Genomic DNA, 51,523 nt, shown 5'->3' with positions numbered 1-51,523 from the left:
TGGTTAGCGCGGCCAGCCCTTTGCGGTGGCTCATACGCACAATCAGACTCGGCTATGCGATTCAGTTTGTAAAACGGCCACCCAAGTTCACGGGTGTGTATTCACCAGGGTCAGCCCCCTGTCCGCCCCGGTCTTGCGAGAGGAGATTTGCTTTCCTCCTGGCGAAGGATGCAATCGAGCCAGTCCCTCCAGCCGAGATGGAGAGCAGGTTTTACAGCCCGCACTTCATCGTGCCCAAAAATAGCGGTGGGTCACGACCAATCCTAGATCTGCGCGTTTTAAACCGCTGTCTGCACAAGCTACCGTTCAGAATGCTCACGCAGAAGCGCATCCTCTGGTGCATTCGTCCTCTAGATTGGTTTGCAGCAATAGACCTGAAGGACGCGTATTTCCATGTTTCCATTCTTACTTGCCACCATCAGTTTCTGCCGTTTGTGTTTGAAGGTCGAGCTTGGCAATACAAAGCCCTCCCCTTTGGGCTCTCTCTGTCTCCGCGGGTCCTCACCAAGCTCGCGGAGGGTGCCTTAGTGCTCCTTCGGCTCGCGCGCATCCCCATACTTAATTATCTCGACAACTGGTTGACTTTAGCCCACTCTCGGAGCAATTGATTATGCAGAGACAAGGTGACCTGGCACCTCCACCTGTTGGGGTTTCAGGTCAACTGAGAAAAGAGCAAACTCGCCCCTGTGCAGAGGATCTCTTTTCTCGGGCTGGAACTGGACTCGGTCACCATGGTAGCGTGGCTCTCCGTCTGAGAGAGCTCGACAGCAAAATAGTGGTCCCACTGAAATTATTTCAGAGGCTCCTGGGGCATATGGCATCCGCAGCTGCTTCACGCCGCTCGGATTACTCCATATGAGACCACTCCAGCACTGGCTTACGATCGAGTCCCCAGACGCGCATGGCACGCACGCGCACACTGAGTCTCTGCTACTGCGCTGTCGCCGCGCCCTCAGCCGTTGGAACGACCCCTCGTTCCTACAGGCCGGAGTGCCTCTAGGACAGGCGTCCAGTCATGTTGTTGTTTTAACAGATGCTTCCAGCACAGGCTGGGGGGCTGTGCGTTGCAGGCATGCAGCTGCAGGCTTATGGAATGTAACCCAGATGCATTGGCATATCGCCTGGAACTGGTTGCAGTGTTCCTCGCTCTCCACCGTTTTTTTCCGGTGCTGGAGCAGCAACACGTGCTGGTCAGGACGGACAGCACGGCGGCGGTGGCGTATATTAACCGCATGGGGGGTATTCGCTCTTGCCGCATGTCTCAGCTCGCCCGCCGTCTGCTCCTCTGGAGTCATCCGCGGCTGAAATCGCTGCGTGCCATTTACATTTCAGGCAAGCTCAACCGTGCAGCCGACATGCTCTCACGGCAGCAGTAAGACCTGGAGAATGGAAACTCCACCCGAGTCTGTTCAGCTGATATGGGCGCGATTCGGGGAAGCACAGATTGGTCTGTTTGCTTCCCCCGAGATCGCTTATTGCCAGTTGTTCTTTTCCCTGACCGAGGGCTCTCTCGGCACAGATGCACTGGCCCACAGCTGGCCTCGGGGCATGCGCAAATATGCGTTTCCCCCAGTGAGCCTTCTCGCGCAGGTACTGTGCAAGGTCAGAGAGGACAAGAAAAACAGGTTGCTGGTGGCGCTCCTCTGGCCCAACCAGACCTGGATGTCAGAGCTCTCCCTCTTCGCGATGGCCCTCCTTAGATGTGAGGAAGACTTAGGTAACCTACTGATTGCGGTGGTTAATACCGTCACTTGGGCTAGAGCCCCCTCTTTGACCGCGCCTATGCCCTGAGGTGGAGTCTATTCACTGAATGGTGCTTCTCTCACAGAGAAGACCCCTGAAATTTGCCAGATCAGCGTTGTGCTTTCTTTACTCCAAGAGAAGCTGGAGAGCAGTCGGTCGCCCTCCACACTCAAGGTTACGTGGCTGTCATCTCTGCTCTCATGACGCGGTGGCTGGCAGCACCGTGGGAAGGCATAACCTCATCATCCGGTTCCTCAGAGGCGCTAGGCGAATTAATCCACCCTGCCCCCCTCTCATGCCCTCTCAGGATCTTGCCCTCGTTCTCACGAGCCTGCCTCAGATCCCTTCGATCCTCGACTCAGTATCTTTAAGATTTCTGTCCCTGAAGACAGCTCTGCTGGTCGCGTTGATATCGATTAGAAGGTTGGGGACCTGGAGGCATTTTTCGGTTAGTGACTCGTGCCTGTAATTTGGGCTGGCTTACTCTCACGTTCCTGAGACCCCGCCCAGGATATGTGCCCAAGGAGGAGGCAGACCCAGCCCCTTCTTACTTTTTCCAGTTCGCGCTTTGCATATTTATCTGGACCGCACTCAAAGCTTAGATCATCTTAGCAGCTCTTCGTCTGCGCGGTCGGTGGCAGGGAAGTGCCGTATCGAAACAGAGGTTGGCCCACTAAATAGTAGATGCCATCTCTCTCGCCTACAAGAGCCATGGCGAGCTGTGTCCCCCGAGAGAGCACTCTACTCGGAACATCGCATCCTCTTGGGCGCGTGCACGCGGCGCCTCTCTAACAGACATCTGTAGAGCTGCGGGCTGGGCGACACCTAATACATTTGCAATCTGCGAGTGGAGCCGGTTTCCTTAAGGGTATTAGGTAACCCTTGGTGATTGAGGAAACAACTCGGTTAAGGTGTTGAAACACGCTTGCTGCGCCTTTCTCCCCAACACGGAGATACGTGCGCTTTTTCATCTGTCAGTAAAGTTCCCCGTTAGGTGAGCCCTGCTCAGCGGAGGAGTCACACGCTGGCCCATTACATTTTAGGTCTGCCCGCCGGTCAGCCCGCGTTTTGGGTATAGGTGCCCGCTATGAGTGATCCCCCCACTAAGCGATCCCATATGCTTTTTCAGCCACGGTGCAGTCCCCCCTCACGGGCAGACCCGTGTCTTCCCTCTCTGCTAACCATCTTATTATATGCGTACTCCCCCTTCTCATGGCTAGTCCATATATTTTGCCATCATATCTCCCCATTGGGTAGCAGGTGGCCTCCGCAGCGTCTTCCCTATTGGGACTGCGCACTTTCCCAATGTACTGTCGTATTTTCCTAGAATTATCTAGACGCTTGCGACTCCCAAAAAATATATCTAAATCCGTAAAACTTCCTTGAAGTGGGATAAGTAAGGGCCAGGGATTACGTTGGAAGACCGCGCCTCTCTTTGATGCAGGAGCGCTCACGCTATGACTGGCTATCCTCTCATCGGAGGCAAAGGTAAGGTGCAGTCATTATAGCGTTTTCCAGACATTTCCCCATTCGTGGATTAAAATCCACTGATTGCATTGAAGTTCCCCACCCGAAGGGGAACGCTCTGGTTACTAAAGTAACCCTCGTTCCCCGAGAAGAGGAACGGAAATTTTATATAGCATCGCCATAATGACTGTTACTTAGCTGTAAGTGTCAGTCTCTTCAGCTTAAAAGGATAGCGTGTCCTTGCTTTCCCTGTGCTTATATGCGGAGCTAATTGGCAATAAGCTCCAGGTGCGCAAGCTTACACTGCCAACTCATTTGGCATTTCATTGGCCCGTTATATACTCTTTCAGACGATTGGCTTTCTGAAACGAAATCCCCATTCGTGGATTAAAATCCACTGATAGCATTTCCGTTCCCCTCCTCAGGGAACGAGGGTAACTTTAGTAACCAGAGCGTTCTTTATGCACTATGATCGCTTAACTCTGTGTGGATGGCTTTCCCGCTGTTACCAGTTTGCCCAGTTATTCGCCATGTACAAAGGCGGACTTGAGATGCAGAGAGGAGTTGACGTTGATGAACGCTTCCAGAAAGCAGGTAAAAAAAAACAAAAGGCAAAATTATTAAACAAGTAAATAACAGGGAGAGAACATGGTAAGATCAGAAAACGTGTTAAAAATCATGTGGCCTTCTTTGGATTGCTTTTGAAAACAGTCAGTTAGCCATTGTTTTTATAGATTCAAAAGAGCCAGTGACCATTGTCTTACATTTCATGAATCACAAAGGACATGTTTTTTTTTAATTGTATTTATTGGCTTACTGAATAAAAAGTCAACTCTTATATGCTGTATAGGTCTTATATACTGCAAGGCTGAGAAAAAAAAAATAGAAAAAATATCCCTTTAAAAAAAAATGAAACATGCAGAGATGACTTGTGCACATTAAACAGACAGAATGAATTACCATTTCATTTTAAAAAGTGTATGCTTATACTGTAGTTATCTTCCTTGTTGCAAATGGGCCCAAGTCTACATGTGGCCTCCTAGGGAGTTTACTGAGGCTCCCTAGTGGGCCTCAACCACCTGAATAAGAACTACTTGCATAGATCTTTAAAGACAAGCTGGAAAAGTTTAAGATGTTTGCTATGGCATGGGAAATGAGAAGCTGTCAGATTCAAAAAGGGAAAAAAAGACATACAGTAAAACTCTGAGCCTTTATATCAGGAAAGTTTATAACTGTACCTGTGTGGGCAATGTGAGTCTGTCTAAACTAATTTATTGTTCCCCTGGTTTTATCTCTATCATTTAATTTCTGTTCACTCCTATAGGCATCTATAAAAGTGCCAAACTATAGTCTTAATTAATGTGAAAGTTAATTATTGCAAAGTTGTTTTTTGTCATTGATCTGTCCTCTGTTACAATAATGATTACTAACAGCACTCAAAGACTTGAGGATTGAGCATCTTTTTATCACAAAATATTCTGTGTGCGTAAAACAGAGGATGTTCCATATGACGGCGCTCAAATGAATCGCCTCATCTTGTTTAGAAACTAATTTATGAATGCTAAGAATATCATATTTGGCAGTTAATCCAAATAAGAGCTTAATTAAATATGTCAAACTGGCTTGTCCCGAAAGCACCTCTGGGAAATGTTTTAATTAAAGGACGCTTTTTTACCCTTATTTGTGTCCAATTACACAATGTTTCGTTTGAATTGCTAAACCATGCGCTGGGATAAATCAATTTTTCTCAGCAGTCATCACAAAAACAATTAAAACGCTGCACCAGATGATGAAACTTTGATTCAGGGCATTCATTTGGAGTATTACAGCTATTATATCCACTAATGCCAGACATTATAACACCGTTCACAATAAGTAACAGTACAACAGTCTTTCATTTAGCTCTTTCTCTAATAGCTAGTCCCACGAGGGGGAAAGAGGACGGCAATGTTCTTTCTGAGTTAAAGGCCACCACAGTGTAATACAGTTTTAAATCACACCCTCACAGGTGAAATTACGTAACTATATTGAATCTTATTGTTGCAGGCCTCTCTCGGTCCTCTTTCCGCTCGTTCGTCTCTCTCTCTCATCTCTTGACAACAGCGACACATCAACCACGCACTTGGATTTTGTTTGTTCCACCAAATGCTTTAAACAGGCAGCTTTATTCTGCTGCTTTTGGAAAATTATTTCACACAATGTGCTAATGAACGTGTGGGATATAGGTGCTTATTGAAAAGGTGCTTAATCCTTTCATCAAAGTCCATTATCCCCATTATGACACATTCCCATTTATTCAGTAAGAAAACAAAAATGTGAAAACCTCTTTTTGTGAAGACTAACAATATCCATGCCAGCCCTTTGTGGCGTTTTCATTTTACAAACTGTCATCCGAGTTAATTATACAAAAACACAAAGCTTCATATGAATTATGCTATTGAACCGCTGAAAGGAGTATTAGCGCTAGCCTATTAGCTTATGTTGAAGATGGGAAGACTCAAGAAGCTTTTGTGTCCAACTTTCAACCTCCACCCACTGATTTCCACATTTACACTCTCCCACTTCCTGTTATGAAGCCAGAAGTGTACTGTACTGTACGCAAGAACACAGGAGTGATTGCTTGGCAAACTTGGCTTGTTGTACAGAGTTAATGTGCAGTTTTGTGTTACACTGACAAGTGCAAACTTCCTTACCTTTGTTACAGGATATTTTAGCTGTGTATGTTATGTTATTGATATCCCTGCTGAAAATCCAGCTTAAACCAGCCTAGGCTGGTTGGCTGGTTTTAGCTGGTCGACCAGGCTGGTTTAAGAGGGGTTTTGGCCATTTCCAGGCTGGTTTCCAGCCTGGTCTTAGCTGGTCAGGCTGGAAAATGACCAGCTAAATCCAGTTTGACCAGCCTGGTTTAAGCTGGACATAGCTGGTTTTGGCTGGGCTCCCAGCCTGGCTAGGCTGGTCAAGCTGGTTTTAGCTGGTCATCTCCCACCCTGACTGATTTTCTGTATGTACAACCCTAAATCAGAAAAAGTTGTGACAGTATGGGAAATGCAAATAGAGAAAGGTGATTTAAAAATTTACTTGTGTTTTATTTCTTTACAGACAATATATACAGTACATTATTTGTGTTTCTCACGATTGAGTGTATAGGGTTTTTGTGGTCACATTTTGTGCTTCAGAATGCACCACATATTCTTTATTGGAGACATGTCGGGACTGCAGACAGGCCACTTGGCATCCATTTCTCCCAAAAATACATGAAATACTGATTCATCTGATCAATTTGATCAGCTTAATTTTGGCAGTTTTCACTGGCATTTGTGGATGTAACTGTATATTGTGGTACTTGACAGAGGTTTGCCAAAGTAGTCCTAAGCCCATTTGGAGATATCGCTTCTAGATGAATGACGATTTTTGATGCAGTGCCGCCTGAGGGATCGAAGGTTATGGGCTTCAGCTATGGCTTGCATATTCGTTCTACATGCACTGAAATCCCTCCAGATTCCTTGAATCTTCCAATTATGTTATGCTCTGTTGAAGGTGAAATATCCAAACATCTTTTTTTCTTTCTTTTCGGAGCATTTTCTTTAAACATTTCAATAATTTTCGTTCGTATTTGTTGGCAAACTGACAATCCTCTGCTCATCTTTGCTCCTAAAGGACTAGACTTTTCTTGGATGCTGCTTTTGTACAAAATCATAATTATTATCACCTGTTGACATCACCCATTTCAAATCACATAACTATTTAACCAATTCACCTGATTACTAGCCCTAAATTGTCCCAAAGTTTGTTGGAATGTGTTGCAGGTCTGAATGACTTATAGGATGTATATTTACAAATGAAAATGTCTTTGACAAGACAAAACATGAAACATGTTGTGTTCATATTGTCTACAATGAATACAAGTATAAGTAAATTTGGAAATCACTACTTTCTTTATGTTTTACATACTGTACAAAGATTTTCTGATTTGGGTTTATATATATATATATATATATATATATATATATATATATATATATATATATATATATATATATATATATATATATATGTGTGTGTGTGTGTGTGTGTGTCATGCAGACACCAAAGCACATGTCATGGGGCCTGTACCATGAAGACAAATTAGCTTGCTAGCCAGTTAAGTTTAGTCTGAATCAATTCTGGGTTTTAGGTACCATGAAAGTAGCTCAGCTTTAATCTCCTTTGTTGCTATGTTATCTTATCCTCCAATATAGCTGCAATTTAAAGCTTAATTTTATTCAGTTTATATTTCAGCTATATAAACTTCACATCTTCATATACGGCAACACAATGGCTCAGTGGTTAGCACTGTTGCCTCACAGCAACAAGGTCTCTGGTTTAAGCTCTGACTGGGTCAGTTGGCATTACTGTGTGAAGTTTTTATGTTCTCCCTGTGTGCTCTCCTACGTAGGTTTCCTCCAGTTGCTCAGGTTTCCTCCGGGTGCTCCGGTTTCCTCCGGGTGCTCCGGTTTCCACCACAGACTAATGACCTGCATGTCTAGGTGAATTAAATAGACAAAATTGGCTGTAATGTATGAGTGTGAATGATTCTGTATGAATGTTTCCCAGTACTGGGTTGCAGCTGGAAGGGCATCCGCTGTGATAAGTTATATGCAGGGTAAACATATGCTGGATAAGTTGGTGGTTCATTATGCTGTGGTGACCCCTGATGAATAAAGGGACTAAACTGATGTAAAATTAAATCTTCAATTACCCTAAATGAGCAAGCTGTTTTCGTTAAGCTCTCCTCTTTCATGAACAGCCCTTTTCATCTTACTGTTTAAATGTTTTTACATTCTTCTAATTTTAAAACCCATTATATTTACCTGTGAATTCAATTGCACTTACCCTCTTTCAAGATGTCAATCACAATATCTTTGTTTCAAGGCACATGATTGGCTCACTGATTGTCCCCCTTCATCGCACATCATAATCAAAACAAGAGTTGACAGAGAAAGTTGATAATCAACATCATGGTACCAAAAAAGCCTGTTTACCCACCAAGCAAAGTTACGTCCAAAAGACGTCTTTTCTACGTCTCTGTCAGACGTTGAAATTACGTCCTCTGAAGAGCCACAATGAAAGTTTTTATGACGTCTTTTATTGACGTCTTTTCAACGTCTTTTTTCGACGTCTTTTCGGCGTCTTTTTGACGTCCTTTTACAGTATTTTTGACGTCTTTTTTGTCTATTTACTTTTATTTATTTGTATTATGTATGTTTGTGATTCTTTTAAATGACAAACACCCATAGGACAAATAAACAGACAGTGCACATTAAATTGAAACATATTTATTTAACGAACAACAGTCCAATTCACAATAAGACCAGAAACATGCATTAAATGGACAGTTCAGCCAAAAATGAATATTTAATAAACACTCAAAACAAATAGAAATATATATATATATATATATATATATATATATATATATATATATATATATATATATATATATATTAGATTTTTTTTTTCCTCAACAAAATGTATTCTGCGCTAGACCTTGTGCTATACGTCCAAAATAGGTCAGATTTGAACGTTAAATTCTCGTCCAAAAGTGGTCATAGTCCGACGTCAATATGTCAACCAGATTTGCACGTCGAACTGACGTGCAGATATGGTCACGGACGGACCGACGCAAAATATACGTGATCTGCAAGTCCGCACAACGTCTAGTGTTTGGTGGGTACACAGGTTTGGTTTTGTCAGCTCAAAACAAATCCTGTAATCCTGAGTATGTTTAGCCACTATTATAGTTGTAATACTCTTTGTAGAAAAAAAAAAACTCTTAGTTTTATTTTAAACCACACTGAACTGAGCAAAACTGAACTGAACTGAAACACTAAAACTACCCTGATCTAGTTACTATGACCATTTAAGTGAAGCTGCTTTGACACAATCTACATTGTAAAAGCGCTATACAAATAAAGCTGAATTGAATTGAATAATTTTCTATTTAGTTTGCATATATGTGGATTAGTGATGGCTGCTTTTGAATTTCTATTCTCTGCTTTGTCAGAGATTGCCACAGTGGAATAAACCTCCACTGGTAATTGTTTTACACAGCAAATGACCTTCCTGCCACAACTCAGCATTGACAGTACAACCCTGAATGCTGGGAAACACACAGTATGGCCTATTTACAGTAGTTTATTAAATTCCGCTATACATTGGGCTGTGGGGGAAACCAGAGCTGTCAGAGGAAACCCATGGGAACACGGGGAAAACGTGAAATCTCCACACAGAAAGGCTTCCTGGTTCATCTGAGACTCGAATAAGTAACCTTCTAACTGCGAGGCAACCATACAAGCTACTTAGCCACCTTGCCGCTACATACAAAATCTTACAAATCTATTGTTTCGAATCAGTGGTTCACAATTATAATAAATCACAAACCTAATTCCAGCTATTCTCCACTGAACCCTTGTCTACCTGTTTTTCTTGGATTATTTTTTTTTTTATCTTTTACATAATGAATGTCATTCTCTTGCACAAAGCATCCCTCCTGATTCTCTGCTTTAAGAATTAGTGCATATTTCATTTTATTCTCACACATTTCACAATGCAACAATGTGTGAAACTGAGATTGTGGAACTAAAGCGCCTGCTGCAGAGTAAAAAAAAAAACAACATAATCTACCTGAGGGCTGTTGACAGATATGCGTGTTACAGGTCCTTTTTCAGGTTAAATATCTAGTGTGTTAATAGGGCTTTGTGTTCAAAAATAGAGATAAGGTTGAGAGCAAGCGACACTGATAAAGGATAATAGTCACGATGGAGGAGCATGATTTACTCTCATAACAGAAAACACTTTCATCCACTCAAGTTTGTTTGTCCTACTTCCACATTCACAAGTTAGCAGAGGAGCAGCTGACTACTGTTTTAGCACTGTTACATGGGGAGATGATGATATCTTTCACTTCATTGAACACAACAGCCGCCCTGTCATCTTTTTCCTGTAGCGTCTCACCAGAGCACCTAAAAGAACAAGAAACAATTAAACAAATGGTCCAGAAGACTTCTGCATTCTCCCCTGCTTGAATATGATATATCATGAATGTGAATATAGTATCTGATTAAAGTACCTTATTTATAGTATAGTTGGCCAATAGTTGATTCAAGCTGGTTTAAGTACATAAACACTTTGATGTGTACAATCACAATGGTTTGATCAGTCTAGGCTGGTCAATGGAGTGTTTGATCACACCTGTGTGATAAGGTAGTTTTTTGCATCTAGTATGGCACTTGTCATATATCATTTATAAGTGTTTCAAACAAATAATGTATATTATTACTATTATTGCGAGGTAGATTCTGTTTTTTACTCTGCAGCAGGTGCTTTAGTTTTACAATCACAGTTTCACACATTGTTCCATTGTGAAATGTGTGAGAATGTAATGAAATATGCATTAATACTTAGAGCAGAGAATCAGGAGGCATGTTTTGTGAAAGAGAATGACAAGAGCCGCCCTGTCATCTTTTTCCTGTAGCGTCTCACCAGAGCACCTAAAAGAACAAGAAACAATTAAACAAATGGCTCAGAAGACTTCTGCATTCTCCAACTTATCCAGCACATGTTTTACACCACGGATGTCCTTCCAGCTGCAACCCATCTCTGGGAAATGTCATATATCATTACTTAGTGTTTTCAAATAAATAAAGTATATTTGAGCTTCCAGACAATTGAATAACCCTGTACTCGCAAAAGATACTGAAAAGATTTACAGACTGAAAAAACAAATGCTGATATTTATGGACACATTAATAATTATTTTAAAAACATACACACTGTTTAGGTTACTACATTTACTCTATTATTTGTCTTAATATACAGCCACTTATTTTAAGTGAAGTTTATTTTTAAACTAATTTCAAGAGGATCACATGCTTATGATTGCTAGTGGCTGGATCCACATTGTCCAATTCTCAATGCACCAATCAGACAACTCCTTAGCTACTACTAATACCCTGGGTTACGTATCACTCATATCTTCGTTTTAAAGAATCCCTCTTCCACCACTACTCCTCCTTCTTCCTAGATGAGTGACTCGGTGGTCCAGTGCTTAGCAGTGCTGCCTCACAGCAAGAATATGTTTGGATCCAGGCTTTACCAAAGCAGCAGATGTTTCGGTGCAGAGTTTGCACTTTCTCCCCGTGCTCACATAGGTTTCCCCGGGGTTTCCTCCCATTGTCCAAAAACATGCAACTTAAGATAATTGACTAATACAAATCGGCACTATAGACATGTTCCTAGTAAAAAGTTATCTCTTAAGAGTCTTGCAACAGGAGGGAGCCCCGGGCTCGAGGATCTTATGAGCTCAGGGCTCACTCCCGGGACAGCATGCCAAGCAAGCTTTATAATCAATCATCAGCTAAGTGTAAACTCTCGAAATGGATTTTGGGAGAAGTTGATAAATTTACACGTTGTAAACCCAGCAGTTCTAATCTCTCCACTGCAAGGTGCATGGTGGCAGCCATCACCCATCATGGATCACATAATATGATTATTATTAACTATGTTTAAATGATGATACATATTCCTAAATGAGGATCAGTATATCAGATGTTTCAAAATATAATTAGTATTAATCATGGGATTGTGGTGTTTAAATTAAATGGTATTTAAAACTTACACATTAAAAGGTTAATAGTCATCTGCAATAACCAAGGAATCGGCACTGGTAGATGAAGCTTAAAAAAGTGAGTGATTGCTCCATATTTTAAATTTCTTTACAGAGAGGTCATCTTTTGATTTTTGAATGGTTGTACACAATCACATGATGTGATTTTGCATGTCAGAGTTCACCAGGCTTTAACTTTCCAACCCAGCAAATTGTGAAACTTGTCGCATTAACTTCCGTTTCCGGTTTGCCGCATTCGCATGCATATGAATCGAAGTCTATGGAGAGAAAAGTCCAGTGTGACCATGGCTTCAGCTGTTATAAGCTGGTTGACCATATTGAACCAAGCGTAAATTTTTAACTAGATAGTTAAGCCAGTTTTGAATTTTTTTTCTCAGTTTTAAAATGATAATTGGCCACTGCAAACTTTTCAATTACTTTGAATTAGCATTAGATTACTACCACCTGGCCATGTTCATGTTTAATACACATTCTAAAAAAATATTGGTTTAAAAACAACTCAATTTGAGTTTAGATGCTAATTGGTGTAGATGCTAGCTAGAAATTGATTGGTTTAATGTCAGCATTAGCAGGTCCAAGCTAATAAGCAAACCTGCATTATCAGCAGTGGTGGAAATAGTACTGAAAAATCATACTCAAGTAAAAGTACCATTACTTGTAAAATGTGGTGCAAGTAGAGTAAAAGTATCTGTTGTAAATATTACTCAAAGTATGAGTAAAAAGACCTTTCAAAAGTACTCAAGAGTTGTGAGTAGTGAGTATTACGCTCTTAAAAGCTGATGCGTTTACATGTTATTTGTGCATGTGTGTAAACTAGGGATGGGAAGATTAATCGATATGTATCAATATGCGGTCATGCACGTGCACGATGCGAGTGCATCGGTTGAGCAGCAGAGGATGAATGAAATTTTGGAAGCAAATCGAGATGCATCGGTTTTTGCGAGATGCATCGGTTTTTCCAAGATACACCTTATATTTTTAATATAGAATGTATTTTTTTATTTATTAACAAGTGTTGTCGACCTGTTTTTGGCGCATAATTTAATCGACCTACATAAAGTAAGCCTTAGCAACGGATTTGCGGATGTGTACACTTACACTACAACTCAGTGTATTAGGTGTACGGATGAAGCTAGTGGTGCGCCCTCAGAAAGCGCGAGAAGCAAAACAAACATTTTATTCCCCACTGAGTTTTAAATCTAAAGTATGGCAACATTATGGATTTAAGGATGGACGACTTGACAGGACAGATGCAATTTGCATAATGTGCCGCGCATTTATAAAATACGCGGGCAGTACGAGTAATCTGAAATCTCACTTGAAGCGGCGCCACGGTGTTGTTGTAAAAGCATCTTCCAGTGTTCCTGCATCCCCGGCTTCCTGCACTGCTTCACTGTAGCTACCAGCTCCAAAAGTGGTGAGAAAAGCATTGCAAGTTTTTTTTCCATGCGCAACAGTTTTGTGCGCTCTATGCCAATAACGGATGTTATTGCATTGTTCATCTGCAGGGCCGGAGCAAGCTGAACTGCTGCTCTAGGCAGAGGACGATCACGCCGCCCTCAACCCCAATGTGAAAACGAAAGTGACCGGTTATGAAAATGAAGTGACGTGTCGCAGACCTCTAATCTGCCGCCCTATGCGCGGATATAACTGAGGACGCGCGGGTGTCGCAGACCTCTATTCTTCCGCCCTATGCGCGGATATAACTGAGGACGCGCGGGTGTCGCAGACCTCTATTCTGCCGCCCTATGCGCAGATATAACTGAGGACGCGCGGGTGTCGCGGACCTCTATTCTGCCACCCTATGCGCGGATATAACTGGGTGTTGCGGACGCCGCCCTCTCTATACTGCCGCCCTAGGCGGCCGCCTAGGTCGCCTTTATGGACGTGCCAGCCCTGTCCATCTGCAAAGATATTCAGCCTAGTGTCACGGAGAACGAAGGTTTTAAACACCTCCTCCTGTTAATTTTTAATTATAATAATAATAATAATATTAATAATAATAATGATAAAAATAATGGGTGTCACGGTGGCACAGTGGGTAGTTTGACCACCTCACAGCAAGAAGATTGCTGGTTTGTTATATTTTTATTAGCCTGTTGTTTACAGTGACAGTGATGTTTCAAAGCAGCATAACACTGCTAGTTCACGACCTTAAGTTTTGAATATTCAGTGGCAAAATATATCTTTGTAAAACTTGTTTTCATAGTTGAAAAGTTAAATCACAATTCTTGTTGTGCAATGCTAAACCTTTATGTTAAAAGAGAGCACATATATATATTTTAATATATATTGCACTTATACATTCTGTTTATCTTGAAAATACTTAAATAATATGTGCTATATGTTCTAAAATGGCCCTCTACTGTAAACTGACACTCTGGCTCTGAGAGAAAAGCCAGTTTGTAAAAAAAAATCTTGGTTTTGCTTGGTTAATAAATAATCAAACTCATTCAATGGCACAGCATCCTCTTTTACATAATCTCATAAACTTGATTTAATTAGTTAGTGCTGAATTATCGCATTGTATCGTGATATAGGTGTGAATCGTATCGTGTTGCATCGCAATATGTCACAAATGTATCGCTAATATATCGGATCGTATTCTTTGTATCGAGATGCGTATCGGATCGGCATTATAGCTTAGATGCCCAACCTTAAGTAAACGTAACATTCTGTAGTGCATTTAGTCATTTCCCAGCAGGCACATGTCATAAGATGTTATTATTAGGTTAGATTTAGGTTGTGATGTCGGGTGACCAAAATTCAAGGTCTAGCCAAAATCTAAGGATGTGGTTTTGATGTCCAATATCGACATCAAATGACGTTGATGTTTGGTTTATTTTAGGTTGTTAGAAAGTGACCAAAATCCACGTCGAGCCAACATCTTAAACCAACGTCATATTGATGTTAAATACTGATGATTCATTCATCAGGTATGACAACCATATTCCAATGTCTGATAGATGTCATAGTGGTAACATCCACACAACGTCAAGCTGTAGCATCATTAGAGATTGCTATTTGGTTGGTTTTAGGTTTGACGTTGGACATTGATGTTGGCCTGATGTTGAGTTCTGACGTCAACCCAGTTTTCATTTCCAAAGAATTGCAATATAATGGGTACAATGTCAATTTGATGTCATGTTGATGTCTTGTGCATGCTGAGAGTTTAAGGCAGTTTCAGTCAACATACAGTAAACATCCTTCATCTTCTCATCAGTAACATGCATCTAAACCACAGGTGTCAAACTCAGTTCCAAAAAGGCCGCAGCTCTGCAAAGTTTAGTTCCAACCCTAATTAAACACACCTGATCAAACTAATTGAGTCCTTCAGGCTTGTTTGAAACCAACAGGTAAGTGTGTTGGAGCAGGGTTGAAACTAAACTGTGCAATGCTTCGGCCCACCAGGAATTGAGTTTGACAACCCTGATCTAAACAGTCTCTAGGATCTTCTTAAAAACTTTTAACGCTTCCAAATAGTTTGTTGTTAAAAACAGTTTGAAATTATAAAGTGCATGTCTCCAGGTTGTTAATTATGATGCAATTTACTCTCTATGTGTGATTGGATTCACAGGACTGATTTTTCATAAGCAAGAAAAAATAGTGACTGCAAGTTTAAGAAAAGTAGTGGATTAAAAGTACTGATACAGCACAAAAAATGTACACAAGGCAAAGTAATCGTACACATTTATAAAACTACTTCGTAAATTACAATTTCTGAGAAAAAACTACTCACAGTAGTTTGAGTATTTGTAATTAGTTACTTTACACCACTGATTATAAGCATGTTAGCTTATAGTGACCAGGCTGGTTTGTTTTTGTATAAGCAAGCTTGTTGGCAATTCAATGTGTTTATGCTGCACACAATTTTAAATATTGTCCGATCACTCGTTTTTTTTAACTGTCTAATCATCTTGTTTAATCTCACCCCTTTTCGCAGCACCCTACGACAGTATTTTGCAAGCTCAAACTTCACAACATTAGTTATAGCTGATTAAAGGGCCATGACACCCCCACTTTCGGTTAAAGTCTACTTCAGAATTTTTTCAAAAGATGCATGATTAATGGGCGTGGAGCTCTGCGAGCATTGGGCAGGAGTGGGCGTGGCCAGCAGGGGAGAATGTGAGGAACAACTGTTGTTGTCAGTTAGCTCACAAAATGAGACAAACCGTGAGGAGACACATGAGTTTATAGTTCACAAAGTTAAAATGCAAAGAACTGAACAGTGATTTAGTGCCCTACTACATTGGTTATTCGTAATTTCATATACACATAACCACAATTTATATCATTATAAAGATAAATGGGTTCATGTAAACACTATAAATGAGGACTTCTCCCTCAATCCCCATATCCAGCAGACTCAGTGCAGCAGGTCTCCTGACCTGCCTATTTTAACCATTAGCCCTGCTGGTAATCTGGAGGATTTAGGCGAACACAGCAGCACAGTGATGTGTCTGAATGTGAACGAACTCCTGATAAAAGTCATTGTCCGCCATTCTTCAATTCTCGTACTGCTCTCCCGACAAAAATGCTAACAGCACACACACAGCTTTGCTGTATGATCGGCCCTGACAAGATTGCGGGGGAAAACATGCAACAAACCCTGTGGATCATGGAAACAAACACATATGAGCCCTCATGAATGGCTAAAAACTGTGTGCTTGGGTCCGTGTCTCACAGCTCGGGCTTGACTCTGGCAGGTCTGGCAGGTCTCATGAATAATTAAGCAGCCGGCTCTTCTCATAGGATAAGAAAACTCTGCTATGAATAATAATGAGAAACCGACGCGTCATCTTTGCACTTGCAGTTCTGCGCTACGTTGCCGATTTTGATCCTGCCCCAAAAATCATTTTAAACCTGGAAGCTGAAATTAGCTGACTAAAGCTCAAAATTATCCAGTTTTCCCCACAATTACAGCTGACAGGTGCTAACATTATCTTAACTAATGCTCAACACACACAAATCTGTTAATATATATAAAAAAAAGTTCTCCAGGGTGTCCTGAACCTTTAAGTTAGCTGGTCATTACTGTAATGGACCCTTTTCACAAGACTGTTATGACACGTTTAACAGTCATAAATCCTTAACTCTTGGAAGCTTTTAATAATTTGATAAAAAATATATACAGTATGAACATTCCTGGGGCAGCACGGTGGCACAGTGGGTAGCCTTACAGCAAGAAGGACACTGGTTCGAGCCCGGCTAGGTCAGTTGGCATTTCTGTGTGCAGTTTTGATGTCCTCCTTGTGTTTGCATTCCTTCAGGTGCTTTGGTTTCCCCCACAAGTCCAAAAAAACTGTGGTATAGGTAAAATAGGTAAGCTAAACTGTCCGTAGTGTATGAGTGTGTATGGATGTTTACCAGTGATGGGTTGCAGCTGGAAGGGCATCCGCTGTGTAAAACATATGCTGGATAAGTTGGCGGTTCATTCCGCTGTGGCGACCTCAGGTTAATAAAAGTGACTTAGCCGAAAAGTAAATGAATGATCATTTATATGTATTTAAGTATGTGTTCTATAATCTTTTCATCAAATTGCCAAAACTACTGCTTGTGTGAGGTGTTTCTAATGCAGTGTCTTTGGGCAAGACAATAAATTTGTTGTTCAATCAAATCAGTCACACTTTTTTTTTCTTTTTCTGAAAGTTTTGAAAACACTATCATTGATCTATTATTTTATTTTATTATTTCATCAAAAATGATTGTAAAAAATTATATATTTGATGTACTCTTCTATGTACTGTGCTGTTGGTGTAAACTGGTAGACTACATTGGACCAGTTGCAAACCAGTTACCAGTTGTCCAGCTGGTTTTTGGAGCACGGTTGCTGGATAAAAAAATTGCTATGTCCATTTAATGACCTGCTTAGACAAGCAAAAAAACAGCTATCACATTTCAAAACACAGAAACTACCAGCATAAGATGGATCATCTAACAGGGGATACATTAATCCTCATCCAATCACAACCCCTTTAAGGAAACACTCAATTACTCTGTGCTGTGTGCTTGTTTTTAGTGCACTGTTTGAATTCATTGTTGTTGGTACATCAATCTTATTATCAGTCCTCCAGTGCTGATGTCCTCATTCACTTCCTCAAACCTCGTTTCATCACATTTACCCTCTATTCCTTCTCCGTTTATCTCTTTCACTGCATGTACCGTGCTTTTCATTTAGTTTAACTTTGAGATAAAGAGGTCTTTGCGGCTGAAGCTTGCAGCAAGATGCTCTAATGGGCTCCAAAATGCACCAACGTCTTTTGAAGGTTATCAAGTTTTATAGCGTATATCTGCTTTGCCGTTTCCTTTAAGATGAAGCTCACTGTGTGCAGTTTGACTGTTTTTGGCTTGGTGCTTATCGGCTTAGTTGCTAAATCGTTCTAACAGTTGGAAAAAAGTGTGAGTGGCCAAAGTTTTGTTTCATTGATTGAAAAACTAAAGCAAAACAAGCATCCTCTTCCACTTTTTGTATTAGTCATAGCTGATCTCATGCTGCATCCTCAACTGACTTTAGTCAAGGTCCAGATCGATGAATAAAATGATAAGGTGCTGTATATTCCCTCCACTTGTTTTATTTAATCCTGGCTGGTTGCCTGAAACTCTAAACTGAGGGTCAAAATGGTTGTGTTGTGAACTGAACCTTGAGGCCTGTACTGAAACATCTCTGTTCCAGTTTCATCACTACACCTCACTATACTGTATGTTGTTTCTCAGCTGGTGTTTAAAGTACTGTATGTACTGTACCCAGGAGCGTTAGACCTAAGAGGAATTCATAAAGCCAGAATAGATTTGAAAATTCATATTGAAGCTTTAAAACATATCTGTGTTTCTCTTTTTTCATTGAGTGCCCTAGATATGAATTATTATAAACCTACAATGTGGGACTTGTGCAGGAATATGCATCTGATGTTTTATCATTGACCTAGATTTCAAAGTAGATCTACAAATGGATATAGCAGTTGTAGTTATGCATTAGTAGCTAAATGCATTTGGTTTTGAATATTCTGAATCTCCGTATTTGCTTTGTCTGTATTTTTACACAACAACAACATTTTGGGGGCCTGAAAATGATTAAAGCATGCATGTTACTTGTTCAATCTTTAGTCTTGTGGGAGTGTTTGACAACCAAAACCACATGAACGTGTGTACAGACATTTCGTTTTCTAAGTGACATTACCAACTAATGGTGTGACATGGATACTATGTAAATTAACTTTTTAGGTTATGTTTTAACCCAAATTTTTATGTTATGTTTCAACCCCCCGGAGAAGCTGGGTTAGGAAACATTTTCCTTGAATTTTAGTTGAAACAGAACATTTTCTCGAGCATTGAAGGTCACTTTGAACACAATGGCCTCCAACATCCATAAATGTAAGACGTTTGGAACCACCAGGACTCTTCCTAGACTCAAACTGAATGATTGGGGGAGACAAGAAAGGTGACTGAAAACTCAATATTCACTCTAAAAGACCTCCTGTGTTTCTCTGTGGAGAGAGGAGAAGCTTCCATAAGAACTGGAACAGCGTTTTCACATTTGACTCCTAAACTTTAGAATAATCTTATTGATAATGTTCGAGGCTCAGACACTCTCTTAGTTAAAATCTAGATTAAAGACATGTCTTTTGAGTGAGTATATACACAATGCATCCTATAACTGTATGCTACTTTACATATCATTTAGTACACCCCATTCAATTTATTAAATATATCTTGCTCACAAATATTAGTAACAGCAGCTATACTACTTTTCTTTAATTTGCATACAGAAATTGTGCAGGATGGAGTGTGAGATTGACAGGAGGATCAGTGCAGCGGCAGCAGTAATGCAGTCAATGTACCGGTCCGTTGTGGTGAAGAAGGAGCTGAGCCGAAAGGCAAAGCTCCCGATTTACCGGTCAATCTAAGTTCCCACTCTCATATATGATCATGAGCTTTGGGTTATAACCGAAAGGACAAGATCTTGGATGCAATTGGCTGAAATGAATTTTCTTCGTAGGGTGGCAGGGCGCACCCTTATAGACAGAGTGAGGAGGTCTGTCGCCCGGGAGGAGCTCGGAGTAGAGCCACTGCTCCTCCACATCGAGAGAAGTCAGCTGAGGAGGCTCGGGCAACTGTTTCGAATGCCTCCAGGACGCCTACCAGGTATGTCCTACCGGGAGGAGGCCTTGGGAAAAGATCCAGGACACGCTGGAGGGAACATGTCTCTTTGCAGGCCTGGGAACGCCTCAGGATCTCCCTGGAAAAGCAGGAGGAAGTGTCTGGGGAGAGGGAAGTCTGGGGTTCTCTAACAATACTGCTGCCCCCCGCGACCCGGCCCTGGATAAGCAGATGAAAATGATGTTGATGATGATGAAATTGTGCATCTACTGTACAGTTCATCAACTCCAAAACCTCATCCACAAGTTCAGCTACCAAGCGGGCGCAGCCATTCGAATCTTTTTGGCTTGAGACTTCTGGTCCCATTCACTTCCATTCATTTTTGACATTAAAAGCTGCTCGTTTTGCTGTTTGATGTTGCAAACTAATATTTTCTTATTATAATATTCTACTTGGTCTGTATAGTCATGCAAACATTTGTTTGTAGAGCATGTAGTTTGACCGTTTTCTGTCATTTATTATTCCTAGTAATTTCATAGGCGACTGAATCCGAAGTTCTAAAACAATCGTGACAACAGATACTAAGAGACTAGTCAGGATCAAGGGAGAGATGAATGCAGGAATGTACAGAGACATCCTTGATGAAAACCTGCTCTAAAGAACTCTGAACCTCAAGACAGTGGCAACCTGTCATCCTTAAACAGAACAACGACTATAAGAACACAGCTAAGAAAAAAAAGTCACTACAGGACAACTCTGTAAATAAGCTTGAGTGGCCCATCCAGAGCCCAGACTTGAGTCCTAGTGAACATCTTTGGTGATATAGCTATGCAGTGACACTCCCCATCTTACCTGATGAAACAGCTCTGCAGGAAAATAAAAAAAATCATTACAGGTTATAGAGATGGCTACAGGTTACTGTGGAAATGAATAGCAGTTGCTAATTTGTCTTCAGATTTTTAAACATAAGAAATAAACTCACATAGGTTTGAAACTACTTGAGGGTCGGTAAATGGTGAGTACATTTTTACTTTAGTGTGAACTATTCCTTTAACCTGTTACCCAGCACTCGCTTTTAGGGATTTACACCTACTTACAGTAACTGACATGATCAAACTGGTTTGAAGAGTGTTGTTTTGGAATTACATACAAACCAGCCCACAAATTGCTACTGAGCATTTGCTAACTACACCAGTGCCTCTTTTCATTGGTATAGATGTTTGTTTAAATACATTTTACATAGGTAATGGCATGCTGCAATGTCTCTGTCTCACATTTCATCATCATAATGTGGAAACAGTTTCAAATATTTCTTTATATTAGTCACACAGACAGTCAGCAGTAGCATCAACTGTTTTACAACAGCCAGCCTGATAAAATACCTACATGTGTTCTGTGTGGGTCCGAACACCCCAGTATAGAGAAGCAGACTCTATACTGCTCAATGAGCACCATCTTTCGGATGAGACGTTAAACCAAGGTCTCGACTCTCTGCGGTCGAAAAGAGTAGGGGTTAACCCTGACATCCTAGACAAATTTGCCCACTGACCTCTGACCACCATGGCCCCCTAACCAGCCCCATATCATAACTGACTTCATCACTTTGTCCCCTCTTCAACAATCTGCTGTGTGTAGTGTGCTGTCTGGCGCAATATGGCTGCTGTTGTGACATCCAGATGGATGTTGCACACTGGTGGTGGATAAGGAGTCTCCCCCCAAAAATGTAATATATTATTATTATTATCATCATCATTGCTTGACATTGCAGCCTGCCATTATCAATGTAAAATGTATTTAAACAAACATCTAAATATGACGAAAGAAAGAAAGAAAGAAAGAAAGAAAGAAAGAAAGAAAGAAAGAAAGAAAGAAAGAAAGAAAGAAAGAAAGAAAGAAAGTAAGAGAAAATGAATCTTTGGACAATATCTTGGTGATGAAAGTGGAGCAATGAAAAAGCTGGCAGAAAAATGGCGGGTAAAGTGGATGGACAGATGGATGAAATGTGCTCTGGGCCTCAGCGAGTCCTTTGAGGAAGGCAGAAATAAAGATGCGCAGCTCACAGGGGTTAAACATGAGAGATTCAGGGGGTTGTGAGTCATGTTGACTGCTCACAATGCAGAACAAACACTGTGATACTCAAATCTAATAGATTCTTTCATCCACTGCTCTCTTTCTTGCACACTTGGTGATGAGGGAACCACAGTGGATGATCAAAAAGCTTGTCTCATGGGTTTGTTTGAGAATCTAATGTGCTGATTCTTATCTGTTTTTTTACACTCCTTTCTGTCAGAGCTTGACCTGAGAGATGGATTAAGGACTCTGATCACTTGTTCAGTATAGAATGCGTAATATATTTAACGCTGGGGAGCAACTAAAGTAATTAAATGTAGTTGCAACTTTTGAAAAACGAATAACTGGATTTGCAAATGTTTGCAAAGTTAACAGCATGAGAGTTATGTCTATGATGCTACTGTAGGACGCAAATAAACAAGATTCCAGTAAGCAAATGCACATTTTCAGCAGATCTTAGCAGAGATTGCAGTCCATTATATTAAATATGGTGGAAAATGTATTTTCAAATGTATTTCAAATAAATTTTAAATATATAAAATATATATTACATATATATTATAAAATATATATTACATATATAAAAATAATTTACAAATAAACATAATTCTACAAATATATATATATATATATATATATATATATATATATATATATATATATATATATAATGTTTTATTTTAAATAAAAAAACAAGTCTTGATCCCTAAATTAATTTTGAAATGCATGTATTTGGTGCAGTGTATGAAGGTTGAAATTAAACATATTTCAAATATTTATAATCACAAACACCATATATTTAGCTTATACAAACAATTTTATCTTATTTTTTAAGCAAAAAGTTTTAAGCAAATGAGGTAATTATGAAATGTGTTCAATCAAGTAATGTACCTTTCAATCAAGTTAATCTGCTCTTGGCTTAAGTTTATCAAAGACTTACCTGAGTTTGTCCTTTTAGATTCTAGGTCAAGTTCCAATCCATGTCTGCGAAAGAGAGAGACAATTGTTATTGAAAGTATCCAACAAAGTAAAACTTGCTTCTTAACATTTTTTTTTTGTAATTTAAACCCAAAATATTAAAAATATGTAAAATATATAAATATATTTTTAAATGATTGTTTGATGTATTGATTAACCCAAACAGAGCACAAAAATGCATGTTAATACCAGGTGCAATGGGAGCTCAGATTAAATGTGTCACAATCACCAGTGATTTAGCCTGTGCCACTTCTGCCACTGAACTGCGCTATATTTGCCACCAGGCACCTCACACACACACCAGTTCCAGATCACCTCTCATTACTTGGTAATAAATCTTATTAATAAGCTGCACGTAGATCCTCAATTCTGTTGTCATACGACTCCCTTGTAACAAAATGAATGCATGAATTAATTAATGAAGTACATAATAATGGCATTTATCTAGATCTTTGAACATTTTTGTCTTAAATGGCTTCAAAAGCTGTGATTTTCTTGAAAAGCTACAGTTTTAAAGCAAATCTGATGATATTGAAATGAAAATGAAGCTAGCATTGAGGTTACAGAGTCAAAATAACTCATACTTGACACTGGATGATTCACGTTTGACAAAGCTTTTAATACTTCCAAACTACCTTTGTGTTTACCAATCTAACCTCCTACAGCACTTCAAAATATCAATAAAAGGAGACTTAGTTCCTTCAGAGCGATATTTACAATGTTCTGGTAAATCAACAAATATTGTAGATAGATAGATAGATAGATAGATAGATAGATAGATAGATAGATAGATAGATAGATAGATAGATAGATAGATAGATAGATGGATAGATAGATAGATCAAATCAATTTGTCTTATATGGATGCGTCTGACTATGTCGTTAAAAAGTTTCTTTCCCTCCAAGTGCTTGAAAGAAAATTGTTTGAAAGAAAAGGGAAGAACAAAATACAAAAAAAAACAAAAACAAAAAAAAAAAAAACAAAGCAAAAACAACACAAGAGTTCAAGTCTTTGTTCTTTTTCTGTAAAATGATGCTGCAAAACATGCTGACTTCACCCACAGCTATGATATAGGTCATGATTGATGTTTAGCTATTTACTTCCTGGAAATTAGTTGTAGCACAAGTCACAGTTCTGGCTCAACACTTTCAGCTGCTTTAATATCCTCCTTCTCCTCCTCCTCCTTAAAGTTTGTTTTCTTTGGATGACAATCTTAAACTGCTTTCAACATATTTATCATAATGATGTCTTGAAGATGAACACCTTGAACAATATTTAAGCTGAAACATAGTTTATTTTCATGCTTAGCTGTTATTATTATTATTATTATTATTATTTGCAATACACTGTATAAGGATTATGTTGTGGAATGTAAAAAAAAAATCTAATCTTTAAGCTATTTAAAACAAATGCTGTCATAATTAATGCACATTTTTTCAGTATTTCATTTTTGTGACCACTAGTGATATATTTTTTTCTGTTCTACAGTAAAAAGAAAGTCATGCATAAACATAAGTTGGATATTTTTGTTAATAAGATAATAAGTTTAATAATAATAATAATAATAATAATAATACTATATATATATATATATATATATATATATATATATATATATATATATATATATATATATATATATATATATATATATATATACACACAGGGCTTGATATTAACTTTTTTGATCACCTGCCACTGTGGCTAATAGTTTTTCACAAGCCACAATTTTGTTGTTGGGAAAATACATTTTTTTATGCATACATTTGACTTTGACATGCTAAAATTACTTGACTTAGATTTTGTGTTATGTCCTCGAGTCCTCATTCATTTCACAAAAATCACTTTTTGTGTGTCGTGTATGAGCATAAGCAACTGGGTCATATTACAATTTTTTTATTTTTTTATTTCACATGACTTTTTAGAGCTCAAAATTAAGGATTTACCAAATTTATTTTATTTTTTAGCCACAAATTTTAAACTTGTCAAAACAAGCAAAATATAGCTGTATACTTTTGTATGTTTTATAAAAAGAAAAAAAAAAGTGTTAAAAAAAAAACAATTCACATAAAAAAAAAAAAAAAAAAAGTGTTGTCATGTATCTAAAATATTCACAGTAATCTGTCCTGGCTAAAGATGATAAATTACCAGTTAACTGCAAATCAATGGTGAGTTAATCTACCATTAAAACAATGTTATTGTAAAAACATTTAAATTAAACAAAATTACCAAAAATAACTGTAAGCTAAAGAAAGCAAGCAAAAAAATACCGTGTGTGATAATGAAAGAATGATCACACGCACAAGGTTAATGTTAGGCCAATTAATAGCCTGAATGGTTAAAGCGGAAGCAACAGGGGCTGCTAACAAGAAGACAAATCTGAAGCTCTTGAAAGCTTTACGCAAGGAAACGGGAGCGCGCATGCGTTTTAAACAGTCATGCGCATTACATCAGTTATTAGTGCCAGTGATCATCCTCTATTCGGTATTCACCTGCTTTCTTTTGCTCCCGCGAACAATTATTTTTGTCAGTCATGCTGCTCTCGGTTCTAAGATTGCCTTTGCATGCATATTGGGCCACCCTAATTGTCAAACCCTGCTTTTAAGAAAACTACACTTTAAAATGTATTTTCATACCGGCAGGGTCTGGCTGTCTAACCCGCCAGAGCTTAAATCTACCCACATGAGTGTTACGGTTCACAAAAATCATGGTTCGGTTCGATACGACACAGTGGTCTCATGGTTCAGTATGTTTTCGATAAAGCAAAAAAGGAAAAAAGCCAAAGGATTAATCTGATTTAATTTTTTTTAAATGTATTAAAACTAACATGAGAGAAGTATGATCTTGCTTTTTTCTTTTACTTTAAACAGTGATAGAGCTGTACTTCTGGGGTGTCTGCTTAGCAGCAAATTAAACAAATCCTTCTTTATACTCAAAACCAAAAAGCTTCCTATAAAAAATAAATATAATATTGTAGTAGTTGAACAAATAAAAAGAAAAGATCAATTTAGTTTTTATATGGAACTGAGTTTCAATAATTTTTTAAGCAATTTGATTATCACCTGCCATTTTAGTGGACCTAAAAAAACAGGAATTATCTGACTGAAATGGGCTTATGAAGGAATAATGTAACGGGGCTCTATTACATTTAATATTTTTTTAAAACCCGACATTTCCACTACCGATTAAGGTCTCACGGCTCAAAATGAAGCTTTTTTTCTTGGTAGCTCTGGTGCTCCTAACTTCAAAAATTTTGGTGCACCAGACAAAATGTAGTCGCACCCACCAAAAATTATAAGCCACGTTACTACACATTTTATATTAACAGATTATATTATTGTGGAGAGGTAAGCATGATCGAATACCCAATAAAGGGGAAGAGCATGCTCAGAGCCCGGCGGCTAATCAGCAGGCCAATCCGAAATAATAAGCAACACCTGTTTATTCTAGTGATTGGACCGGAGAGACACCCGTCTTAAGGAGAACGGGAGGAACAGTCGGGAGAGAGAGCTGAACGACGGCCACATAGTGGGAGCTGTGCAGTACAGTTGTGACTTAAAAAATAAAATCTGTTACTTACCTCAATGCCGACCCTGTCTTCTTCTTCCCACACAAAAAACATTTGTTACAGTGGTGCCGAAATCCGGGGAAGAAGAAGAGACCTCGCCGCTAAGATGACCACTCCGTCAACCAGTCCATTTGCAGAAGTGATCCAGGCGCTCGCGGTCCTCCACCGTGAACAGCACCAGGAGATCCTGGACATACGAGCTGAGCAGGAGGAGCGCTTTAAGGTCCTGGTGGAGGCCCAGCGCGAGAACCGCGAGCTCGTCCGGAGCATGCTGAAGCAGGGGATCCAGCCCGGAGCAACATCAGCCACCCACCCTCCCATCACACTACACAAAATGGGGCCGCAAGATGACCCGGAAGTCTTCTTAGACTTGTTTGAGAAGATGGCAGGAGCGTGTGGGTGGCCCCGGGCCGATTGACCGGTGAGAGTCATCCCGCTGCTGTCGGGCGAAGCCCAGACCGCCGCACAGCAGCTACCGGCCGAGGATCTCCTGAATTATGCGCACCTGAAACGAGCCATACTTCAGCGGGCCGGCCGCAATCCGGAGGAACAACGCCAGCGCTTCCGGTCGCTGAAGCTGGAGGAAAGCGGTCGGCCCTTCATATTCGCCCAGCAGCTCCGTGACGCCTGCCGCAGATGGCTGGTGCAGGATGACCGGACCATCGATCAGATCGTCGACGCTGTGGTACTGGAACAGTTCATCGCCCGCCTTCCCTCCCGAACATCGGAGTGGGTCCAGTGCCACCGACCAGACGATCTGGAAACGGCCATCCAGCTGGCGGAGGATCACCTGGTAGCGAGGTCCAGGGTTGGCGAAGTAACCTCTCTCTCTCTCTCTCCCCCTGTCCCTCCTCTTTCTCTCTCTCCTCCTATCCCCAGGCCCAGATCGAGGGGACCGCCCATACCGACTCCCAGGAGGCGGATCCCAGGCCCGGAGCCCCAGCGCAGCACGCATCGCTGGGGCACCTATCGGGATAGAGAAGGGGAGGCACGTGGCATGGGCGGGCCTACAGCGATGACGGGTCTCTCTCCGGCCCAATCAGTTGGTCCTGCTGCCCTCGGGGGTATAACGGGAAGGTCTGGGCCGGAATGTTGGCATTGCAGGGGGGCGGATCATGCACCAGAGAACTGCTCCGTGATGGAGGTGGGTGCATTGGTCCGCCTGCCCGATGTGCCAGCAGTCGCCCCCGGTCGCGACGGGCTATACCGGATACCTGTGAGTATTAAAGGGGGTACATATCAAGCTTTGGTGGATTCGGGGTGTAATCAGACCTCCATCCACCAAAGCTTGCTTCAAGACCCGGCTTTGGATATGAGCCGCACGGTAAGGGTAAGGTGTGTACACGGGGATGTAATTCACTATTCGCTAACGGCAATAGACATTCAATTTCGGGGGAAAAAGCATAGAGTGGAGGTAGCGGTTAACCCGCACCTCAAACACCCGCTAATTCTGGGAACTAATTGGCCTGGATTCAATAGATTATTGGGAGTTTTATGTGCGGGTGCTTCTTGGAAGAAGAAATCGCCGGATAGGGGACGTGTCGCTCAGCTGGGGGAATCCCAAGCAGTGACGTCACGCGCTGACTCAGGGGAAGGGCTGGGAATTTCCCGGTGTAAAGACTTTCCCCTGGAGCAGTCGCGTGATGATACACTAAAACATGCACTCGAAAGAGTGCAGGTTATTGATGGGAAAATCCTCCAGCCTGATCGACCCCTCTCCTATCCGTATTTTGCGGTTATTAATGATAGGGTGTATCGAGTGACCCAAGACACTCAGACAAAAGAAGATACAACCCAGTTATTAGTACCAAAGAGCCGCCGGGAAATGCTTTTTCAGGCGGCTCATTCTAATCCTATGGCCGGACATTTAGGTCAGGCCACACTAAATCGCCTCATGACCCGATTCTTTTGGCCGGGCATTCACGGTGACGTCAGCAGATGGTGCGCTGCGTGCAGTGAATGTCAGCTGGTAAATCCGCCGGCCACCCCAAAAGCGCCGTTGCGCCCTTTACCAATTATGGAGATCCCCTTCGAGAGAATTGGTATGGATCTCATCGGGCCATTAGAGCGATCCGCACGCGGGCATCGGTTTGCATTAGTTCTGGTGGATTATGCAACCCGATACCCGGAAGCAGTCGCGCTCCGTAATATCTCAGCAAAGAGCGTTGCGGAGGCGCTGTTTCGCATCATCTCCCGTGTGGGAATCCCCAAGGAGATTCTCACTGATCAAGGCACCGCGTTCATGTCACGCACGATGCGCGAGCTTTATGGATTATTGGGCATTAAATCTATTCGCACCAGCGTCTATCACCCACAAACAGACGGGCTGGTGGAAAGATTTAATCGCACGCTTAAATCAATGATCCGTAAATTCGTTCACGAGGACGCGAAAAATTGGGATAAGTGGTTGGAGCCCTTATTATTCGCTGTGCGGGAGGTTCCCCAAGCCTCCACGGGGTTTTCCCCCTTCGAGCTTCTCTACGGCAGACAACCCAGAGGGGTTTTGGATGTTGTTAGAGAGGCTTGGGAGGACGAGCCTTCTAATAGTAAGAATGAAATTCAATATATCCTGGACCTTAGAGCAAAACTCCACACACTGGGGCGGCTCTCTACAGAGAATTTGCTTAAGGCTCAGGATGACCAACGCAGGCGATATGATAAGGTCACTAAACTCCGTAAATTTTCACAGGGAGATAAAGTACTTGTACTGCTACCCACTTCCAGCTCTAAATTACTCGCCAAGTGGCAAGGGCCGTTTGTGGTCACACGACGAGTCAGTGATCTCGATTACGAGGTGGTTCGTTCGGACAGGGCTGACTCGCGTCAGATTTATCACATTAATCTGCTTAAGCAGTGGAGGGAGCCGGAGGAAGTGGCGCTGGCTACGCTTGTTACTAACGAGGATGACCTGGGGCCGGAGAGCTCCGGCCGAGAACGGCCGAGCGCTCTGGTCACCGGGGGCGATCATCTCTCAGCGAGCCAGCTCCTCGACATCCGGCACCTCCAACGTGAATACTCTGACGTGTTTTCGCCCCTGCCCGGTCGTACTAACCTGATTCAGCACCATATCGAGACCGAACCAGGCGTGGTCGTTAGGACCCGGCCGTATCGCCTACCTGAACACAAGAAAAAAGTGATTCAGGAAGAATTGAATAATATGTTGAAAATGGGAGTAGTAGAAGAATCCCACAGCGACTGGGCCAGCCCGATTGTCTTGGTACCTAAGACGGACGGCTCGGTCCGGTTCTGTGTGGATTATCGCAAGGTAAATGCTGTGTCGAAATTCGATGCTTATCCAATGCCGCGTATTGACGAGTTGCTCGACCGGTTAGGTGCTGCTCGATATTACTCGACATTGGATTTAACGAAGGGCTACTGGCAGATCCCCTTATCTCCAATATCCCGCGAAAAAACAGCCTTCACTACGCCGTTTGGATTGCACCAATTTGTGACGCTCCCGTTCGGGCTGTTCGGGGCGCCGGCGACGTTCCAGCTCCTGATGGAAAAAATACTCGGCCCTCACGCAGCATATGCCGCTGCTTATTTAGACGACATCATCATTTACAGTAATGATTGGCAGCGGCATATGCAACATCTGAGGGCGGTGTTGTCGGCGCTGAGACGGGCCGGGCTCACGGCCAACCCACGGAAGTGCGCAATTGGGCGAGTGGAGGCTTCCACTTAGGTCACGGGCAGGTGCAGCCCCAAATTGATAAGACTGCAGCCATTGCAACCTGTCCGAGACCCAAGACCAAAAAGGAGGTGAGACAGTTTTTGGGGCTGGCAGGATATTATAGGCGGTTTGTTTCTAATTATTCGGCCCTCGTCAGCCCATTGACTGATCTCACTAAAAAGGAGGGACCGGATACCGTCCAATGGTCGGAGCAGTGCCAACAGGCCTTCTCAAAGGTAAAATCTATACTTTGTGGGGGGCCGCTATTGCACGCTCCTGATTTTGCTCTCCCCTTTATTTTACAGACGGACGCGTCCGATCGGGGTCTGGGGGCGGTTCTCTCCCAGGAGGTGGCAGGAGCGGAACGGCCGGTGCTGTACATTAGCCGCAAGCTAAGTAAAAGTGAGGCTAAGTACAGCACCATAGAGAAGGAATGTTTGGCGATCAGGTGGGCCGTTCTTACTCTTCGCTATTACCTCCTGGGTAGGGAATTCGTCCTCTGTTCAGATCATGCTCCTCTCCAGTGGCTCCACCGTATGAAGGATACCAACGCGCGGATCACCCGTTGGTATCTAGCATTACAGCCTTTTAAATTCAAGGTGATCCACAGACCGGGGGCGCAGATGGCTGTAGCCGACTTCCTCTCCAGGGCGGGGGGGGGGGGAGGGCTGCAGGCCGGACGGCTCCCCGGCCTGAGGCAGGCGGTGGGGGTATGTGGAGAGGTAAGCATGATCGAATACCCAATAAAGGGGGAGAGCATGCTCAGAGCCCGGCGGCTAATCAGCAGGCCAATCCGAAATAATAAGCAACACCTGTTTATTCTAGTGATTGGACCGGAGAGACACCCGTCTTAAGGAGAACGGGAGGAACAGTCGGGAGAGAGAGCTGAACGACGGCCACATAGTGGGAGCTGTGCAGTACAGTTGTGACTTAAAAAATAAAATCTGTTACTTACTTCAACGCCGACCCTGTCTTCTTCTTCCCACACAAAGAACATTTGTTACAATTATATATTAACACTCTAAACACAACTAACAAATAAACAAAAATCTGCATGCGCTCCTGGCCCTGCACACACTGCTTGACATGAATGAGATGAACTGAATTAACAATAATAACTGTGCTGTTCTCACGAGTGGTGTTTGATATTGCACAGATGATATTGACATATGACGTATTATTTGCATACATCATCTTAAAAGCAGTAAGTCTTTTCATGAGCTACAAGATTAGTTTTATCTCAGTGAATGCATGCTTCTAAGCGATGGGGAACGTGGTGTATGTCGCACGATTGACAGTATTGTGATGATTAAATGAAGGATTAAATAACGTTAGAACATCTCGTGTGTAGATTCAGTGGCAAACACTGTTAGTCTACCTGAAAACTCCGTCCCACCGGTTTCACGATGAATGCTTTAGTCATTTTCATAGTGGACTTTAACCACTGGAAGTCTTTTGTCCACTCTTCGTAAAGTGTAAATGCTGGATTGACATTCAGCACATGATCACTGATCAAATGTGCCATTAATTGTAACTCTAGCTGGTTTCTAAAACTAAATCTGTCAGTTTTGTTTTCAATCTCTCAGATCTAGCTCTTGACAATTTTGCGGATGTAGCACCCTGTCATCGGAACTGAGTGATTGACAGCTGATATTAACCAATTCCTTTGCGTTTGGTTCTATCGCAGAGGGCTAATAAGAAGAGCTTGAAGGAGAGGCAAGCATTGGGGCAAAATTTAGATATTAGTCTGAATCGTTCAGTTTGCAATGCGTACCAAACCGAAAGTCTCACACCGAACGGTTCAATACGAATACGTTTATCGTATATACAGTAGTGACAATGCGATTAAGAAATTGCAAATTGCAACAACAAATCAAACAAATATAGCTATGTCCCCTTGTATGTTTTGGCTGACACCGGCGCTGACATGCGCCTCTCGAAAAATTTAACTACACATTGCAACGATGCGTATCGCTGTGATTGGTCAGCTTGGTACCGATGACAAGCATGGCCGGTGCTGAGAGCCACGAGCCTGATGGAGTGATTGTTTACAAGTGTGGAGTCCTGTAAAAGAGCTCCAGATGGAAACTGTTGTTTTGTGTTTACCTTTATGATTAAAATTTCTGCACGTCTGCCGGTTACCACCACTGAATGAGCAAGTTTTACCTACTTATACCATTTAGTAAAAACAAAATACCAGCGAAGAAACTCACCACAGAGAAACATAAAAACCAACTGGCAGCTAGCGTGTCGAAAATGCCATTGCAAAACAACACAAACAGCATGCAGAACTAAATGCACGACTTTGGGCAAAGCTGGCGCCATGGGTTATGTCGATCACTCAACAAAGAAGTATAAATCCACCTCAAGGGACTAAGAAAAATGTGTTTAGCAGTTTGTGACAATACCGCCAGGAGGCACAAAGAGACGGGATGCGAACAGACATAATTCTGCAGTAGATTTAAGTATTCTGCTACTTGTAAATGAAGATGAAATAATGAAACAAGCATTATAATTCCTTCATAAATTATTAAAAACTTGTTAACAAGCTTTATTATTTCAGCAAACTTGTTTAGTGCAATGAGGATTCATTTTGGAAATTAAAAAATGAAGAAATAAAGGCAACTAAAATGACAGTACAAACATAAACAAATAAACAAATATATGAATAAAGCAGTGTTTTAGCCTAAATACGGAGATGTGCAGTGTTTGTTATTTGTGTGATGGGACTAAAACAGTCAATAAATAAGCTTTTCATTTATGTTTCCATTTACAGTTTTCATTTACATTTTTTGTTAATTATATTTTACTTACTCATTTTATCTCTTAATTATTGTCATAAATAATAAATTAATAATTAAACAGGCCTAAATAATAATTTATTTAAAGACATAACCATTGAAGAGCAGAGAAACGGTACAGCCAGCCTGATCTTACCAGAAACGTAAGTATTTTACAATTTGTCAGTTTAGTGGCTAATTCGTATGAATTTGTACACATTTAGTCATATGAAATTGTACGATTTTAAAAAGGAGGCGTGGCACCAAACCCCATCCCTTAACCCAACCGTCATTGAGGAATGAGCAAATCGTACTGAATTGTATCAATTAGATCGTACAAATTCATACGAATTAGCCACTAAATCAAAAAGTTACTAAAGTTACATGGTCTAAAGAGCTTTAAAGTTGAATACTACTTCATCAATAGCATAAAAATAAATTGACATACCTCAAACAGATAATTAAAATTATAATATAAATATTAACACACCAAATATGGGCCCTTTAGGTACTAGCATGCAGCCCAGTCGCAGCTCATGTATCTTTTCTCTCTGTGATTGTATGACATTTGCAAGTGAGCGGATACACTCTTGAAGAAGATGAACTATGTGGATGCAGGTGGAAAAATTGGCACTAGGATGATATGTCTGGAGAGAGCTTGTGGATGTCTATGCCCCATAGGGGTTGCAGGCTTTGATGTTGTTGATGATGATGATGATGATACACTCTCTTTTATGACATTGCTTACCTACAGCTATACTTCATATTTTAGGCATTTTTGCCCTGCATCTAGTAGATTCCAATCCTTGTGTGTGCATCTTGTGATGTTGAGGTCTTGTGAGGACTGATTTAGGTGAAACAAAGGCTCTCTCTGGAGTAAAAAGCTATGCCGACCTCACTTCTACATAACAAGTGTGAAACATTCCTTTACTCAGGGTTAAAAGCAGTGTTTACAACAACAAACACTGTAAAAGCCAATAAAAGACTATAGTTTGATTCAGTTTTTCCCCCCTTAGCCTTTTATGAAATATCAGACAAACAAATTCCGTAAATGTTTAATAAAACAGTGGATCTACGAAGCGGATTTGAAGAGGATTCTGGGCTTAAACAAAAAGAAATGCAAATGCGGATGAAAACACGCTGGCTGGTCATCAGGGGGCAGAGGAAAACAATTAGCCTCCCAGCCATTTCTGCTCACTGGATGTCTGACCACCTGCAAGACAGTAATCACAGACAAACAGCAAAGCACAAGAGAAATCCCCTTTTGGCATCCCACGCAGAGAGAGATTGCCACCAAAGACCATCAAGTTCCTTCATTTATTTATTTTTTTTTCTCTCTCTATTGTATTCATTGGATATTCATGAGCAGAAAGGCAATAAGAGACTCTCATAATCCTATAGCCAGTGGCAATGTTTAGACTCCCAACTGGTTCCCAACTGGTTGAGGTTGATGAAATATGAGGTTAATCAAAAGGGGAGGACTTTGATGTGAAACTTAGCTGCTAATAATGTTAGCTAAACTGGCATCCGCTCTGCTGTTTAAAATGATTCAGAGCGCTTCAACTTTATGCACAAATATGCCACCATTTTTCTTCCTGTATCCTGTCTCTTTCTGATTTATGCTGCTCGTTTTCAACCCTAATGTGTCCAAGCTTGTTTAAAGTCTCTCACGGAGTTCTGTTCAGAAGATGTTAAAGAAAAAAAAAAGCTGATAAACAACCACTGCAGTATGGGAAATGCAAATTATGCCAGCTGCTAAATTACAGCTAATAAACTGAATCAGTAATCCTTATTTACAGCTTTGGGTTTTAATTACTACAAAATTGGATTGCTAGTAAATGTTAAAGATGAAGTGTATAATTTATACACTTTCATAGCTGTTGATTAAAATTCACTAATTGGGTTTTCAGTTAAAGGATGTAAATTAATTTTTAAAAAGGCTATATGATGCCGTTTCAAAAGGTCATTATTTTATTTATTGGGTGTAGTAGAAAAGGTTAACATACTTCAATATTTCTAAAAAACATTGTTTTGTGCATACTGTACATTATTGCATCACATATATTTCCAGTCTTTTGGAAATACTTTCCAGTTTTTTCAAAGCTCCATCTTCCAAAAAAGCCCATGAAGTTAATTATGTCAGTTTAAATGTACAAGCCTGATAAGTTATTGACAAGTGTGCATGTACTTACATGCTCTATATTATGATGGAAACTCGCACTCTAAAAAATTTTGAATTATTTATTTAACCTAAATGGTTGAGTTAAACATATTTGGTGCTTTGTTGGGTTATTTTTAACCTTTATTTGGGTATTTATTTGATAACTCAACTAGTTAGGTTAAAAATTTTAATTTCAACAATCAACTGATTTAACTGACACAAAACAGCCGTATTATGCATGCATATTGTTTTTGTGTTATAAAGTTGATTTAAGCCATATCGAATCATTTTTTTTTACAAATTACCACTGTGTCATGGTTTTTATATCCGTTTTACCATCCAAGATCGTCTTTTAGAAGCATGTGGATGAGGTTAAAATATATTGTACATTGTGGACACTGACTGAAGCCTGCTGCAGCTGCTGGACAGCCTCTATAGCACACAGAGCTCCATATTCTGCACATATTCTTGCTGAGAGGCGACAGCACTACCTACTGCGACACTGCCTCGCCCTTTAACAAAAGTGTCTGGAACTAAAATGAAATGGAAATAAAGCATTTTTAATATTTTTGTATGGTATTTATTTACCCAGCCATAATTATAAACCTAATAGTAGCACTAGTACTGGTAATACCAGAATAAAAAAAATAAAATAAATAATAATAATAATAATAATAATAATAATAAAATACATTTAGTTAGTTAAATCCTATAACCCAACGCATTGGGTTAAAATAACCCATAGATGGGAAGGTGCTATAATAACCTATAGTTGTGTTATAACCTACATATGCTGTCTCAAAATAACCTACACTATTATTTTTTTTAAATAGTCAAAAAACAATCACGTAAAAAAAATAATAAAATAAACTTAAAAGTGAGCCATGATTTTAAAATTTTAAAACTTTATTAAATATGCTATTGATTGACTGATTAAATGCTTGATTAATTAACAGTACATTTATATTTTTAGGTGCAAAACTGTGTATGCATATACATGAAGAACTGTACTTGTAATTTTTCAACAGAATTTTTTTTCACTTCACTTCAGGAAACTAATGACTAGCTAGTTCCCCTTCGGTTGGGGAACTTCAGTGCCATAGAGTGGATTGATTGAAATCCACGAATGGGAGGATTCGGTTCAGAAGCCGCTTGTCTGAAAGAGTATTGAACGGGCAAATGAATGCAATGAATTGGCAGCGTAAGCTTGCACAGGTGTATTTCATTGATAATTATCCCAGCATATAAGCATACCTGGAGCGAGCAGGCGCCATCCTTTTCGCTTCAGAGACTTTCTGATCGAGTCGATGAGGGTTCCTCCTGCTGTGACCAGCGATTCTGAGCGAACGAGAGCATTCTCCCGGTCCAGAGTGTGTACACGCAGCAGCAGACGGTCGAGCTGGGTTTCTCCCTTGCCTGGCGTTCTTTGGGTCTGGTCCTCCAGAGCGGTGCGTATAAAGTTGCAAACTTCACAGAAAGAGCAACACAGTCGTGCAGCACGTCCTTTTCAGGACGGCGCTCCGACTGTGCGTTTCTGGATGCGGTGGTTTCCTGTCCTCGGATGATGGGCTCGGGCACTGCGTTGCATGTCTGGGGGGTCCAGCATGTTAATGCGCTGCTTGCGGGCAGTTCATGTCGTCATTGCGATGCCATGACTGTTGCGCAGTAAAGATCGTGGCTAGCCTTTGCAAAAGGGCGAACCACCCCAGTTGTCCCCTGCTCTGCAGCGGGCACTCGGGCAGATCTGAGGGTTTCAGCGAGAGATAATCCGTCGCCCGCGGACCTCCCGCTTCTCTAAGCGCTCCATCCAAGCTTCGGGCGGGGGAAGCGATCCGTCTAACAGATGGTAGCCCTTACGCCCGATGACACCGGAGACCAGATGTCCACCGCGGCATCGGAGGTTGGGCTTTCATTGTCCGATGATGATCCAGACCCGCTCGCCCCCTTCGGGTGGTGAGCGCTGTCACTACGGATCCTGAAACGGACATGTTAGCCGTGCTTTCCCGGGCTGCTTCGGCCGTGGGTTGGAGATGGTATATCCCCCAGCTCCGCGGCCGGACCGACTAGAGGGGTGTTCCCTTCTTCCCGGAGGTGCACAGTAGGCTCACGCGGTCTTGAAAAGCACTTTTTTCTGCTCGTGCTGCATGTCCCTCCACCCTCACCACTCTTGACGGTGGAACAGCCAGGGGGTATGTGGCGATTCCTCAGGTTGAGTGCGCGATGGCGGTCAATCCGCGCGGCGCCTCTTCTTGGCGGGGTCCGCCTCGTCTCCCATCCAAAGCCTGTAAGTTATCTGCCTCCCTCAGAGCTAGAGCTTACATAGCTGCAGGCCAGGCTGCTTCCGCCTTGCATGCGATAGCCACCTACCAGCGCTACCAAGCGCAGGCGCTGGCCGAGCTGCACGAGGGTGGGTCCAACCCAGGCTTACGAGCTTCGCACCGCCGCAGCCTTAGCTCTTTGGACTACTGAGTCCGCTGCGTGTGAGTTGGGGAGGACGATGTCCACATTAGTGATCCAGGAGCGCCACCCCTGGCTGATATGCGCGAAGTCGACAAAGTCCGCTTTCTTGACTTTCCCCATATCCCAAGCCATGTTCGGCGACACCGTCTGTGAATTCACCCAGGAATTCAAGGTGGTGAGAGAGCAGTTGATGGGTGATGTCTTATCGGCGGTCAGTAGCCGGCTCCGCCCGCCGTGCCATTCATACCTGCTCCTCGCCGAAGGCGCCCGCCTACGAGAGCTGCTCCGCCCCCGCACAGGCCTCTGGCGAAGCGAGCGCGTCGGGCACCTCGGAAGCAGGCAGCCCCCCTGCCCAGAACGCCGCTAAGTCTGGCAACGGACCGCGAAGCGTCCCTGGGACAGGCCATCTGGAGAAGAGGGAACTTGCTCTTTCCCCGCTGGAGGGCGGGGCCCCATTTCCAACGGCACTTTTTACTGCCATGAAAACATTATGAAAGGGCACTTTTCCACTTCCCCGGATGTGACAGCCCGACATCTGCCAGTCTGGGACGCTATGCTTTCTAGCTTGCAGATTCGGTGCGTTTCGCCAGTGGCTCACGAGCGCTGGGAGGACGGTCTCCTTTCTCCCACCCCTCGAGCCTCCCCTCCGGAGCTCGGGTGCGGAGTGAGAGTAAATATCTCACCTCCAGCTTTTCCGTGGGACCCGCGCGCTTCCCGGATCAGCACACCCACTCCGCGCTGCCCCACTGCTGGTACGTCAGCGATTGTAGCGATGAGTCCATTAGCGAGAGCTCTGCCTGCCTGGTTAGCGAGGGCCAGCTCTTCGCGGTGGCTCATACGCACAATCAGACTCGGCTATGCGATTCAGTTCGCGAAACGGCCCCCCAAGTCACGGGTGTGTATTCACCAGGGTCAGCCCCCTGTCTGCCCCTGTCTTGCGAGAGGAGATTGCTGTCCTCCTGGCGAAGGATGCAATCGAGCCGCTCCCTCTAGCCGAGATGGAGAGCGGGTTTTACAGCCCACACTTCATCGTGCCCAAAAAGAGAGGTGGGTCACAGCCAATCCTAGATCTGCGCGTTTTGAACCGCTGTCTGCACAAGCTGCCGTTCAGAATGCTCACGCAGAAGCGCATCCTCCGGTGCGTTCGTCCTCTGGGTTGGTCTGCAGCATTAGACCTGATGGACGCGTATTTCCATGTCTCCACTTTTCCTCGCCACCGTCAGTTTCTGCGGTTTGCGTTGAAGGTCGAGCTTGGCAATACAAAGCCCTCCCCTTCGGGCTCTCTCTGTCTCCGCGGGTCCTCACCAAGCCCGCAGAGGGTGCCTTAGGGCCCCTTCGGCTCGCGGGCATCTGCATACTCAATTTCTTGACGACTGGCTGATTTTTGCCCTCTCTCGGAGCAGTTGATTATGCACAGAGACAAAGTGCTCCGGCACTTCCACCTGTTGGGGTTTCAGGTCAACCGAGAAAAGAGCAAACTCGCAACCGTGCAGAGGATCTCTTCTCTCGGGCTGGAGCTGGACTCGGTCACCATGGCATCACCTCAGCTGATGCTGTACTGTCTGAGAGAGCTCGACAGTAAAATAGTGGTCCCACTGAAACTATTTCAGAGGCTCCTGGGGCATATGGCATCCGCAGCCGCTTCATGCCGCTCGGATTACTTTATATGAGACCACTTCAGCACTGGCTTCACGATCGAGTCCCCAGACGCGCATGGCACGCGCGCGCACACCGAGTCTCTGTTACAGCGCTGTGTCGCCGCGCCCTCAGCCCTTGGAGCGACCCCTCGTTCCTACAGGCCTGGGTGTCTCTAGAACAGGCGTCCAGTCTTGTTGTCATTTCAGCAGACGCTTCCAACACTGGCTGGGGGGCTGTGCGTTGCGGGCATGCGGCTGCGGACCTGTGGTAGGTACCCAGTTGCATTGGCATATCGCCTGGAGCTGTTGGCAGTGTTCCTCGCTCTCCACCGTTTTTTTCCGGTGCTGGAGCGGCAACACGTGCTGGTCAGGACGGACAGTACGGCGGCGGTGGCGTATATCAGCCGTATGGGGGGTATGCGCTCTCGCCGCATGTCTCAGCTCGCCCGCCGTCTGCTCCTCTGGAGTCATCCGCGGCTGAAATCGCTGCACGCCATTCATATTCAGGCAAGCTCAACCGTGCAGCCGATGCGCTCTCACGGCAGCCTTACGTACTGGAGAATGGAGACTCCACCCCGAGTCTGTTCAGCTGATATGGGCGCGATTCAGGGAAGCCCAGATCGATCTGTTGCTTCCCCCGAGATCGCTCATTGCCAGTTGTTCTTTCCCTGACCGAGGGCTCTCGGCACGGATGCAGCTGGCCTCGGGGCATGCGCAAATACGCGTTTCCCCCAAGTGAGCCTGCTCGCGCAGTTACTGTGCAAGGTCAGGGAGGAAGAGGAACAGGTTGCTGGTTGCGCCCCTCTGGCTCAACCGGACCTGGATGTCAGAGCTCTCCCTCGCGATAGCCCTCCCCTGGCAGTCCCTTCGAGAGAGCACCTACTCTCTCAGGGACAGGGCACCATCTGGCACCCTCGCTGATCTTTGGAGGTCATTAGACGCGAGGAAGACTTAGGTAACCTCCGATTGCGGTGGCTAATACCGTCACTCGGGCTAGAGCCCCCTCCCCGAGCGCGCCTATGCCCTGAAGTGGAGTCTATTCACTGAATGGTGTGTCTCTCTCAGAGAAGACCCCCGTAATTTGCCAGATCAGCGTTATGCTTTCTTTACGCCAAGAGAAGCTGGAGAGTAGGCTGTCGCCCTCCACACTCAAGGTTACGTGGCTGCCATCTCCGCTCTCATGACGCGGTGGCTGGCAGCACCGTGGGAACGCATAACCTCATCATCCGGTTCCTCAGGGGCGCTAAGAGAATTAATCCACCTCGCCCCCTCTCATGCCCTCTTAGGATCTCGCCCTCGCTACACAAGCCGCGTCAGATCCCTTTGATCCTCGACTCAGTATCTTTCTGTCCTTGAAGACAGCTCTGCTGTTCGCGTTGATATCGATTAGAGGGTCGGGGACCCGAAGGCATTTTTCGGTCAGTGACTCGTGCCTGTAATTGGGCTGGCTTTCTCTCACATCCTGAGACCCCGCCCGCGATATGTGCCCAAGGTTCCTACCACTCCGTTTTAATACGAGGTAGTGAGCCTGCAAGCGCTGCCCTCGGAGGAGGCAGACCCAGCCCTTCTTTATTGTCCAGTTCGCGTTTTGCGTATTATCCGGACCGCACTCAGAGTTTAGATCATCTGAACAGCTCTTCGTCTGTTATAGCGGTCGGCAGCAGGGAAGTGCCGTACCGAAATAAGTTCCCACTAGATTGGATGCCTTTCTTTCACTATCAGAGCCGAGGTGAGCCGCGTCCCCCGAGAGCGCGTGCGCGCGCTCGAGAGGATGTGAAGCTCCGAGTGGCGTGCGCACGTGCTCTCGGGGGACGCGGCATACCTCGGCTCTGATAGTAGACATCTGTAGAGCTGCGGGCTGGGTGACACCCAACTCATTTGCAAGGTTTTACAATCTGCGAGTGGAGCCGGTTTCCTCAAGGGTATTAGGTAACCCTTGGTGATTGAGGAAACAATTCAGTAGGGTGTTGAAACACGCTTGCTGCGCCATTCTCCCTAACACGGAGGTACGTGCGCCTTTTTATCTGTCAGTAAAGTTCCCCGTCAGGTGAGCCCTGCAGATTCCTCCGTGGCCCCCAGCACTGACTCAACGGAGGAGTCACTTGCTGGCCCACTACGTTGTAGGTCTGCCCGCTGGTCAGCCCGCGTTTTGGGTAAAGGTGCCTGCTATGCGTGATCCCCACTAGGCGATCCCATATGCTTATTCTGCCACGGTTAAGTCCCCCCCCCCCTGGGGGGACCCGTGTCTTCCCTCTCCGCTAACCACTCTTTTGCTATGCGTACTCCCCCTTTTTAGGGCTAGTCCATATGTAAATCCTGCCATCTATCCCCCCTTGGGTAACGGATGGCCTCCGCAGCGTCCTCCCTATCGGGATTGCACGCTTCCCAACGTACTGTCGTATTTTCCTAGAATTATCTAGATGCTCACGACTTCCCAAAAAATATATCTTCCGTAAGACTTCTGTTGAAGTAGGATAAATTAGGGCCAGGGACACGTTGGAGGAACGCGCCTCCCATGATGTGGGTGCGTCACGCTTGCTTGACAATCCCCTCATCGGGGGCGTTGGTAAAGTGCAGTCATTATGGCGCTTTCCATACTTCTCCCATTCGTGGATTTCAATCAATCCACTCTATGGCACTGAAGTTCCCCAACCGAAGGGGAACGTTCGAGGTTACAGAAGTAACCCTTCGTTCCCCAAGGAGGGGAACGGAAGTGCCATACTCCGTTGCCATAATGACTGTCCCTTAGCTGTTTGAAAGTCTCTTCAGCTTAAGCCTAGTTCACACTACAGGATTTTAAACATCAGCAGATCGCTGTGCTGTTCACACTACAAGACTTGACTTTGTGTCTTTTGATCTCTGTGGTGTTCACACTACGCAACACTCCGTGAACGATCCACAAGAGGGGGGTCACACACTACATGATCTGACAACATCTCATTCCCCATCAGCTCATTCAAGCTACCAAACCACAGCCAATGAAAATTTGAGGGAGGAGTCGTCAGAAAAAAGCTGAACACTATTGGCTGCTTGTGTGCTGATGACATCACTGACAGCGTTTCAAGCTTTGGAGAAAGCATTTAAAAACATCGTCAAATCAGCTGATTTATGAGCGGATTAATCACTCATCTGCAAGGTTTGAGTGGATAGATACACAGAGAGTTTTTAATTTTTGTAATTTTATAACTCTTTGAAATAAAACTAACATATTTATAACACACTGCCGTTTTCTAACTATCAGTGTATTTCTTTCTGACATTGTTATTTTTTTTATTACAAAACAGTAAAGAACTGAGCATTTCTGCCTTAAATTACCATATTGGTCAAAATGACTGCATGCACGTCTGATACTTTTCGCTGTGACTTTAAATATGTGTGCATTTTCTTGCCTGGCAACTTCCTGCTAACATAAACAAAACTTTCTGATGACAAAAACATCAATTTACTTCAGATATCTTTAAAAACAGCATATTATGTGCTGTGAAATTGCTCCTGTTTGAAAGTGAAAAGGAAAGCCAAGCCTTTAAGTGTTTTAGTATCTTAACTACATATTTATAGGCTGTATTACCAAAAAAATACTATATTTTTAGGGTAATGGTGTCATTAAATATGATGCCAGACATTCAAAGCTTAATTTTAATATCTCAATAATAGCTTTGAATGTAAATATGTTGTGACAATATGGCGTTTTATATAAGAACCGTCAGAATGAGCAGTATGGTAATTCTAATAGTTACAGAACTCTAGTTCCACTGTTAATATATCCTCCTCTCATGTCTGTGCTAACGCAGAATGAAGCGAGTTCACTGATGCCCATTCTGACTAATCACAGATGTTTATGCTGAGCTACTGAACACACAGCCATTCAGCTCATGCTAATATGCTCTCTCATTGGCTGTAGCTCGTCACTACATCTGACCACACGTGGGGTTGAGTCGGCCGACTGCTCTGGAATGTTTAGCATGCTGAATGTTGGATTTCCGTCTGCGAGGTGTCGGCGACGCGTCAGCGAGCCTCGTTGATGCGTTGCTCAGTAGTTCACACATAAAGAGCGGCGAGCGCCGAGCACCCGCAGATTTCTTCCCGATCACAGCCCGATCTGTCGGCGAGCTCGTTAACTTCCAAATCGGGCTCAAATCAGGCTCAAAATCCTCTAGTGTGAACTAGGCATTAAAAGGATGGCGTCTGCTCGCTCCAGGTGTGCTTATATGCTGGGATAATTGGCAATGAAATACACCTGTGCAAGCTTACGCTGCCAATTCATTGCATTCATTGGCCCGTTCAATACTCTTTCAGACAAGCGGCTTCTGAACCGAATCCTCCCATTCGTGGATTTCAATCAATCCACTCTATGGCACTTCCGTTCCCCTCCTCGGGGAACGAAGGGTTACTTCTGTAACCTCGAACGTTAGTTAGTTACTGTGGTAGTTATGGTAGACTCACGATCATACTAGTAGTTAAGTAGAAAGTTTTTACATTGTTTGTAAATGTAGTTTTAACACTATAACTACAGAGGCAGTCATTTGGACTGCTTTCAAATGTTGTAATTCATTACCTGCATCAAAATAAAACCTGTTTTAATAGTACCCTAATTTTCCAAAAATATGTTTATAATTCATTCATTCATATTCTTTATATAACATATATATTCATATATATATATATATATATATATATATATATATATATATATATATATATATATATATATATATATATATATATATATATATATATATATATTATTGAATACAATAAAAATAACATCAATGCATTGAAAATACAATAATAAATGTTAGGAAAGAAAAAAGAGGGAAAAAAGATATTTACAAAGCCTCAATCATTAAGAAAAAAGATTATTATAAGCTTTCAGAAACATGTTATTAACATTATTAACAAGAATTATAAGCTTAAGAGATTCAATATTGAACGAAATTTCAGCAAGGAAAGTATTCACAGTATGATCACTGTCCCTCCACTCCACCAATAGCTGGTGTGTGGTGAGCGCACTGGCGCCGTTGTCCTGTGGCAGCCGTCGCATCATCCAAGTGGATGCTGCACACTGGTGGTGGTGTGGAGAGACCCCCCTCATGATTGTAAAGCGCTTTGGGTGTATGGCCATACACAATAAATGCGCTATATAATTACACATTACCTTACATTACATTACATATTAAATCTAGGTATTGCCTTTAGAATTTTTTTTTGTTTTTAATTTGCAGTGTAACAAAAAAAAAAGATAACAATAAGATTGAGAGCATGATCATTACCAGAGAATTAGAGCAATGTAGCTTTTATAGACAAATTTATAGAAATTTCAGTAGATTTTTATGGTTACAACGTCATTGTGTAAAGGACAACAACTTCTTGCATTTTTACAGCGGTTGGCATTCAGCACTTACCACCATGTTCAGCTTCAGGGTGTGAATCAGAGAATGAGTCCATAAACTAAAGTAATGGATATCTTGTGCGCATACATGGTTTAAACACATTCAGTGAGCCACATTGTGCAGGCACTGTTGGCAATATTACAAAAAAATAAAATAAATAAATCATAGCATTCAAAACTTAATTTTAAAATTCTGAAGTTTCAAATGTAAATTAGACAAAAAAAATTATTTAGTACAGTCAGAATGGCCGCTATGGCCAGTATACATTCTGGTAGTTCAATTATTAAAGCTAAGAAGCAATTAAACAGTCTCTGAGACTGTAGCTGTCATTAAGATGTGATAGAAACAAAATGCTATTGGTTCTTTTAAAAAAGTGGAAGAGTTGCTAAATATTTCCACCCAGTTTGCATGGTTGTTTCAACACATTGAATGATGCAGTGTGTTCCAAAAAATTCAAGAGTTCTTAATCAGAGTATTATTGCCAATACTGTTTTCTAAAGACTTAACTATAATAGGCCTATATTACTTTTTTGACAGTTTTTCACCTATACATATTCAGTCGCTGCCAGAACAAAAACTGACCTTATAAATCCAGTTCACTCCTGCATTTCAATTCAGTCCTTCACAAAACACTGGAGCGTGTATGTGGTCACTGAAAGCAGAATGCTAAAAGTGGCCCAGAGTGCAGGCCGTTGACAATTATTGATGGTGCTAATGCTAATATAATTTTAACCACTTAGCTTCTCTGGTTACTTTAATGTACTGTTGAACCATAAAGAAGCCTTTGTTCAGTCAAGTCACTCTGATGTTGCACAACACTAGATCAAATGCGTCTTTATAGGAAATTTGAACAGTGAGCTATATTAAATTAATTACTCTTGTGGCCATAAAACATGGCAGCCTCAATATATAAATACCCCGCTGTGTGCATGAAATCCCCATTGGGAGTTTAATGCAGTGTGTTCTCACAAGCATTGAAAGCAAGGCAGTCATACAAAAGATATATGAATAATGTTGCTGATGTAACTTAAAATATTACAAATCCTGGCTTTAAGCCATTTAGTGGAGGAGGGTTTCGTACACCGAAATGATTAAGGAAAAGGATAAGATAAAATATGATTTCAGGAAACAAATTATAGGGAACTGTAAGCTGACGGTATGCTAGAAAAATGTGCTCTTGTACAACCATGCTATTTTCATGGATCACATAACACAGTAGAAACATTATTAAAGCATTATGGACAATCTTTACCTGATTTCCTGATGTTGTCCAGAATCATGTCGGGTTGATATTGCACGATCACACACACACTCTGCGGGAATGGAATATGAAGATCTCTCTCTGTCAGACCTTGAGCTGTGGGTTTAAGTCATGGACAGACATATATTACTTATGTGCAGTGAGTGACCCTTCACCTGGAAATGTTGCCACAATAGTCCAAGATGAAGCAGAAGGGAGGCTTGTTACAAGCTATGTTTGGAATGAAATAGCTTGCCACTGCCTACTCGTTTGGTTAAAAATAGTGACTGCGCATTAACATTTACAATTGTTCAGTAAAAAACTAGCTGGCTAAGGCTGAAAAGTTCACAGTTTGTATTGTGGAACCCTAAAGCATTTTTTTCTAGTGGATATACACTTTAGAATCTTGACAGATGTATTATGTTATCCAGATGCTTTTCGTGATAGTGTTTTATGAACACTGACACTGTTTGTACAATGGATTTGTTCTTTTAAAAGTGTTAAAGAAGCAAATAAGCAAACCTTAAATGTATTATATTTCATGTAATTCTTACGTTTCTATTAGTTTAAATGTATTGTATTTTAAATGCTCAATATATAAATTCAATCATTTTCATCTGATTTTCCTGGGCTGGGCAGAGGAGAGAACCCTAGACTTCCCTCAATATTTAAATATTAAGTTATTTAAATTATTGAAATGATACTTTAAAAGTTTAATTAATATTACCTAGACATGGCAGCAAGTCACTGTCTTTGTCACTATATCATTCATTCAGTAGATTTGTACAAAGTGGATGATTTATTCAGGGCTGAAGTTGTATGTGATTTGGAAAGTTATTGGCTCCATCCAAAATCACATACTCTTAAGTATACTTGCATTAAAAAAAGTAACTACTTTACATCCCCTAAGAAGTGCTCTTCTGTGTTGTGAGCGGCATATAAAGACATACAGTATACACACATATATACATGAACACATACCTCATTTCAACCCCTACCATTGTGTACTAGCCATCAGAGAGCAGGTGCATTCGTAACATCGATGGTACAGTAAATGGACATTTCATACACTCTTCACTCCATTACATATGCTGTGACGGTTACGTTTGAAGCACTGCTTCATCAAAACTATCAAGATCACCAGATATCAGTAAACAGGGCTTTGTTACATCAGTACTGTTTCATACTCTTATTTAGAAAATTTAATGTGGAGAGGGGTCGCTGGGGGTCACCAGTGCTGATATACAGCTGTATCGCACTGCTACGAGTGTGATATTGCGTTTAAACAACAGTTTGACGACACACTCATGTATATAAATAAGAAGGTCTAAAAACTTTTTTTTTTTCTATCAGGAACTACTTTCTTCCGCCTTCATTCACAATTACAGCTGACGTCAAAACAGCAGAAGACGTCACTAATTTAACGGGGTTACGGTGGGGGAGGGGGAGGGTGTTTGGGGTTACGTAGGGGCACGATACTACGATTCTAAGGGGCACCCCTGCGATATTATTCGGGGCTAAAACGGCAACACCCACTCTCCCCATCTCCTACCCCTCACTCTTGCCAAACTGTGATGGCACAGACATCAATTGTAGTCCGACAAAACCATTGCTGATTTAGTGCAGGGTACTGCGCAATTTTTCTGTGATGAGAGAAGATATTGACTGTTTATGATTAATTTATGTTTTCATAATGTTTTATTGGATAAATAAAAATTTTAATTAAAAAAATATTTAATTATTTAATTATACTATTAATTTTCATTTACTCGCCCTCATGTGGTTTTAAACCTTTATGACTTTCAAATTCTATGTATTAATCCTTCATATGCCCCCCCCCCCTTTTTTTTAACTAAAATATGCATTTTTTTTGTTGCAGTCTGTAGGAATGGCTCACTACAACTCACTTGATTTGTTAAACAAATGCTAATTCTTTTTTCAACAAAACACCGGAGGCTCTGCTGTGACTGTTTGGAACTATTTCATGAGAGGCAGCCAAACTTTGTTCTTATGAAAAATGTTGATTGAATAATAATGAGTCCACAAGCTCTGACATGGTCATTCTGGGCAGCACATTCAACTGCAGAAAACTGCCAGTAGAATCTGACGGGAGGAGTGTCAACATACATTTATGGTCGCTGAAAATCAATGTCCATATCAAAAAAGAGACACTGTTTACTTACATGTAGTAACAAATCTATTTTATATAGAACTATAGTTCTAGACCTAAAATGTAGGCTGTGTCAACAAACAGGTAGCCTTCATGATTCTATAGTTAAGTAATGATTTAGCAACAGACTTAACTTACTTTTTTAAGTAGTCCATTGCTTCATCCTCTTTCATGCCAATGTGTCAAGCGCATGAACCATCACTCCAACTGTGCTGATAAGTGAAGTTTTACAAACTAATTTTTGAGAGGAGCATGTGATCACGCTGGGCTCTCATCCATAATCAGCAATAATCCAATCAGATTGATCCAAGCATACAATAAATATACTGATTTCACCCTACTTCCTTATCTTTGTTTTGAAAGAATCTCCCCTTTTACCCCAGCTCCCCCCCCCCTTTTTACCAGGGGGAGCTCTGGAGACCTACCTATTACATTCTAATTGACCAGGTGGGAGCCCTGGGTTAAATTGAGTTGATCTTCTTTCTCTCCTAGGACAGTATGCCGAACCTGCTAATAGTATCAGTGAAATGAAGGGTTTGCTAAATTTCTAATGTGTTCTTGTAAACATAATTACACCTCATGCATTGTGTGCTCCAAAGAAACAAATCTGCAATCTTAAATTAATTTAGTGTAAAATCACAGCCTAAATTGTTCACTGATGGGTCACCAGCATAAGCCTCAGCACTGGACATTCCTTACATTCCAACTTAACATCTGGTCATTTCAAACAGAAGTTCTCAAAACTGGCTAAAAAAAACAACAACTCTGATCAGTCTTTGTGCATCTTTAAGTTGTGACAGGTGATACAGAAGTGCATTCCAAGTAACAGTTTCTTTGATCCCTACTCCCTTTATCCCATCGAAGGTCTCACTCTGAAGGGTAAACCCTTTGAAGGGATTAGGGCATAGGGACGAACCTTCAGAATGGAAAGAAGCCTGTGAAATCGGACATGCTCTTCCTTTCACATACTATTTTATATAGCAGTGGTCTGAAATCTGTGCAGTAGTGTATATTCTGCTTATGCTCAAGTTGGCTGCCAAATTCTCTGTGATGATCTATAGAAAGTTATGGTTTGAATGTGAATTCTGTGTGAGCTGTGAACTATCCTCCTCTACAGTACAATGTATGTATATTTTGCTTGTAAAATTTCATTAAAAGAGTTGATCACTCCCTAATTTTGTCAGAATATGCATCATTCATTATTCAATAGCTTACACATTGTAAACAGTAGCATGTTATGTTAGCTTTTGAGTGCAAATGTCTGAGACTGCATATCTGAGGCTGCAGCCAGATGCTTTTGAAATTGCTACATGAGCGAGAGACTGTTTAAACTGCATGTAACTGGAGAGAAGATGAAAAATACATACTGTTTCTGAAATCTGGGACTGAAATCACCAAATGGCCTTAGAAATAATAACTAAATGCACTATAAAATGTTACATTTTTCCACAATGCAGAAATTTCATATATTCTATCAGTGCTGAACAAGCCTGGTTTGGAATCTGTCTCGAAAGGGGGACTTTAGCATAAGATCATGGCCGCCATATTGAAGGATTCCAAACTAAAGTGCTCAAACTGGCCAATTCAAAGGGCCCGCTGGGAAAAAAAAGGATTTAAAAGTGTGCAACTGATGGATTTTTGCGTCTGTTTAACTTGAGACGCAGATGACGTAATATGATGCCGAAATGGGTTCAAATGAAGATTTTTTGGTCCGCCTACACCCTTCAACCTTCAAAGCTCAACTCTGGAGTGTGAAAACTTTGAAGGGATTAAAACGATCAGAATCCTACAGAATGGAACGCAGCCTCAAACTCGATTACGTGGGGTGAATAGGCTAAATTAAGCCTGATAATACTGTGTGAGTCATATTGAAAAGCATGTTGAGCTCGTGTTTCCATGATATTTTATGCAAAAAAGAAAACAAAACGTCGAAACTTGACACACTCACTGCATAAATAGTTAAAAGTTGTATATAGAAATTCCCAGTTGTTGTTTCTGGAGATTAGTGAGCAGGTAAGTGCAACTAAATTGCTGTCATCTTTTTTAGGACTGATGTTAATGTCTTGCTGTCCTTTTATGGTTTTTTATATGCTGAACACATGCACACTTTAAAGTGCTTTCCACTCCTAGACATTTCGCTAAAGCAAGGTAAAAAAAAAAAACAACCTTCTAAGCTCTCCACACACGATTTTACATACTTGGTGTGTAAAATGTTTTAGATTCAGACCTATCTGATTTTAACCGAGTACTGTCTTACAGTAGGTGTACACTGTATACATATATAAGTGCATATGCCATTACACATGCAACCATTGACATTCCTGCTAGACACTTTAAATTTGATGTCTTGAGTGAACCACTTTACTTTCTTTCCATGTGTACAGTATTAACATGGTAATTTTAGCACTGTAGTCCACACTCTGCAAACACACACACATGTAGACATGGTCAAGACGATCTGCTGCAGTTCAAACTGAACATCAAAATGGGGAAGAAAGGTGATTTAAATGACTTTGAAAGTGGCATAGTTGTTGGTGCTAGACGGGCTGGTCTGAGTATTTCAGAAACTGCTAATCTGCTGAGATATGCATGCACAATCATCTCTTTATAATCATCATAGAATGGTCCGAAAAAAGAAAATATCCAGTGAGAAGCAGTTCAGTGGGTACAAATGCCTTCTTGATGCCAGAGGTTAGAAGAGAATGACTAGACTGGTTCGAGCAGATAGAATAGGCAACAGTAACCCAAACAACCTTAAGGCGGATGGGCTGCAGCAGCAGAAGATCACACTGAGTGTCACTCCTGTCAGCTAAGAACATGAAACTGAGGCTACAATTTGCACAGACTCACCAAAATTGTACAGTAGAAGAATGAAAAAACGTTGCCTGGTCTGATGAGTCTTGATTTCTGCTGCAACATTCAGAGGGTAGGGTCAGAATTTGGTGGCATGGATCCTTCCTGCCTTGTATCAATGGTTCAGGCTGCTGGTGGTGGTGTGATGGTGTGGGGCATATTTTCTTGCCACAGTTTGGCACACTAGTACCAATTGAGCATTTTGTCAATGCCACAGCCTACCTGAGTATTGTTGCTGACCATTTCCATCTCTTTATGACCAGAGTGTACCCGTCTTCTGATGGCTACTTTCAGCAGGATAACGCATCATGTCATAAAGCACAAATCATCTCAGACTAGTTTCTACATGATCACTAGTTCATTGTACAGACAACAACGCTCTTCAGTACGCGCGCAAAAAGGGGTCCGACCTGGTACTAGTAAGGCATACCTAATAAATCGGCCAGTGAGTGTATATACAGTATATGTTTTCAATTTACAGTATTTGTGTGTACATAAATGTGTGATTTAAAAAAAAAAAATCTATTCTAAAAAAGCTATTTTTACAACAATAAAATATTCATAACATTTC

General features: G+C 41.9%; 1 protein-coding gene and 1 long non-coding RNA gene across 2 annotated transcripts; one reads left to right on the top strand and one right to left on the bottom strand.

Moving 5' to 3' along the window:
• Positions 1–17,517: 17,517 nt before the first annotated feature.
• LOC110440018 (uncharacterized) lies at positions 17,518–46,218 on the bottom strand. The gene is made up of 3 exons (XR_015498359.1): positions 45,942–46,218; positions 22,983–23,026; positions 17,518–20,191 (listed from the first exon to the last, which is right to left on the bottom strand). It is a non-coding gene; the product is annotated as an uncharacterized LOC110440018 (long non-coding RNA).
• Positions 26,359–31,216, top strand: LOC147842816 (uncharacterized). Its single transcript, XM_087264048.1, has 3 exons — positions 26,359–30,614; positions 30,928–30,983; positions 31,087–31,216. Exon 1 carries the CDS (start codon positions 27,586–27,588, stop codon positions 30,271–30,273), a length of 2,688 nt encoding a protein of 895 aa, XP_087120174.1. The 5' UTR covers positions 26,359–27,585; the 3' UTR covers positions 30,274–30,614; positions 30,928–30,983; positions 31,087–31,216.
• Positions 46,219–51,523: the final 5,305 nt, after the last annotated feature.

This window comes from Danio rerio, chromosome 8, assembly GCF_052040795.2.
Source record: "Danio rerio strain M-AB ecotype USA chromosome 8, GRCz13ab, whole genome shotgun sequence".
Classification (NCBI taxonomy): Eukaryota; Metazoa; Chordata; class Actinopteri; order Cypriniformes; family Danionidae; genus Danio; species Danio rerio.
This window is presented reverse-complemented; position numbering and strand designations above follow the sequence as displayed.

What these genes read in the sequence shown, in the direction of transcription:
- LOC147842816 (XM_087264048.1), top strand. Translation starts at nt 27,586, where the DNA reads ATGGGCGGGCCTACAGCGATGACGGGTCTCTCTCCGGCCCAATCAGTT.